This window comes from Rhamphochromis sp. 'chilingali' (genome assembly GCF_963969265.1).
Source record: "Rhamphochromis sp. 'chilingali' genome assembly, chromosome: 3".
Lineage (NCBI taxonomy): Eukaryota > Metazoa > Chordata > Actinopteri > Cichliformes > Cichlidae > Rhamphochromis > Rhamphochromis sp. 'chilingali'.
Window position 1 is genome coordinate 28,590,773 of NC_137931.1, and position 60,948 is coordinate 28,651,720.

At 40.2% G+C, this 60,948-nt stretch overlaps 1 protein-coding gene across 1 annotated transcript; it reads right to left on the reverse strand.

Moving 5' to 3' along the window:
* Nucleotides 1–17,331: 17,331 nt before the first annotated feature.
* On the reverse strand, nt 17,332–58,615 carry LOC308393371 (adhesion G-protein coupled receptor G7-like). The gene is given in 17 exon segments (XM_080877083.1): nt 17,332–18,326; nt 19,044–19,203; nt 19,641–19,799; nt 20,084–20,165; nt 25,115–25,473; nt 26,103–26,215; nt 26,342–26,494; nt 30,283–30,473; nt 30,654–30,767; nt 44,705–44,853; nt 46,962–47,050; nt 47,177–47,276; nt 47,278–47,309; nt 47,454–47,563; nt 48,761–48,877; nt 49,551–50,243; nt 56,214–58,615. Coding segments are annotated over 17 exon segments (2,973 nt in total). The 5' UTR covers nt 56,356–58,615; the 3' UTR covers nt 17,332–18,116.
* Between the last annotated feature and the right edge of the window lie 2,333 nt (nt 58,616–60,948).

The window sequence follows — 60,948 nt, forward strand, 5'->3', positions numbered from 1 at the left end:
GGTTACAGGGCGACGCTCTCTCTCTCTCTCTGCGACTGTGTAGTTCCCTGGGTGAGAGAGCGCCTTTTCGTTGTTGTTGTTGTGCTAAGCTAACAGGCAGAATGCTACAAGCATAGCTCTAAAGAATGTAGCATCATGGGCAGTGTAGTCCGTGTAGCAGGGAGAATGGACTGCCATACACGTTATGTGTCTGTGAGCGCGAGGAGGGAGAAAAAGGGGAGTGGAAAGGTACGAGTTGTCACCGAGCAAAAACGGGAGCTGGAAGCATGTAAATATAATAATAACCACTTCAGCCAAGAAGAGTGTCTGACGAGCCCAGTTGTAAGTAAGCTATTAAGACTCGACTAATCTTCCCAACACGGCTTATTATGTACACGTTGGTAAGCTGTCTTGTTGCAACTGATGAATTGAAACAAACGAGCGTGCTGTGTGTGCAACAGCGCCACAAACATTACCTGTCCTTTTATTAACTGCACAAGTAGTGCTGGTCATAGCTGCTGGCTACCTGTGTAAGGCTGTCATGGACCTGTAGCTCTGTCACCGTTTTAGGGAACATATTTAGTTTTAAAGTATTTAGAAACATATTTAGTTTTAAAGTAAGTTTCCGGGCTTTTCCTGCCTTTCTGGAGGGATTATATTTCACTAAAAAACGATCTAATATGCATGTCCACATAATTATGCATTATTATAATTATAATATATTAAAAAACACACACTGTATTTTAAAGAACATACATTAAGAAGCAGATTATGTTAGATTTATATTTTAAATAAGACAAAATTTGGATTTTACAGCAGTAAAATTATTGTATCTCTACAGTTTAAAAATGTAATAAGCTTTGCCCCTGCACAGAGTGGATAGTGAAACAAATGGAATCATCATAATGACATTATTTCATATTTATTACGTCCCCCTCCTCTTTGCTTTATTATTGTAGCTCTAGTAATAAATAATAATGTAAGGATTCTGGATCAGCACAGTGATGCCCATAGTATATACAGTACTCTGAAGAAGGTCTAAAATGTCCCTGTGTGTGCGTGCATGTGTGTGTTTTATTTAGATGGATTTTAAAAAAAAATATTACTCATGATATAACATTGTCCAGACATGCCTGGTAAGGACATGAGGAGGAAACAGTAGGAGCTGTATGAGGCTACTAAAGGCAGTGCTATAACATTTTTCTGTCATCATTTTATTTTAGATTAAGTGCTGGAGTTGTTAGGTGTGGATAATTAAATTATAGTTTATTGCAATAGCAAGTTGTGCCTTGTTCTCAGATAGACAGCAAGTGGAGAGTGATATATGAAATGATGGGATGGAAGGAAGAAGAGAAGCAAAGAGTGATTCACAGGCAGAGCCTAAATTATTTCTCACAGTTTTTTGTTGCCTTATGGTTCCAAGCGCTGTCACCAATCTTTGCATTTTGTTATTATCTCATGACACTTGTTTAATCAGCTACCATCTCTCCTATGGACTTTTTAATGTCTACAGTCTCAGATCAACACACCCCTGCCCTCCAGCACTATCAGCAGCAGGAGCAGCAGAAACCCCTCAACAGCAACATTGTACCCATCAGGTAAAACATCGGCTACGTTTGCTTTGCCTTGTTGCCCATATTAGATTCTTGATGAATGTGTGTTGTTGTTATTCAGCCTGGTTCAATGTGCCCCTTTTTAACTTTGAGCACCCGCCCCTTTAAACCTCTCTGCACGGCCCTGTTTTGCGACAATGGGAAGGAAAACCTAAATTTTAACAGGAAGAAACCTCCAGCTGAACGGAGCTGAAAGGAGGGTCAGCCATCTGCCGAGACTGGTTGGGGTTAGGAAAGGAAGACAGGACAACGACATAAATTTTAGTGTTTAGTCATGTAGAAAAGCATGACTTGTTAAGTTTTTCTACAAAAATGTTTGATTTTAGAAAGTGGTGATGCTATTTTTTGCGGAAAAAAATCCTTTGTCCTTACTACAGCGCCTCTTAGGGATGGGTATTGATAAGATTTTCACTATTCCGATTCCATTTTCGATTCTGTTTAACGATTCGATTCTTTATCGATTCTTTTTAAAAAAGGAGAACACTAAGGTCGATTAGCTTAGAACTTTGTTTTATATCTTCTCTTTGAACAAGATAGAAATTTAGGAGTAACATGGCCTGTTGGGTTTGTAACCCAACAGTGAGATCTTAAGAGATCCACAGCCTACGGCTCTTCAGTGGGGTGTCACAGGGTCCCCAGGAAAAAAATTGTAAATGTAAAATAATAAAATAAATATTCTTCTGTTGCAATAACAAAGTATAACATAAATTATTCTGTAGCAATTACACAAGAATATCCAGTAATGTCCCTGCCTACAATTAAACACATTCACTTACCGAAAATCGGGGGCATCTGCTGGCAAATGGGTGCAAGCCTTTGACCACAACCTTAGTCACTGCTCGGTGACATTCGTCTATCCTGGCCTGAAAGGAGACACTACCAGTAGACTGCAGCGAGAACTGCCAGCATCTGAGCCAGCCAGACTCTGTCTGTCTCTCATCATGGTCACCTAAATGCACAGTAATGGCAGGTTTTGTAATAAGGCAGATCGCGCTAACATAATATGCACTGTTAGTTGATTATTTACCTGCCGCATTAACGGGAGAGGACGTGCAAACGTTACTACTGCTGCTGGGTTGAGAATTGGAATTAAAAACACAACATTCATTTAAGGTCATTGTGTGTTTTGTGAGCAAATGCTTTTGCATACTCGTAGTGTTTCCTCCCTTAAATGAAATATCCACTTTGCAAGTATTGCAAGTTTCCCTGTTGTCATCCGTTCTCGTAAAGTATAATCAAACTTTTTAGCGTTTGAGCCGCCATATTTCCTGCCAGGTAAATGACGCTCTGCAACGTGGTGACATCATTCGGGGCGACTGGAATCGATAAGGGAATCGTTTGCAAAAATGGCAAACAATTTCAAGGAATTTAAACAGTGAGAACCGGTTCTCAACAAGAACCGGTTTTCGATACCCATCCCTAGCGCCTCTTAAGTATAAATCAAAGTTCATTTATTTGTCAGTGTGCTGGTTTCACAGCTTAGTGAGGCCTTGTTGTGTCAGGAAAGATGAAACCCAGAAAAATAAGTTTGTGTGTTTGAAAGCTGTGTAAAATGTGAGCAAACTGCTTCAGTTTTTCCAGCGAGGCCTCAGAGGAAATCAGTGAATCACATCGGATCCTTTTCACCTGCTTTATGTGGAAAAATGTGCTGAAAGTCTCCTGCTGAGTCTGGATGTGAAGCTCGGAGCTCAGGACCAGTTTCTTTAACCTCAGTTTGCAGGTTATGTAATGCCGCCGTGAGGCTGATTCCTGGGATTTATCAATGTGGGGATGCTCTGAGATCCCTGGCAGGGCTGATGGGAGGTTTGGACTCTAAGGCCAAAGGAGAGATTTGTAGCAAAGCTGTGATCCAACGCCTCAGGCTTCGTTTTGTCATGTAGAGTTGATGGTGGGAGGCAAAGAGCCAGCAGCTTGATGCGTTCAAGTTTGTCAGATATTTCACCTGGAGACGCATAACATTTCTGCCCACTGCATGCTCTATGTGTTTGCACATTGCACAAGTTAAAATACCATTAGCATGTGAGGCCTCAGACCACACACAGCTGTGTGAATATATGTTTGTACAGCTGATAGAGACACCTCAGGTTCTGAGTGTTCAGATTCTGGCTCAGATGCCCTGCCTGTGGGTCTTCTTCCTCCGTCTTCTTGAGAGATGTCACAGTGAAGTGCCAGCTTTTAACCTCTAACCTGACCTACATTCTTCAGTCAGAGTTACTGAGTTGGGAAGCCATTCTCTTCACTTTCTTCTGTTTATGTGGGTTTTAAGTTTGAGTCTCTACCTTACAATATAAAGTGCCTGGAGGTGACTGTTGTTGAGATTTTGTTGTGTCGTTCCACCATCTAAAGAATTGAATTGAAATATAATTTAAGGTTTTTAGGTTTTATGTGCATTGAGAAATAGTCATCACATGACAGCTTATGTGATCTGATCCATTTCAAACTGCATACAGTCTGTTTACCTGCATGCATCTGATTGGTTAAAAGAACTACAAATGGACACCTGAAAGTGTTGTATATCAACAGTTTCCTCCTCCCAGATTCTACATATTCATATGCAAGAGATTCTATAAGCATTTTTGCAAGAGGCCATAAGCATTTAATCCCTGGTTAAGAAGTTTTTCAGTTCTTATTTCAGCATTTAAAAATGAGTCTGTATTCCAAGGAAAAACATTGTTCATTATTATTATTATTTTTAATATTACTGTTATCAATTTTTGTGGGGACCCACAGCTTCAGTCTGGGAAGCTGGATCATTCTCATCCCACCACAGACTCCTGTAAGTGTACAATCTGCCTGGATGGATGACCCAGTCAGATTACACTTTACAGACAGATTGATGATTTGTAAGGCCTGGTGATATTAGAAGCTTTTGGACATTATTGATGATTACTGTTACACTCTAACCCTGTTACACAGTGACATGTGAGTGTCATTCATTTAATACTGATGGTGTCTGCGACACTGGGGTTGGTGTTGAACCATTAAACTACAGCTGACTTGAAACAGCCTCAATAAAGTTTGTCCTCCATTTTTGTTTGTTGGGTTTTTACAACATATTGTGAAATTAATTTTTCACCAAAGAATATTTGTTTAAAATCACAACATTTCATAGACTTTGTTTACAGCTGTGCAATGTGTGCATGTCTTGCTAAACTTTTTGTGTGAGTGCAGTAAACCTTGCAGTAAAGTTTTGTAGCAGAATCTGAACCTATAACGCTGCTGTAGAGTTGGTGAAATTACAGAGTGAGTGCTTGTGCAAACAAAACAGATGTGTAAATGGAATATGATGACTGACAAAGCTGCAGCAATGCAAATGTTTGCTTCAGTTTCAGCCAATCAGCAATTAGTCCTGTCCAGCTGTTTAGTTATGTCCATATAAGTACCCACCATGATGTAAGAACTTTGCTTAGAAAACATTCTAAGAATAGTACAAATGATAAAACTTGTATTGTAAAAAATGTATAACACCTCACTCAGTCATGGTGCTACAGTTGTAGATGGTTGGGATCTGTTTTGTTTTCAGACTCCTCTGTGTTCTCAGATAGAAACATTTGACACTGATGAGATAAAAAAAAAACAACAATTTGCCACTGTGAAAGAAGAAAGTGACTTAACAAAGATGTTGAGCATAATGAAGTACCTTACTATGACTCTTTGCTCAGAGAGCAGTGTGTTTGTGTTGTCAGTCTTTATTTTCATGGACAGTTCCCCCTCTCATCACTCTTCCCTCCACATGTTTCCAATCTGCTGCTCTCATCACTGTCATTAGAGAGAAAATTAGATTACAGCTCTGAGCTCTGTGCAGCTTGGGAGGCCACCGCCAAGCTCAGTCCTGGTCCAAACTGCTGGGATCAGGCTGGAAAATGCCACCGCCGATTGGCCCTCACATATATTAGCCACAGAATTGATTGGCTGAGAGTCTGGAGTTTGGGGTATATGACACACAGGAATGCGTATGAAGATTCCTACATACCAAGCTTGGCACACATCGTTAATCAGTGGAACCAGCGACCAGCAGCAGGCTGGAGGAGGCAACGCTGAAGCACATCGCCCTCTTGAAAAACCATCAGCATCAATCTGCTGAAACGCATTGTGTAGAGCAGTCAGCAGCTCAGAAGTGCAAATAGAGCTAAAATACACTACTTTGGTGACCTCTTGGCTAAATTTGTGTCATGTCATGTTTAACTTCTGTGTCACTTTCACTTTTGAATAGATTACCATCTCTCATATACATCCAAAATAAACCTTAAGAAATACACCTACTGTAGAATACGGAGTAACTTTCCTAAGAATCTGTGTCTTTCTTTCAGTATCAGTGATCTAGGGATACTTAAGCTGTATATCCATGACACAGTACAGAGAGGAGATGCTAACAGCAAGATAATTGTTGCAAATTGATATCAATCTTACCTCTTTGGAAGCACTGTAGGAAGCTAACATTAAGCTCTAAATATATTTGGAATGAACAATGTCGTACTCTAGTTTAGCCATCTGTTAGCAAACGCCTTCTCTGGGGCGCATTAAAGCCTAAAAAGTCAGGCCGTCAGGCCCGTTGATCCCGGTTTTCCCTGGTGTAAATCCTACATGTTCAGTTTCCAAAAGCAGCCATGAACCTCCTAAAAAGATTTATGGCGCACGCTTGAAGACTGGAACTGAACGGTTAGCAATTTTACAAACAATAAATCAAGAATATTGTCTGGAGACTTTTAAATAAAAGAGCACTAATGAGCCCCTAGTTATTATTAAACTCCTTACTGGACTGGTGACCTGTGTTCCTCCAAAAGCTTGATAGGCTAGACTCCATTGCAGATAAAAGCAGGTTAATGAGATGCAGAACAAGAACAAAGGGTGCTAAATGTGCTGTTTGACAGTAAACAACATGTTCTCATATAAAATTGAAGAGCATCGTTTGTCATGCTGGATTTACATCCCAGTTTGTCTCAGACGTCTCTGAGCTTTAACAGAGCCACACATTAGTGGAAACTTGAGTAAAACCACCAGACAGATGAGAAGATCTGTTTCTGAGCTAAGATCTGAATGTTCAGTGTGTGTGTGTGTGTGTGTGTGTGTGTGTGTGTGTGTGTGTGTGTGTGTGTGTGTGTGTGTGTGTGTGTGGTTAAATTCTGCTTCGTCAAAATGGCCTCAGTACTCAATGTGATCCGACTCCACACACAAACAAGTTCACGTCCAGCACTGGAGGAAAACCCCGCGAACAGGGCTCATGAAGTCACCCAACCGCACATCTGCTTCCAGTCAGAGGAGGTCTGATCTGATCCCCCAGACTGTTTCTATGGAGGAGGTTTTAATCTGCTCCAGATTGCCCGAGCCGCCCTGCCTGCTCACCCCCACAAAAGGAAACAAACCACCCTGCAACAAAGGGGTCACATCAGGATGGATTATGAAGCAGAGATGTCACAGATCTGCAAAGGTGTGCTGGTGTGAATCTACAGGTACACGACGTAAAGAAGGGGATTTTAGGGATGAAATTTGGGACTAAATGTTCCCTTTTGTTTGTTGTTTACATTCAACGTCAGCTCTGCTGATTTTATTGGACCATTTGGAGCTTCATATGGCTCGTATAAAGAGCAATGACGCACTTTACAGATCCGATGAAGTTACATAACCACCATAAAGACCTGTTGTATTTTCCTTTGTAATGTACACTCTGTGCACTCTCAGTCTGTGGGGCTCAGTGTTATAGGTCAGAAACATAACCAGAATTTCTTTCTTTTCACGTACATGAGGTTGTATGTGTTGATTTGAACTAAACTGAATATAAAGAGGACAACTTTTTGTCACTGTTCTGGGTCATTTTGACCCAGCATTTTCTGTTTCTTATATTTTGGTGTTTTTCTAGATTATGATTTAGGTTCTGATTCTTGAGATGTGCTGTTTTGCTTATTTTTATTCTAGGTTTCAGTTTGGTTCTGGTCATGAGTTTAGTTTGATGTTAATTCTTCTTTAAGTCTCTGTCATCTCTGGGTTCCATGTGTTATATTCTTTCAGTCTGCCTCTCAGTGTCAAGTCTGCGTCTTTGTGATTTGTTCCGTATTCCTGTTTTATTTTGATAGTCCCAGTCTGATGTCAGAGTGTGCAGTTTTACTTCTCGCCTGTCTCGTTAGTCTATTTCTCCCAGCTGTGTCTCCCTCCTGTTTCCCATTCCCTGATTACTCCCCAGTATATATAAGCCCTGTGTTTTCTTTTGCTTTCTGTTGTGTTGTTAATGTCTGCTCATCTTCAATTTGTGCCTGTGTGTTTTGGTTCTTAGTATTCATTGTTCATGTTTTGTTTTCTACCAGCAATAAAGTTGAGGTTTTTTTTTTTTTTTTTTTTTTAGATATCAATATTTACTAAATAATAAACGATATTGTGCAGCACGCAAGATAGACAGCGCACAGTGTGCTTTGAGGCAGCAGCCAAGAAAGCTTTAGTCCGCGTCTGTGAATACCCATGTGTGCATACCTGTGTGGATCAGCATGCTTGCATTCCAAAGGTTTCTCCATGTAATGATCTGCTAGGGAGTGTGGGGGGGCCACAGCCCTGTCCTCCAGGGTGTGAAGCGGGTATGGAGGAGATCAAAACTCCAGACATCCAGAGGCCCCCAGAACACAAGAGACCATGGAAGACCAACAGAGGGGCAGCCGCGCCACTGTTCCAGTAAGAGCTGAGGAGAGTCCCAGATGAGGGCTCGCCCAGCAGCCGCGGAGCAGAAGTCAGGGGGAGTTGCAGTGACGCGCCCGTGAGCTCCGCCGGCCCCCAGCTGTGCCTGAGTGACCGAGCCCCAGGCCGAGAGGCCGGGGGCACCCCACCTCCAAAGGGGCCCGAGCGAGCCCCAGGCCCCAGGCCCCGACAAGCGGCCGCCAAGGAGTGAGCCGGTGTGTACCCGGACGCCCACCCCCAGACACAAAGAACCGCCAACACACCGACACCTGAGGGAGTCCGCCACCGGCAGGGGAAGTGGTGGTGGGTGGAGATAGGCCTCCAAACCTTGGAGGGCCTGAGGTGTCCCCAGAGAGGTGGCGTCTGATACCCAACCTGACATATAGACACAGACATACAGGCACACACAGACACAAACATCCATTCCCACCCTCATGCTCTCATATGCACTCACTCCACACTCAACCAACGTGGAGACAGACATAAAGAGACGCTGTACACACAATCACACTCCCCAAGCGTACTCTACAAACCGGGTCTAGGTACCCTTGCCCCTGGAGGGGGGAATTGCACCCAGACCCAGGTGGTGTTACCCTTTTCCCTGCGGTGGGGAGAGGCAGACCACCCCGACTCCGCAGCAGCAGGGAGGCCCCACACCCCAGACCGCAGTCGGACGGCCAACTCCTCCTACTAGCCCTCCCGCTCCAGCAGGCCGCAGAGAATGGGGGTGGGAGAAGACTCCAAACCTCCCTCCACCCGCTCATTGTAGTGTTGATGCATATGTGTTCTAAGGTGCAATTAAAACCCAGGAGGGCATGGAGCTACCTGCCAAGGAGCAGCAGGTAAGCGCATAGTCCCTCCTGCTAGCCCTCAATGACTAAGTGTATTTAAAATTGAGAGGTGGGCAACGACGTCAGGGGTGAGGTATACACCCTGATGGTGATTTGGACTCCGTGATTGTGCCCACCCCCAAGATCCTATATGTATGTGTAATGAGAGTGTGAATAATGTGAATGTCTAAGTTGTGGGATAAAATTGAGGCAGAGGCAGCCAGAAGGGGACGGGGGGGGGGGGGGGGGTAGCCTCCTCTGCACCCTGGTGACATACCCCCACTCCAAGGCCCTGCATGTGTGGGTGGTTGTGGAGGAGCGGGAAGAGGGAGGCAGCTGGAGATGGGGAGGGAAGGAAGGGAGGGGCAGGTAACCCCTCCCTGGGGCCAGCTCCCCCGCTGACCCCAGTAGGCACTCCCACCCTCCGCGACCCGCCAGGGAAGGGGGGCCCAGGCCCATCAGACCGGGGCCCAGTGCAGTAGCGCCCCCCGGCTCCACAGAGCCCTGGACAGTCCACCCAACCCCACCACAGAGAAAACTGCACCCACCCCACCATCCACACATCTTCCAGACTACATAAGACGGTAAACGCCCAGGCTGAGATCTTCCTCCACCTCTCCTGTATCTCCCCCTCCTGCAGAGAGTTCCTGAAGAGAAGAAAGCTCCTGCAAGATGTGACCATCCCCCCCACCAGTTGAAGAGCCCCCCAGGCGGCTCGACGCACCGGCGGCACCCTGCTCCAGGGCCGGGCCCCCATGCACCCACCCGCCCACAACCCCGGCAACACACCAACCAGGACCCAAGCCCCCGAGGCCCGGCCCGGGCCCCAGCCCAGAGACGGAGCGCCCCCAGAACCTGACGCCCATCCCGGACCCACCCAGGGGCAGCCAGGTTGCCAGGTCAGTAACCCACGTCCGTCAGCACAGACCCTCCCCTAGCCCCGCTGCACGCAGCCGCGAGGAAACAGTCACCTGAGAGCCAACAGAGCCCCCAACCGGACGTGACCGCTACCCCGGGTTGAGCTCCCCAAGGAAGATGCCTCCGGGGAACCCCCCGACGCCCTAAGCCTGTCCCTACCCCCTCACCAATCACAACAGTGAAGGCGGGACCAAACTATGACCCCCCACCCCCACTAGGTGATGGAGCTGATAAAAGGGGCCCAGAGCAATTGATCTAATGTGGTGGCAGAGGCTGTGTCAAGACTAATGTAATCTAATAGATAATTTCTATATTGGTTAGAATTAAGATTATTTTTATTTTTCCAGTTCATGAGGACTGTTTTCTTGGCTATGCATAGGGCAGTGAAGATCATATGGGCTATATTCTTTTCTGAAGTGACATTATCTAAGCTGCCCAGTAGACACACTAAGGGGGAAGTTGGGATGTTACATTTCAGACACTTTGATAAGTCTTCACATATCTCGCGCCAAAACTTTTGCACTGGTGGACAGAACCAAAGAGCGTGGATGTAATTGTCTGGTGTATTGCCTTGACAGTGTGAGCAGTTGTTGGAAGATGTAAAGCCCATCTTGAACATCCGATGACCTGTATAGTGCACTCTATGAAGTATTTTGTATTGTATTAATTGCAGACTGGGATTTTTAATTAATTTAAAAGTTTTTAAGCAAATCTGAGACCAGAAGTTTTGGTCTAGGTTGACTGATAAATCTGCTTCCCACTTTGCAGTAGGAAGGGATATTGATTCATCTAATTTAGAAAGTGTTCTGTATATTTTAGATAATAATTTGGGGGATTTAAGAGTAAGAAAATGTGCCGCACTTAGTGGTGTTTGTAATTCAACTTGACTGAGGTTAAATTTCTTTTTTACTATGGATTTAATTTGTTGATATTCTAAAAACCTTGTCTTGTTGATCCCATATTGTTCAACTAGTCTGTCAAATGGAATAAATTCTGTTCCCTCTAATATATGTTCTAAGTATTTAATTCCTTTACAACTCCATTCTGGGAAATTAATCATATTATTGTTTTGTAATATGTCAGGGTTATTCCAGATAGGTGTACGTTTGCATGGGATTAATGAAGACTCCGTTATTTTTAGAAACTCCCACCATGCTGTTAGAGAAAAGCTGATGTTGATACTTTTAAAGCATTCATGTCTTTTGATGTTTGAGCTAATAAATGGTAGGTCTGAAATCTCTAGATCCTTGCATAGTGCCTGTTCAACATCTAGCCAGGGCTCAACTAAGAAGGTATGTTTTAACCATTCTGAGATGAACTGAAGCCTGTTGGCTAAGAAGTATTGGTGAAAATTAGGCAGATCTAATCCTCCTCTATCCTTGGTTCTTTGTAGCGTTTTTAAGCTGATACGCGGGGATTTATCTTTCCAAAGGAATTTGGAAATATATGAATCCAGAGATCTGAACCAATCTTGTGATGGTTTGTTAGGGATCATCAAAAATAAGTAATTTATTTTTGGCAAGATCATCATTTTTATAGTGGCCACCCTTCCCATGAGTGATATGGGTAAAGATTTCCATCTAGTCAGATCGCCTTCTACTTTCTTTAGAAGTGGGATGTGGTTTAGTTTAGTTAAGTCTGAAAGCTTAGGAGAGACATTAATACCTAAATATTTAATATTTCCGGATCGCAGTGGGGCAGAGGAAGAATTATGGAAGGAGCAGTTAATGGGGAGAACTGTAGATTTTGGCCAGTTAATTGAATAATCTGAAACTCTTGAAAACCAGTTTATTAAAGTAATTACCTCAGAGAGGTTGGTTTGTGTGTTTTGCAGAAAAAGCAACACATCATCCGCATAGAGACTGTTGAGGTTTTTTAAGTTGCATTTAGTCTCCGTGTCCTGCATTTGGATCCTCAACTCCGTCTGCCCGCACACAGAGCCCTGGCACTGTTAGTCAAATTTTAGTCAAATTTAGCAAATAACACTTTATTTTTTAGTGAATAGACCATCTTTTGATTTCTGTTAAAGGAAACACAAAACATCAAGCTGGATGATTTTGATGTTTGGCGCCTTGCTTATCTGTAGTTGGTCCCTTTTTGCCTTTTTGTGTTTGTACTGTGATTCTGGTGTGTCTGCAGTTATTTTGTGCACCTTCTTTGTGGTAGCTTCATGCCTCTTTGTGGTCAGGTCATGCCTACTTGAGGTCTTCCGGTACCTCTTTAATTGCATCATGTTCCTTTGTGATTGCCTGGTGACTTTCTGTGGTTTTTGCATGCCTCTTCTTTTAAGTTGCAGTTACTTTGTATCTCTGCGCTTTTTTTCTGAGTTCTCTCAGGTCCCAGTGTCCTTACTAAGGATTGCCATTCCGACCTATTTGTAAGGAAACAGCAGATATGACCTTCAAGCATCTAATAAGGCAGATTGAAATTTCCAACCCATATTCTTTTCATTTTGAGCTGTTTATAAGTATTAGAGTTCATTCCAGGTAGATGCTTCTCAGCTTCCCTTTGACATTTGATGCTTTTAAATAGTTTTGAGCTACTCAACAGATGTTGATGGACCTCTATAATGCTTAAAGACTAGCAGATGATTGGAGGAGAAATTAAATTCTTTGTATCTGTTTTTCACTGAATAATAAGAAATAAAAACATCATTTTTGAGTACTTTAGACATCTCAAGATTGAAGCTGCTGATGACAAAACCAAACTCAGATGAAATGTGCTCTAAACCTAGAAATACTTTGGGGTGAAATCGTCCACAGATTTGTCTTTTGGCTGATGAGCCCGCAGTGAGAAATGTCGGCTTGGGCTGCTGTGAAATTTCAGCCTCAGACCTCCTTCAGCTTTCACAGTTTGGTGGTAAAAATGTCGGCACGTGGCCTCTGTGTGCAGTCACGTGGGGAAGTGGGTTGGAGGCATGTGTGGTGAGAAAACAAAATAACTTCAAACATTTCTCACCTCGAAGGAGACATCTGTGTAATGTCAGAGCTGCTGCTGCCTTCACGGAACACGGCAAACTCTGGAGAAATCAGTTACCAAGAGATTCAAACAGGAAGCAAAAAGCTTTTTAAATCATCTGTTTCTCCTCGTTACTATAAATATCTAACACTAATTTCATAATATTCACATATTTCTGTATTTTAAAAATGTTTTAGTGTTAACCAGACAGCTACCTCACCATTATCCCAATGCTAAATTCAACCCAAATCAGACATAGGCAGAAGGTAAAGGCGATCCACACTGAAGAGGCAAATGAAATGTGTGTCATAAAATACTCGGCAGCTGCTTAAGGTATTTTCATTTCATGCCAAGATTTATTCATTACAAAACATATAAACTGCTCGTATAATGTAATGCCTTATTATAAATTAACATCAGCAGTGAATATGCGTGGAGCAAAACACTCTTTGGCCGCTAATATAAAGGCAAAGATATATTTCCTCAACCTGATTTAATCTACTAGAGGGCAGATTATTAGGGTTGCATCATTTCTGAAAAGAGAAAATTTTAATTTTTTGGACAACATAAACAGAAACTCACCTGTGTCTTCATGGGTTTTCTTCAGGTACTCTGGCTTCCTCCTACAGTCCAAAGGCATGCGGTTAATTTGTGGTTCTAAATTTTCCATAGATGTGAATGTGAGTTTGAATGGTTATTTGTATTTCTGTGTTGTAAGCCACTTCTTTACAGCGACTTTGCTGACTACACAGAAGAGAAAATGAAAGCAGACTAATTGTGGACCATTTCTCAGTTGGCTGAATCTTCTTCCATTGTTGTACTGATTCAAACTATTGCTGCCTGTCACTCTGCAGCGGTTGAACTGTATCTCTCAGACCAGTACCATTCAATTCTGCAGAACATGAAAGACAGCTCATAAAAATTAGCTGCTAATATGGAAAGTATGTATCTATAATGGTGATCGCATAATAAATTAAAAGAAATAACAGGTAAACATACCTGCACTGTGTCTTGGCATTATGTTAGCTTGGTAAGAAATGATCTTGTTATATAATTTGATTTTGATGAGGCCCTGTCAAAGAGAAACTCTCGATATTTCATAAAGCGCCTTTGAATTTTCCTCCAGAGCACGAGTGTTAGTCAGAATTCTACATGGATTATTTATTCACAGCACCATTCATACAAACTGTCCTGTCATAAGAAACATAAGAAATTGGGTTTCTTATGTATTTTGATGGTGGATTGGCTGCAGCTGGTTTGGTGTTTCCAACTCTGAGGATCCACAACAAACAGAAAGTGAGAGCCAAACAGTGAGTCAGTGGGAACCCCTCTGAGTCTTGAGACTTTCCCACACCAATGAGTCATGATAGGACTCAGCTGGTCCAGAACTAGGGAATCTCCTTCACCAAACATCGCCAAAGGACCAGCACACAAGACACACCCAAATGTGTTTCCAGCTTATTTGTCTTTGTCATCAGCTGTCGATGGATGCTGCCAGGCTGTTTCCATGGTCATCCTGTTGGATGACGCATGTGGGTGAATCTTACTTGGGTTGCAACATAGGAGTTTTACCTAATCAGAGATGAATAACAGCTTAAGTAATGAAACTTTTTAGTCAGATGACACCACTGGGACCAATGATCATTTATCTGATTCAGATCCATTTGTTTAAGTTTTATTCTTTTCAAAGTTGGGCAAAGAGAATGAGGTAAAGAGGTCTTGTTGTTTCTCTTAACTTGTTGGACAGCTTTTGGTGCACAACCCTTCAGAGACCTGAGGATGACTCAGATTCTACAATAAGGGAGAAAGGATGATAAAACACTATTGTTTCTGCTGTCCTGGTTAAACAGGAAACATTTGTACTCATGTGGTTCCAAATGGAACATTAGTCCATCTTTTTTACATCACATTGTGATGAATATCCACTCAATAGAAAAGTGATGTCCTTCAAAGACCCTTCATTGTCACTTGTGTATGGTGTAATGCTGACTGACTTGCAGCAGCATGTTAGGGTTCTTGTTGTTCTCTCAAGCCTGTTTGGATACTGCAGCTCAGCACTGATTAAGAAATGCAAACAGAAGTCATTATAAAGCAGGTAAATAGAAGGAAATACATACGGTCATTAAACCAAAAGCTAGAACAGCATGTCCTCTGTAAAAAGCCACCTTTATATGACTCTGTAGGCTGTTTTGTTATGGTCAGAAATTCATTAACCAATCACGTTCATCCAGGATTGTGGGACCAAAAAAATTATGCGGAGACGAAAAACAGCAACATGTTTGCTAGATTTTGGCAACATTAAAAAAGACAAATAATAACCAGTAACTTTAATAAGACATTTTGATTTAGATATTGGCTCCCAATAACTTTGTTATTGCTGGTTAGGTCACCAGATTGATGGGTTTCTATATTTCTACCTATCTACCTAACAGGCAGTAGGTCATTCTGTCCAACTCATTGAGATCTGGGCTACATTCTTGTTTTTGTGGTATCAAGCAGGATTATATTAGTAGCAAATGCTGCTTTTAATGCAGCATATCCACAGCCTAACATGTTCTCTTTTTTTTCTGGACATATGCATGACAAAAATCACCATGGTCAAAGCAACCACACTGCAAACAACCAGTTACCCATCAACAATGAGAATGACCAGCCAGATACTTGACATATGATTCTTCTAAAACTGACTAACACTCCCTTCTTGTTGTAGCCCTGCTCTTCAACAATGCCCTCTCTAAAAAAAACAAAAACAAACAAAGATAAACAAGTGTTTTGCATAATCTTGCAATCTATAGTCACATTTTGAGTGTCACCCCTAGTGGTTGTCTGAGAAATTGTGTGGTGAATGGACTTGTTTTTCTATATTGTTTTCTGCTTGAGCACTCAGTGCTTGGGATTGTATATGCTGTGCTTTATGGAACATGCTACATTCATTCATTGATACAAGAACCTTTACCTATTCTTTTTCTACTTAGTGCTTTCTATCTAATATTCACATTCCAGTGGATGCATCAGAGAGCAACTTGCCTACAATTAGTAGATAATTAGTAGATAAGCTACTTTGGTTGCCTGGAGCTCAGGAGGTAATGTAAAATGTACCCTTTTGTCATGACCTCTGTGATGCATAACTCTGATAACTGTAAAGCTTTCGCTACTCGTTTAGCTTTTCTTAACCGAGTCATTTCTACCTTATTTCAGCCCTTCTTCAAGAACAAAATGAGAAGTTGGTGAGGGTGATCTTTGCTTATGCAGCTTGCTAGGGCTACCCTTGGAAAAGCCCAGAACCAATTGTAATGGTAATCAAACAAAATCTTTACTGATATATACTGAGGAGTCATTAAGGGGAGGTCATCAAATTTCATTTTTGTACAGCAAAGAGTTAAAAACTGAGCTGTCTGAGATATTTAATCTTGTGAAGAGGCCAGTTTTTTAAATGGGTGAAGATATTTTCCTTAACTCAACCAAAACAGTGAATGAAATTAAAATTAAAATGCTCCAGATTACAACTGGACTTGTAGACTCATGAGTCTTTTCACATGGTAAGAAAGAAATTATGATTGTTTAGTTGGAAAACTTTGTTTCGGTTCTTCAGATGGTACTAATTCTTTTATCAAATGTCTGTTGACAACTTTGCAAAGACACCTTTCTTATTTTGTTAAATCTCTTTGGCTTGTTTTAAGTTTCCTCTACTTCTTCATGAATCTGGGAACTGTTAAGTGGTTTTTAATGCGTTTTGTGGAAAGCTAAGGAAATGTGAATTTTGCAGAAGTTGAATTATGAGGAATCAATTGGTGACTTTTCAAGAAGAAATAATAGGAACCCTTACTCTTTTTGCCTTCATTATGACGCCACAGAGCCTTTTTAATTTAATTTGAAGGACTCTTTAATTCCTCCCAAAATGATTTATCAGAGGTGACTCTGGATCAGCTGCAGCCACTCTGATGGATGAACAGCTGCTGCTTCTTCCTGGAAACCTGTTGTTTCCCCACATGTTGGATGTTTTATAATCTTCAGCCCTGGAAACAGTTTTCATAACTGCATCTGAATTTATGGAGTATTATTCATCTACTATTCACAGTACTATTCCACCATTTTTGTGCTCATCTCCACACATTTCTTCAATCGTTGTAAATATTAAAGCTGTATCTTAACATAAGGTTTGCATCAGGATTCAGCCTCCTGAACTTTCAGCACTGAGTTGCAGCTTTCCTCAGACTGAGGGTCCACACTGTAAGTTTAGGCAGGAGAACACTAATGACTGATAATAAAACATGGACATGTGGTTGTTAAAGCCATTAAAGACCCTCATCAGCCTTTTCAAACAGAAAGGCTCTTGTTTCAGAAACACAGATTGGACATGGACTTTGCATATGTTTTAGTTCTTAATCTTCCATTTTTATTTAGCTGAATAGAAATGTTGGAATTGCTGATGCTGATTTAGACATAAAACTTCACACAAATTAAAATAATGCAGAACACACTGAAACAAACAGTAAGAGATGACGCAACCAAAGCAAAGATCAAGCATATACAAAAAAATGGGGGAAATTAACAGTAATAAGGAATGTGAAATGGTTCCCTACTGCTGTCTGTTTGAGAGCAAACTGTGTGGAAGTTGGGTGCCCTCTAGTGGATCAGTGACGGCAGACACATACACAGGTTTAAATATCCAATGAATGTGTTACAGTATCAGCTACTGATAGCAAACATCAAGCTGTTAAACTGATGCAGATGTACACAGATGAACAATCTTTAAAAATAAAGCAAAAATAATGATTCAATTGCATTTTCTGCGTTAAGCTTTGAACACTGAAAAATTAGGTTAGTGGTTTCACTTTGTTTCCACAAGTGAAAGTAAAAGTCAGTAAAAGTAATTTAATTTAATTGTTTTTGTTTTAAAAGACGAAAGATTATGGGAATCTTCCACGTCACTTTATAAATCATGAAATCATAAAACATTGATAATTGCAATAAAAAAACAAAATTAAATCACTATTTTTTAGTAACAACTGTCTATCCTTCACATCACCTTTGAGGAATTTTGGCCGACTTAAAGTCTGGACTTTGAACCATTGCAACAGCTTGATTTACTGTTGTAGATTTTCTGCTGGACTTAGGATCTCTGTCCTGTTGCATGAAAAAAAATCCTCCTCAGGTCCTACAGGGTTTTGCTGGTGGTCACTTCGATGTCACTCAGATCCTTGTAGGTCTTTGATTGGTTCATATTGCAGTTCTTCCACTTTCTCTGCAGATTGTACTGTCTGCTGTTGAGCGGGATGTTGACTGAGGAAATGTACTGCATGGACCGTGAAATTGTGGCTCTGAAAGCCCGTTTTCGGGCTGTGAAGAGAATGAAAATCTGTAAACCCTAAAAGACAGAATGTGAAGATGATGAGGATGGTGGAATTCTTAAATTCTTTTAGCTTTTTCATTTTTACTTGATAAGAATAAATATAAAAATAAACAAAAGTTACACACTTCTTGTAGAACTTGAACCACTTTGCTTCTGTCATAGTTTATTTTTGAAATATATCTGTTTTATTTTTTGGAGTATTTTGACTTTTAAAAAACTACTGTTATTTTTTTTTTTACAAAATACATTAAGATGTTTTCAGAATATTACATTTAATAAAACCAGCTTTTTCTTATAATACATTTTATCAACTTCAGATTGCCTAATGTTACATTAGCACTAAAGAAGAAGAACAGTTGGACATCCCAGTGCAACAAAAATGGTTGCCTCCATGTGCAGTAAATCCGTGTGCAGTTGCATTGCCTTTGAAATTGCTGCTTTGAAGATGGGGACCAGATTTGCAGCAACTCACAGTCAGTTGCTAACTTCAAAGAAACTCTGATGTGTCAGGACCGTTCATCAACCTATTGCTATTTAGGGGATCAAGTTGGCACTATATATAATATATTTCTAAAAAAAATTTCCTGTGGAAGAAACACGTTTAAAGAAACTTTCAACAATTACCTCTCGTTTGTTTTGTTTTTTTGTTTTTTTTTTGTAATTTATGTGTTTATCTGAAGTCTGAGAAGCTCATGAAACCTCAGTTCTAAAATATGGTGGAAGGAGTCATACCTGTGTGGTCGTACAGATGCAGAACAAAATGCTGAAGAACTGGTATGCTTTTCCTGAATTAAGGAGAGTGAAATATCCCAGAGTCCAGGACAGACCGAGTAACACCGCCAGAGACAAACTGATGAGGAACCTACTCCTTAAAGACGACTTCTTGTTGCTGCTGTAAAAACAGAAAAAGTTAAAACCCAAATTGAAGCATGGCAGAAATGATTCATCTGTGGAAGTTTTTACATCATGCCTATTAAGATGCAGTTAATGCATTAATATACATTTTCTGAAAACAAAAATGGAACATTATAGTGGTATTGTTTACAAACATTTAAAAACATTTCTTTTCCTTAAAATTGTGTATTCATGTATTTCTTCAATGTTACTATTTTGAAAAAATATTGAAAATATCAACTTAATATGAAAGTAAAAAAACTTTGTGTCATGTTTTTTTAAACAATTTAAAAAAACCAAGTATTTGCAAATTTTGTATTTCATGAGTCTATACTCAAAAGCCCACTAATATTCTGACTTTTTCTTTCTTCATGGAATCATTTGTAATTAGCTTGAAGTCAGCAGTGAGAGGACGACAGCAGCGTTAGATGTTACCTGGTCAGTCTGGTATCAACTTTGCACGTGGCCATGGAGGTGAGAACCAACAGGACGATATTGTAAATCAGGATCAGACCGATAGGAAGAAGGAAAGCCCAAAACATTGGCTTCCCAAAGTTGAACTGTTGCTTCTTATCCAACGCTGCCAGCCAACAACTGCAATGAGAGGATAAAAGAAGCATTAAGAAAAATACTTTTTGTCTATGTTGATCAAAACTTTACAAATACTTTATAACTGAAGATGTAAAATTGTAGTACTCTGGTATGCTAACGCCACATCACACCTCAACAATAAACTGTTCTATAAATTAAACTGTGATGTGGCAAATTTCATAGAAATGTCAAAAACATTTGGACAAGGCAATGACTGAACTGGTAATCAAAGCACATATTAAATAGATAAATAATAAATAGAATTGATCACAGCAATGATTACCCACAATTCCTCTTGTCTGTATCCCAGAGGATTGTCCACCCTGTAGCTCACCGCCAGTGTGATGACCATGAAACAGGCTGGCACTCCTAACAGAACACAATAAATCAAAACAGCAGTTGAAATAGATTTAAATTCAACATTTTAAGTGGGCCAGATATTAAAGTCAACATTTTTACTCATGTTTTGTTTTTTGTTTTTTTTATAAATGTATTACTTTTTCATTATTTTTATGTAAATATTGAAAAAAGAACTAACTTTTATTTGGGGTGTTTTGATTGGATTTGATTTATTTATTTATTTTATTTATTTATTTATTTTTTTGCATGTCTTCTTTGGTATTTTAGCAATCAGAATTATTTTCTAAAGGCTAAGAAAGATGCCCACGGATTTATTGTACCAAGTGGATCATTCTAGCTTTGCTGTATTGGTCCACTTGATTTACCTTTGTTATTGGTTTATTATTATTATTATTTCATTTTACTTTAAGTTATTACAGATGGGACAGACATGACTGGGGGATAGGAAAGGGAGAAAGAAAGAAAGGGAGGGAAAGAAAAACAGAGGGGAAGAGGGACAGTGAGAGAAGACATTAAAAAAATCTGCTGGATCACCTGTTGAAAGAAAAAAATAAACAAACAAGCAAAAACAGAGCAACACAATAGGGAGACTACAGCAATAACCTAGATAAGTGTAACTAACAGTAAATACTAAATATTGAATGTTATTGAGCAGCACCAAGTGCATGACAGCACACGCTGTGCTTTGAGGTAGCAGCCAAGAAAGAAATAGTTTGTTTCTGTGAGCACCCGTGTCAACACCTGTGTGCATGAGCGCACTTGTATTCAAAAGGTTTCTCCATGTAACAATCTGTAGGGAGTGCATCACCACGTGTTATGGCAACAGCACCGCTTACAACCGCAAAGCTCTCCAGAGAGTGGTGCGGTGTGCGGAAGGGATAATTGGAGGTGAGCTTCCCTCCCTCCAGGACATCTACAGGAAGCGGTGCCTGAGGAAAGTGGGGAGGATCATCAAAGACTCCAGTCACCCCAGCCATAAGCTGCTCAAACTACTTCCATCAGGCAGGAGGTAATGCAGTATCCGGTCCTGAACCAGCAGACTGACAGACAGCTTTTTCCATCAGGCCATCAGACTGTTGAACACTTCATAGACACCTCACCTTCACTTACTGGAACTCCAACATTATGCACATCATACTGTAGACAAATGCCACTTATTTTGCACATTTCCAACAACCGACCTCTGTTTATGTTTATTTCTATTTAATGATATATACAGTGGGGCAAAAAAGTATTTAGTCAGCCACCGATTGTGCAAGTTCCCCCACTTAAAATGATGACAGAGGTCAGTAATTTGCACCAGAGGTACACTTCAACTGTGAGAGACAGAATGTGAAAAAAAAATCCATGAATCCACATGGTAGGATTTGTAAAGAATTTATTCGTAAATCAGGGTGGAAAATAAGTATTTGGTCAATAATAAAAATACAACTCAATACTTTGTAACATAACCTTTGTTGGCAATAACAGAGGTCAAACGTTTACTATAGGTCTTTACCAGGTTTGCACACACAGTAGCTGGTATTTTGGCCCATTCCTCCATGCAGATCTTCTCGAGAGCAGTGATGTTTTGGGGCTGTAGCCGAGCAACACGGACTTTCAACTCCCGCCACAGATTTTCTATGGGGTTGAGGTCTGGAGACTGGCTAGGCCACTCCAGGACTTTCAAATGGATCTTACGGAGCCACTCCTTTGTTGCCCGGGCGGTGTGTTTTGGATCATTGTCATGTTGGAAGACCCAGCCTCGTTTCATCTTCAAAGTTCTCACTGATGGAAGGAGGTTTTGGCTCAAAATCTCACGATACATGGCCCCATTCATTCTGTCCTTAACACGGATCAGTCGTCCTGTCCCCTTGGCAGAAAAACAGCCCCATAGCATGATGTTTCCACCCCCATGCTTCACAGTAGGTATGGTGTTCTTGGGATGCAACTCAGTATTCTTCTTCCTCCAAACACGACGAGTTGAGTTTATACCAAAAAGTTCTACTTTGGTTTCATCTGACCACATGACATTCTCCCAATCCTCTGCTGTATCATCCATGTGCTCTCTGGCAAACTTCAGACGGGCCTGGACATGCACTGGCTTCAGCAGCGGAACACGTCTGGCACTGCGGGATTTGATTCCCTGCCGTTGTAGTGTGTTACTGATGGTGACCTTTGTTACTTTGGTCCCAGCTCTCTGCAGGTCATTCACCAGGTCCCCCCGTGTGGTTCTGGGATCTTTGCTCACCGTTCTCATGATCATTTTGACCCCACGGGATGAGATCTTGCGTGGAGCCCCAGATCGAGGGAGATTATCAGTGGTCTTGTATGTCTTCCATTTTCTGATGATTGCTCCCACAGTTGATTTTTTCACACCAAGCTGCTTGCCTATTGTAGATTCACTCTTCCCAGTCTGGTGCAGGTCTACAATACTTTTCCTGGTGTCCTTCGAAAGCTCTTTGGTCTTGGCCATGGCGGAGTTTGGAGTCTGACTGTTTGAGGCTGTGGACAGGTGTCTTTTATACAGATGATGAGTTCAAACAGGTGCCATTCATACAGGTAACGAGTGGGGGACAGAAAAGCTTCTTACAGAAGACGTTACAGGTCTGTGAGAGCCAGAGATTTTCCTTGTTTGAGGTGACCAAATACTTATTTTCCACCTTAATTTACGAATAAATTCTTTACAAATCCTACCATGTAAATTCATGGATTTTTTTTTCACATTCTGTCTCTCACAGTTGAAGTGTACCTCTGGTGCAAATTACTGACCTCTGTCATCATTTTAAGTGGGGGAACTTGCACAATCGGTGGCTGACTAAATACTTTTTTGCCCCACTGTATATATGTATACACACACACACACACACACACACACACACACACACACACACACACAGGTATATATACATATTTAGCATACATATTCATATTCTGCTTGTTCTTATGTTATTGTATTGCATTTTGCACACCTCTGTTGCTTGTGAAGCTTGCACACAAGAATTTCACTCACATTTGTTGTACCAGTGTACCTGCAAATGTGATGTGACAATAAAAGTGATTTGATTTGATTTGTACACACACTCCCCAAACACACTCTACCCCAGGTCCAGGTACCATTGCCATCAAAAGGGCAATCCACCCCTAGACCCATAAGACTTTACCCTTTTCCCTGGGGTGAAGACAGGCAGACCACCATCTGTCCTGCAGCAGAGTGTTTGCTTTTAAAATCAGTTTTGTTTTGGTTAGCTTCAAGAGTAGGTTTACTATGTTTTGGTTTAGGATTTATCACTGGAAAATGTTTCATCTCACTTCAGTTTTTATTTTGAATTATTAAACATAGATGTTATTTGTCAGTGCCAAATTTAAGACTCTTAGATAAGTCAAATAAGGATTCGGGTACAGGAAGATGGTGATAGACTGTCTGAAGCAGTTAGAACAAGACAATGCTATTGAATGGACCTCATAACACAGGCTATACCCAGGGGAATCTACACCAAGTCTGTATGGTTTACCGAAGATACATAAACAGGAGGCACCTTTAAGACCAATTGTATGATCAACTCGGTCACCTATAACATCTCTAAGTTTTTGGCCTCGATCCTCAACCCGCTGGTAGGCAACTCTGAACACCACATCCAGAACACCTTGGATTTTGTTGAGAAGGTGAGAGATGTCATTATGGAGGCATGTTACATCTCTCTTCACTTGCATCCCAGTCACTGAAGCGTTGGCAATAGTTCGTAAGAGATTACAGGATGATCCCAACCTCAGCAACAGGACCGCTCTCAGCATCGACCAAGTGTGTTTGATTTTGAAACTGTGTCTTCATTCCACCTACTTCACATACAAGGGTCAATTCTACGGGCAGAAACATGGGTGTGCCATGGGTTCCCCAGTGGAAAAGAGGGCTTTGTTATTCTACGCTGGAACACCACCAAGCCATTGGTTCAGATATGTGGATGACACCTGGGTGAAAAACAAATCTCAGGATGTACCACATTTCACAGATCACATTAACTTAGTGGACCGACACATCAAATTCACCAGGGAGGATATGAAAAGTGGCAGGCTAGCCTTCTTAGACTGTGAGATTTCCATCAGTAATGAGGGACATCTAAAAGCTGATGTGTACCGTAAACCTATGTATACGGATCAGTATTTAAGATTTGACTCTCATCATCCACTGGAGCATAAACTGGGTGTCATCAGGATGCTACAACACAGCGCGAACACCATCCCCACTGACACAGCGGCCAGGGAAGCAGAAGAACACCACATCAAGAAGGCCCTGAGTAAATGTGGTTATCCCAGCTGGACTTTTGTCAAAGCTGGGAAGGCGCCTAAAGAAAGCTCCAGCCGAACCAGGAGAGAAGGACAACCGCTGCCTAAGCGAAAAAGCCTGTAGTGATCCCGTATGTGTCAGGAGTATCGGAACAGTTGAGACGCATTTTTTCCAAACACCATGTCTCTGTTGCTTTTAAACCAAAACACGCTGCACCAAAAATTGGTCCACACCAAGAATCCACACCGAGGTCCCCCGACACAGAAAGAGTAACACTGTGTACGCTGTTAAGTGCCAGGAGGATTGCCAGGATTTATACATCAGGAAAACCAAACAACCTCTGGCAAAGCGGATGGAACAACACAAAAGAGTTACCTCATCAGGCCAGGACTCTGCAGTCTATTTACACCTACAGGCCAGTGGACACTGTTTTTTCCTCAATAGTTTTTTGTCTGATTTTAGATCAATTGTGTTAATACAGTATGTCAAAATGAAACATAACTGTAAATTCAGACATGCGAGGTTGTGCTGAAAAGAATGATACCAAACAAGGCAAAGCAAATCGTTTTTAAAGGTGAAATGTAGAGGTAAAATTTAAAGTAGTCAAAAACAGCCAATTATACCCTTGTTGCTTTAATGCATTTTTAAAAATATTTCAAATTTGGCATTTTTGTTTTCTTTCAGAATGTCCTACCCCATCCCAGAGTCACACTCAGTGGAGTCCAGTGTGTTGGCAGGCTGCGGCGCATTGACCGGACCAGCAGCACCAGTTGAGTGCTGTATACACTGTTCCACATGAAGGTGGCCATCAGGAGGAAGTGCAGCAGAGCTGCTACAGCCGTACACGAGCCACGGTCCGGTTCTATGTGTTCATCAGAATTCAGGAGGTCGTTGGTCAAATCATCACCCTGCACCTTAGTGTCATTCTGTCTGCTGGAGTTTTGGACTCCAGAGAGGAAGGTGATGATGAAGGCCAGCAGGCTTAGGTATATGCACAGCAGAGCCAGCTTTGAATTCAGGTTACTTTGCTGCCCATGAGTATTCCTGAAGAAGCTACAGAGAGAAAAAAACAACAACGTTTTAATACTTTTAAACTTTTGTATTTCTAAAAGGAAAACACGAAAAAGAAAAATGTAAGCCCATTTGTAAAGCCCGTACAGTCAACAAAATCATTTGGTTTTAAGCACATCTTTTTGCTTTAAATGTAATGAAAAATATTTCTTATTATAGATATTTTTCTCTATATATAACTTCTTTCTTTGATATTAAGGCTTAAAATCAATCAAACATGTTTTTCTTTTTAGCTGATAATATAATTATTTTCATAATTAAACAAACTAACCTTAAACAATAAAAAATTATTGATTACTACTGGTTTTCAGGTCTTACAAATGGGAAAACATACTCCAATTATCCCTCCCAAAATTCTCCTGAATTTAAAATACTGCTTTTATTACAAACTCTACAGACACCAGTTTTACCAGTTTAGGACTTTAATTAGTCAGATAAAATAAGAAAATAATCAATCCTTATTGTTATTATAATTATACTGTTTGTTGGATCCAAGCAAGTTTCAGTTTGTGAAATAACAACTAGAAGTGATGAGTGGTAAATGTGATGAGAGAATTTAAATGCAACATAATTTAAAGTCATTTCTAATCTGTGAAGTAACCCAAACTTACTTTTCTTTAATGTGATAAATGATCGTCACAACCAGACCCAGAATAGAAAGAGAAAGTCCCACAATGGAGATCACATCCAGAGCTTTCGCATACTCGTAGTTCTCTCTGTATGACTGAAAAACAAACAGGATTTAATCATGCCATAAAATATAAATAGTTTACATTTGGAGCTAGTTCATGACCAAGGTTAAGCAAGCTGCAGCCTTATAGCTGTGAACCTGTAAACTTGTGATACTCACCCAGAGAGCAGCAAAGTTGGTGGTGTGGTTACAGAAACATCTCATGAGTCCATCTGAAGTGCTTCCTTTAGAGCAGCCACTGGTGCTCCAGTCCTTCTGAATGTAGTTCCAGAAAACACAGAAGAAGTCGTACAGAGACGTCCCATTGATGTCCTAAAACAGAAGCACACAGGTTTAGAAATCTACAACTTTGATTTACAAAGTGTCTATTCTGGGTTTGTTTGTAACAATCATCCATCACATTATTCAAATTCAATTCAAAAGTGAGCTAAATCTGACTAACGCCAGGGGAAGCAAAGCTCAAGCCAATGCACACTGGTCAAGAGACTATGAAAATATGACAGGAAACAGAGACCCAGAATCCAGACACACAGCTTGATGCAGGGAAGGACGTAAACGCATAAAGCGATAACACTAACATGAGACTCACTTAACACTAGTGATGGCCAACAATTCTCTTTGGTGACATCTGGTGGCCAAAAATATGGAGAGTAGCTTGAATCTACAACTAATAATGAACTTCTTCATTATGATTTCCCACTCTACAGAACTGAGCCAATAGCTTCTGTTTAAAATCATGTGACAGTTCTGTCAGATATCAGGTTGATGTGATTTGAAAATGTATTTTTTAGTAAAAAATAATGTTATGTCTGTGTTAATAGTAAATCACTGTGATGAATGATCCTTACTTTTTTTAAACATGTGCTATGGCGTGTTCCTTTTTTTTTTTTTAGATTGCTTGATGTTTTTTACTAATAATATCTATCTATCTATCTATCTATCTATCTATCTATTTATCTATCTATCGAGAGAGAGAGAGAGAGAGAGATAACAATGTACAACACAATGGATTGGGATTATGCTTGTGCTGAGCTGTGCCCCTTCCTCCACGTGATTATGTAATAAACCAGCGGACAGGCATGTTTATATATAATATACTATAACTTCTATAATTATAACTAGGGCTGGGTATCGTCACTGATTTCTAGAATCGATTCGTTTCCGATTCACAAGGTCCCGAATCGATTCAATCCACGATTCGATTCAATTCGATTCGATTCAATTCAATTAGATTTGAATCTGGGAAATTTTGACAGTCAGAAATATTATAATTCAGATCAGTACATTTACATATTTTTGTATCTATGAAAAGGAAGCTGACACACGCATGACTTTATCAAAGGTGTGAGCATCACAGCAGATGCCTTTGTGTCAAAATAGCTGAAGATAAAACACAGAAAAACATGAAGGTGGTTTTCCTGGCCTGGGATTTTATAAAAATATCCTGCAGTACATCAAAAATGCAAGAAAACCATTAATCAACATATGACGTTACAGCGGTTTTATTAGAGACACGGCTAAGCGTTTTGCATTTTGCATAATTTTAAAAAGTTTACATTTGTTCAGTATTGAACAGCAGAAATTAGGTTTTCTTTTCGGAAGTATGTAAAACGAAAAGAAAAAAAAACAGCGGCCGACAGCGCTGCAAACAACGGTAGTCTTGTGATAGCAAGCAAGCAAATAATGAAGAAAACAGATTTTTAGACGGGAAACTGTTCTTGAACTACAGAGAGAGAGAGAGAGAGAGAGCTGTGCATGAAGTGTGATTTTATTGTGGTGGAAGCAAAACAGTAAAAGTCAGAGAGAATTCATGACGATGTTTATGTGAAGCGTAGTTTGGATCTTCTTTTGCTGCTGGTTCGGTCAATATTGTTTGGAGAGAGATAAAACCAACAGCTTTAGAATCAGCGAAAAAAGGGCGTAAACACAAAGCGCGGACCCACCAACAGATCAGAATCAGCGAGCAGTCGGCTTTCAGCCCCGACCGTGTCCGTGCCGTCAGCTGAGAAAGGCGACATCTCACTGATTCTGATCCGCGGGTCCGCGCTGTGTGTTTACGTCTTTGTGCAGAATCCGTGTACCTGCTCTCATTCGAAATTTTGTGATCTTTCACCTGAGATTCTGGCATTTCGGGCAAAATAAATTTATATTAAAAAAATCGATTCAGGATTTTAATGAATTGATTTCACGTTATCCAAGCCAGATTTTAATCGATAAAACGATTATAAAAACCCACCCCTAATTATAACTATATATATGGATAGTGTATTTCTTATATACATTTTTGACCTGGGAGCAGAATTGCTGATGAACTACCGTAAATGTCGGGCTATAAGCCGCTACTTTTTGCACAAGCTTTGAACCCTGCGGCTTTTAGTCAGGTGCGGCTTTTCTATGGATTGTCCGTGATTTTTGTCATATCGTAAGACGATTTGTTTTGTGTGTTCCGCTGTTGTACGGCACTAAGTTGCCTGGCGGAAGGATCGGGGTTCAAGAGTGGTATGTTAGTCACATGTCCGTCCGCCAGGCAACGTAGTGCCGTACGAAGTAGCGCGAAAAACAAACTTCAAAGTAGCGCTACGCGTTCAGCGGGAGTCGTGGATGATGAGCGGCGATAAACTTGCAAGTTATGCCCAAAAAGCAAGTTATGCCCAACTCCACCGGTGGATTCTGACAGCGTGGAAAAGTGTGAAAACATCCACGATCACCAACGGATTTTGAAGGGCTGGACTGCTGCATGATGGAGAGGAGGACACCGCCACGGCCCTTCTGAGGGTGTTCGACTCTGACACTGACAATGAGGATTTCTTTGGTTTTGAAAGTGACAACGAAGGAGAGAAGAAGAGTGGATGACGAAGCCATCCTGAGCCTATTTGTATCCGACACTGGAGAAGAGGACTTTGGTGGTTTTAGTGCGTAGGAAGAAGAGAAAGATGGTGGTGAATGACTGACTTTTCTTCTTGTTAAAGCTGTGTCACTGCACCTGAGCCTAAAAGGTAGGCCGAATCTATTGTTCTGGTGTGCTGTAGGTTATTGTTATGTACTACATGTGCAAATATGTACCCATAACTTGTTTTTCAAAATATTAATAAAAGTGATGTCTCCAAACAGCCATCTCTTTCCTGACAATTCCCTTTGTGCATATTCTCTTACATATGATAAGTCAACATTGAAACACCTGCGGCTTTTGGTCAGGTGCGGCTAATGTATGTACAAAACAGGATTTTCCCCTGATTTTAGCTTGTGCGGCTAATATTTAGGTGCGCTTTGTAGTCCGGGAAATACGGTACTTTTTGTTTAGGAATAAGCAGAGTGTCCTCTCTTCCCAGCTCCATGTCTCTTATTATGTCACATACGTTTGCTCTCTCGCACAAATCACCAAAATACAGCACAAATCGCACCAATGATTCAGTTCCTTAAATTGAATCAGGTTGTCACGGTCACTGTGTACCCGGCTGGTTGTGCCAATAAACTGATTGCTTGTATTTAAACTACTATAAATAAGTTGTTGGTCTATAATATCTGAAAATGTCAAATGCATCCCTCATGAATTATATCAAGTCATATTGAACCACCAACAACATTCCTGTCACAAGGCAGAAGCTACAGTCAGTTTTGGCAGTGACTTTATTATATCCTTTATTTATACAGTTAAATGAAATGTCTTCTTTAAGAGCAGAAAAAAATGCAACAAATAAAACAATAGTTTTGTAAACATATTTTAAGTGGCCAAAAAGGACCAGATTGGTTATAATGTAGGTAACACAGAGTTATAAAGATACTTGAAAAACAGGTAATTGTATATATAACCCCTTTGTAAATCCTAAGTTAAGAACAAACTCAAACTACTGGATCAAAGACCAGTTGGTATGCATGTTTTGTTTTTAATGTGAGACAATGACAGTGCTTGAAGTGAAAAAAAAAAAAAAACAACTTATTTCATGTATAAGGAAGTTATGTGGTTTAGAAACACACATTTGGACTTAAAGCAATCCTCCTGAGATACCCAGGAAATACCAAACTCATAGCTAGAGAAAAAAAAACAGTAGTCAATAAATGTTATCACACTTTAATTATCATAGAAATACTGAATTTCTTACTATTGGCCTGAATAGCATCTCCACATGTTGTGGCACCATGTTGGGTTCCTGACCTCTGACACTCGCTGACAGGACCCTGATGGTGGCCCGTCGCCTCATGTAGAGTTTTGAACGGAAGAAACGATCGTTCTGATAGAGAACGAAACCCAGAGAGAGGTTTGAATCTGTCTGATGGCCTCTGACACCTTCGCCTAATATAAGAAAAAGAAATCCACTGTAGTTAGTAAAAACTAGTTGAAATTTGAAGCTTTTTACTAATAACAAACTAAAACAGCTCTCTTATAAATACCCCTTACTAATACAATGAGCTTCTTCAAAAGTTCTGTTGTTCTCTCCCAGGAATGCAGTAAGTGGAAATGCAGAAAACTCACCTTTTGGGAATTGTATGCAAATAAGGGCATCAGCTACGAAACCGTTTCCCACGACAACCTGTGTTGCGTTTGTGTTCAGCTGAATTCTGTTGGCTATAAAACTGTCAGAGTCCCCTTTTGCAAAACAAAAAACTGAGCTGTTAGTGATCACATAAAATCAATTTTAAAATTCCAAATGTAAGCTTTAAACCAACAAAATACTATTGTAGTAGTTGTAAAAGGTGTAGTGAAAGGTTTAGGTGTACTAGGAATTGTTGAGGAAGTAGTATCAGAAGTGTATGTAATAGTATTCAGCCACAGCAAAGAATACCTAAATACTAACTAATAAAAACTAAAACATTCCAAACACAATGAGTTCACAAAAGGACTATAATCTCAAAATGCTGGGTCACAGACCCAGACCCCCGACACCACCGTGCACATAATTCCTCAAGGCAATCCTTCACTTCTCATGTGCTTTCACTAGCGCCATCTAAACCCTCCCTCCTTGACACAGTTATTCAAGACAGCTCTCAAAGGTGACTTGTGGTTCTGACAACATCAAAAATGGCATTATCATCTTCTATGAGGTTCAGCCGCTTGGTGGAATTGTATGTCAGGGGCTGGGTCTGTGACCCAGCAGTTTTGAATTTGTTTTCTATTTCTATATCTTATGTTCTTGTGTTGCCACTATTAGTTAAGATTAGTTGAGTTTTTTTCTAGTTTTACTTCTTCTATAACTCCTGATTTATAAGTCTTTTCTTGTCTTCAGTGTCAATATGTCATGTGTTTCTTGTCTGCATACTCCATGTTGTCAAGTTTGTGTGCCATGTCTAAGTCTCTCATTGTTTCTTGTTTTATTTTTATAAGGTCTCATGATCATTGTGTTTAGTTTTGCTTCCCCTGTGGTGTCACTATGTTCACTCTAATCAGCTGTTTTCACTTCCCTTGTTTCCACTTCCCTCATTACCCTTTGGTGTATTTAGCCCTTTGTCCTCCTTTGCTCAGTGTCAGGTCATCTGTTCTGTTTTGCGCCATGTCTCCATGTTACAGGTATCTTTGTATCCACATGAAGTTTCATGTTTAGGGTTTTATGTTTATTTTTAGCTTTCCCGGTTATTGTTTAGTCTCGTCTTTGTTTGCCTTGTGCATTGCTTTGTATTTCTCCATCAGCCATATTAAACATCTCGCTTTTTGTTAATTCAAGTTTTGATCCACGTTCCTTTGTTTCTGCATTTGGCTCCACTATTCACAATACATACAGTCTGCTTCTGCATACTGTGACATTATACTTGGCTCTCTGCCAGTTTTGTGGGTTATCTTTATGGAAAGAGGTTCTCCTCTAATCAGTTCAAATTCAAATTTTATTTGTCACGTACACAGTCATACACAGTACGATATGCAGTGAAATGCTTGGACAACTGCTCGTGACCTAAAGAAAACAAAAAAGGAAAAGGCTATGAATAAGATAGGAAATAAATATGAAAAATTAAAAGGGTAAATTTTACTAGGAAGGAATAAAATATAAATTAAGGTTAAAAAGGAAATAACTGTACAACACAAATTAGAATGAAGGGTAAATTTAACTGGGAAAGAATAAGATAAAATATATAAATTAATACACAATATAGAACTATATAAGAATGTATGAAGAAATATAAATAAATATATACACAATAACAGCAGCTGTACAAGTATTAACTGGAAATGAAGAATATAGTGACCAGTGTTCAGAGTCAAGCCACGTCGCTACCTGATCAAGGGTTACCCTCGATCATCTATCAAGGTCTTTTGTTGTCCGGAATATCCTTTGATCTCTTCTCTTGCCATTTATTTCAAATTTTCCAAGCTCATCCACTCTACTCTATGGAATTCTCAATCACCTTATTGAGGCCATGGGCTACTTATCTTCGCTAGCCTGCCTACCGGTTAGTGCAGATATCTTTAGACCTTCATAACACAGTTACTACTACAGGGTGGGCCATTTATATGGATACACCGTAATAAAATGGGAATGGTTGGTCATATTAAAGTCCTGTTTGTGGCACATTAGTATATGTGAGGGGGCAAACTCCTCAAGATGGTTGGTGACCATGTTGGTCATTTAGAAGTCGGCCATCTTGGATACAACTTTTGTTTTTACAATAGGAAGAGGGCCATGTCACACATCAAACTTATTGGTAATGTCACAAGAAAAACAATGGTGTGCTTGGTTTCAACGTAACTTTATTCTTTCATGAGTTATTTACAAGTTTCTCTTTGTTCTAAGCCATTGACATGTCGAAGAGGTTAACACGTGAGGAGTGGATCAAAATTGTGTTGATTTCTGGTGAACGCAGTAACCGGGTCATTGCAGCAGATTTCAATGCAAGACACCCTCTGAGACCACCCATCTCCCATGCTACAGTTAGCAAACTGCTTGCTAAGTTTCGTGAAACTGGTTCAGTGTTGGATTTGCTAAAATGTGGATGCAAGAAAACTGTCACTAATGAAGAAACATCAGTGGCTGTCCTAGCTTCATTTAGCAAGAGCCCACAGCGTAGCACTCGTCGCATGTCACTGGAGAGTGGTATTAGTCGAACATCCCTTCGGCAGATATTAACTACTCACAAATGACACCCTTACAAACTCCAGCTACTGCAGCATCTCAACGAGGATGACCCAGATCAGCGCACAGAATTTGCAGAATGGGCAAAACAAAAATTGGAACAGGACCCTCAGTTCACGCAGAAGATTTTGTTCAGTGATGAGGCAAAATTTTATGTGAATGGTGAAGTTAACAAACAAAACCACCGCTATTGGTCTGACACTAACCCACATTGGATGGATCCCTCCAAGACTGTTGGATCAACAAAAGTGATGGTATGGTGTGGTATATGGGGTACAACGATGGTGGGTCCATTCTTCATCATTGGAGACCTCAAGGCCACTGGATATTTGAAATTGCTACATGATGATGTGTTTCCCTCTTTATGCACTGAAGCTGGCACGTTCCCTGAGTTTTTCCAGCAAGCTGGTGCACCACCACATTATGGGTGCCAGGTTTGAGCATTCCTAGATGAACAATTTCCTGGGAAGTGGATTGGTCGTCGTGGGCCAGTTGAATGGCCCCTAAGGTCTCCCAATCTGATCCCCTTAGACTTTTATCTTTGGGGTCATCTGAAGGCAATTGTCTATGGTGTGACGATACGAGATGTGCAGCACCTGAAACTACACTGTTGCTATCAGTGTGTGAAGAGTGGGAGAAGAGGGTTCCATTGACAATCCAACACAATGGGCAGCACAATGAACACATTTTATAAGTGGTCAGAAACTTGTAAATAACTCATGAAAGAATAAAGTTACGTTGAAACCAAGCACACCATTGTTTTTCTTGTGACATTACCAATAAGTTTGATGTGTGACATGGCCCTCTTCCTATTGAAAAAACAAAAGTTGTATCCAAGATGGCCGACTTCTAAATGGCCACCATGGTCACCAACCATCTTAAGGAGTTTGCCCCCTCACATATACTAATGTGCCACAAACAGGACTTTAATATGATCCACCATTCCCATTTTATTACGGTGTATCCATATAAATGGCCCACCCTGTACTTCTAAGGGATGCCTTCTTTGGGATCTGACACACCAAAAGCTGGCACCAGTTCCCTTCAGGGCTTTCCCCAAGCCGCAGCTCATTCATGTTTAAGCCATTTGCCTATATGTACTTATTATACTTATGCTTTCAACTCTAACATGAAGACGTTGGCCCAGCTAGTGAATTGGAGATAAATTATGTGAATTTCAGGAGCAGCACCACGCCTCGAAACATGCCCCTTCCAGTTGTTATCTATATATGACCACCCAGTTCTACAAGCTGTTCGTTCTCATTTCCATACCTTACCCTCCCTGACCCTTTTCCATTCTTTCACTTCTTCACTTCTCAGTAGTACATCAAGATCTGCCAGGCCTGGGAGCCACCACCCATCCCCTCAAAACCTTTCTTCAAACTGCAGCTCATTCATGTTTAAGCCATTTACATTTATCTACTAAAAAAATGTTGCCAAACCTAAAGTGAGGATGTGTGTCAAGCTAGTCAATTGAGACATTTGATCTCAGTAAGTCACACGATAGGGTGGGGCAAGGTCTCACAATGGGTTCATCCAGAACCTTAGCTGATAATGACCCACACCCATTTTCATAACTTGGCAAATGTCAGTAAGCAGATGATCGAAATTGGATTAAGCGACAGTTCCATTAGTGCTTAAATCTGCGACTCTCCACCAACTGGTCTTAGAACTGTTGTTTCAAGGTATGAAACTGGGTGTGGCTCAGGCGATTAGAGGATCATCAGGGGGTCCTTTTTGTCCTTCTGCGGGGGGATACTCCCACTAGGTTTAAATCTGGGACTCCCCACCATTTGACCTTAGAACTGAAGAAGCTTCTCGGATGAGAGGTGAAACGTCTTCAAGCAACTTAAAGAAGTCCAGACGCTTTTCTTTGCAAGCTCCTTTGACTACAATGACCTGGATGACTGAGAACCTTCACAGACATGTTAATGTTTAATGTTTTTTATGTTAATTAATGTTGAATCGATTCTAATTAGTAGTTATGAACAGTTGTTATGATATGGCAGGAAGGACGGTATTTAACTGCTGCAATCATTGTACATCCATAAATACATCCATACATTACATACATCTATAAATCTGGCTAAGCGGATGGCACGACACAGAACAGCTAACTTGTCAGCCCAGGCATCCAAAGTCTACACCTACAGGCCAGTGGACACTCTTTCAATGATAAAGATGTACACACCCTGGACAGAGAGTCAATCTGGTTTGAGTCAAGCTGAAGTCAAGGAGGTCATTTACGTGAAAAGGACAAGACCATCTCTGAATTGAGGAGGGGCCCTGAGGGTACATCATTCTCCATCTAACAATGTTGTGATTACAGCCATTCCCCAACTCTCTGTGAATGGTACTCATGCCATTGATAAATTGTCATTGATCATGACAATGGTCAGGACAATTTGCTTGACCTCATGCCCTATTGTTTGTCAGTGGTGCTAGTTTCAGTCATTATGCAAATGTACTATTTATAAGGTTGGGGAAACCTGCTATGAGGTGCCGTAAGGGATATTATTACTAAAATGCTCTCACACACACACTACCAAAATTTTATCTCTCACACACACACTACTGATATAATGCATTTTTTTTTTTATTTGGGGCGCCTTTCAGAAACCCAAGGTCACCTTACAAAGAACAAAAAAAAGGAACAATAGTCATAAAATACATAAAATAAGTTAAAATTGCAAAACAGAGCTTGACAACAGATAAAATCAGCACTAAAGCGAATAAACCAGTTTAAACACATGTGTTTTGAGCTGTGACTTAAATACAGAAAGGGAGTCAATATTTCTTATGGCTGGAGGAAGAGAGTTCCAGAGCCGAGGAGCAGAGCGACTGAAAGCTCTGTTCCCCATAGTAATAAGGCGTGAGGACGGAACAGTAAGATGAATATTAGATGAGGATCTGAGAGGGCGGGAAACAGTGGTGATATGCAGCAGGTCACACAAATATGAAGGATTTATGGATACACTATATAAGAAGCAAGATTTTAAAATTTATCCTGGCTTCTATGGGCAACCAGTGAAGCTGTTGAAGAACTGGGGTAATATGAGCTCTTAACGGAGTACGGGTTATGACCCGTGCTGCAGAATTTTGAAGAAGTTGGAGTTTATGAAGGGACCTTTTAGGGAGACCAAATAGGAGGGAATTGCAGTAATCAATATGGGACGAAATAAGACTATGGACAAGGATGGCAGCAGCATGGAGAGTAAGGAAGGGACGGAGTTGGTTAATATTACGTAAGTGGAAGTATGCAGACCGGGTTATGTAATTAATGTGAGACTGGAATGAAAGAGTATTATCAAGTATGACACCCAAACTCTTAACCTGAGGGGAGGGAAGGGTAGGAGAATTTTCAATGTTAATGGAAAAACTGTGGGATTTGGTTAAGGTAGATGGTGTACCAAGAAGTAAAACTTCAGTTTTATTACTGTTGAGTTTGAGAAAATTGGAGGAGAACTAGGATCTAATCTCAATAAGACAGTTTGAGAGGGAGGTAGGTGGGAGGGATGAATTGGGTTTAGTAGAAATGTAGCTGGGTGTCATCGGCATAATGCTCTCACACACACACTATTGAAATGCTCTCACACACACTACTGATATAGAGTCACACACACTACTGAAACGCTCTCACACAAACTACTGAAATGCACTCACGCACTCCACTGAAACCGGAGGCATTTCAGCTGAACAGGTTTTTTTCTGACAAGGAAACTAACGGAAAAAGTGGTACATTTCAAACCACTACAAGGATGTCTACTCAGCAACCTGCTAGTACAGCAGTCCCCAACCTTTTTTTGCACCACGGACCATTTATGGCTGACAATATTTTCACGGATCGGCCTTTAAGGTGTCGCGGATAAATACAATAAAATAAAACCAGTACCGGTACCAAAAAAAGAAGATTTATTTTCAAAAGTAATTAATTACTTAGTTACTTAGTTACTTTTTAAAAACACGATTTAATAAAGCGATAAAGCGATAGATCTTTCAGCCCCATTCTACTTTTTCTACATAATCCATCATACAAAATGTAATCAAATGGAAAAGTCTCTTTTTTTTAACTTGTTTTATCAGTTTTAATCTTTTAACTTTATGCATCAAGCAAAAATTTAATTACATGCAACATTCTCTGAGTTTAATAAATTAGTTTAACATTTAAACCTATTTTCTACACATTCCAGCACATAAAATAAAATATTTTTTGTGTTTACACTCACTCTTTCAAATAGATGCAAGTAAAACACAGCAGAAAATAAATAAAGTCAAAGACTCAGCGGTCCTGTTGCTCTATTTTCACCTGTAAAGCAGGACTGCGGTAGGCGGAGGTTTACCACGAGGCAATCGTGGCTCAAGAGTTGGGAGTTCGCCTTGTAATCGGAAGGTTGCCGGTTCGAGCCTCGGCTTGGACAGTCTCGGTCGTTGTGTCCTTGGGCAAGACACTTCACCCGTTGCCTACTGGTGGTGGTCAGAGGGCCCGGTGGCGCCAGTGTCCGGCAGCCTCGCCTCTGTCAGTGCGCCCCAGGGTGGCTGTGGCTACAATGTAGCTTGCCATCACCAGTGTGTGAATGTGTGTGTGAATGGGTGGATGACTGGATATGTAAAGCGCTTTGGGGTCCTTAGGGACTAGTAAAGCGCTATATAAATACAGGCCATTTACCATTTACCCTGGTGCAGGTGTGCCGTGGTCAGTTGAAGAATCCGCGAGTTTCTCTGTGAGTTTCCCATTACGTCGTTGCGCACTCGGTGCTTGCTTGGAAGTTTAGGGTTTTTTTTCGCTGTAAAAAGAAGTTTTCTTCCCACGCACGATGGACGCTAATGTTTTTGTCACTTTTTATGGAATCAAACTCAAAGTAAGGTCAGTACTTCCACGCTTTAAACGCTGCACGCTCATACTCTCTCCCACAATCGATATGTGATCCATTGTTGATCTGCACACAGCTGTTGTCACTAACGGCGCACTCGCTTACGTCACTGTCGTGAGACATTCTCGCAAAAAAAAAAAATCACGGTTTTAGTAACGCAGCGTTACTACGGGAAAGTAACGGTAATCTAATTACCGTTTTTGCAATAGTAATCCCTTACTTTACTCGTTACTTGAAAAAAGTAATCAGATTACAGTAACGCTACTGCCCATCTCTGTTCATAACACATGGAAAAAGACCCAGGGAAACAGAGTTAACAATATAAACGATATAAAAATAATGATAAAAAATTATAAAAACCCTGAAAACCATAAATGTCAAACCGGAGCCTCAACTCTTGCGGCCAGTACCAAACGACTCACAGACCAGTACCAGTCCAGGGCCCGGGGATTGGGGACCGCTGTGCTAGTAGCCTAAGTGAAGCAGCCGCATTACTTAACATACTTACTTACCATATATATTAGCATCCTTGAATCCAGAAATGGATTCAAGGTGCAACACGAAAGGATGTCCTATTTCCCCTAAGCTTTTTATATTGGCAACCAAACTGTTAACACTATTGATCAAGAACTCTAATGACATACAAGGAATTTCAATTTTTGATAAAGACTTCAAAATAAGTCAATTCGCAGATGATACATCTATTTTTTTGAAAGATAAATCAGTGGTAGAGAAAACTCAATTTTCTCTAAAGCTTATGGTTTATCTCTTAATATGAAAAAATGTGAACTACTCCCGATTCATGCAAGCTCTGAATCCTCAATAGCTTCGGTTAGAGTTGAATCTAAATTTAAATATATAGGGCTGATAATATCTAAAAACCTCATTAGAAATATTAGTGTATTCTCTGCTAACTGTAACATGGAGATGAAGAACTCACTTAGCCACTGGTTAACCAGAGACCTCACTATCTTTGGCAGAAACATCCTATCTAAAGCTAAAGGCATCTCCAAATTGATTTATCCTTGCCACTCTCTATATATCTCCTCTAAAAACATTAATAAGGCTAACACAGTTATTTTCGAATTTTTGTGGAGGAATAAAACCCATTGCATTGAAAGATCTCAGCTTATGAAGGAATACAATAAAGGTGGTATCAAAGCTCCAGAATTTGAATCTATGGTTGGCACCCTTAGAATTAAATAGTTAAAATCCTGTCTGTCACAGGCAGACTCTATGTGGTTCCACATCCCATGATCCTTGTTTAATAAAATAGGAGGATTAGACTTTATTTTGAAATGTGATTTTGATGTAAATAAAATCCTGATCAAGATATCTACCAGTTTTTCCTTCAGTTTCCTTGTCAGGAAACAACTTCCTGTTCAACTGAAATGCCTTGGTTTTCAGTGGAGTGTGTGAGAGCGTTTCAGTAGTGTGTGTGGGAGATAAAATTTCAGTAGTGTGCGTGAGAGTGTTTCAGTAATAATGTCCCTTACGGCACCTCATAACCTGCAGTCAGCTGAGACTGAAGAAGTCACATGAATGAGTGATGTTATCCCACTGAAAACGCTACATCCAGATCAAGAGAATCAATCTTTTGGGACTGACTTACCTGGATGATTGAGCATGCATCAAGACATATATGTCCTTATACAGAAATTCAGAACAATTCTTAAATAATCATTCATGTCAATAAAATATCCTTAAATCATTATTAAATCATTTAAAAAAGTCCCATAAAATCTTTAAAAAAATCACTGGAGGACATTCCAGGATCTGGTTATGAAGGTCACACTTCAATGTTTTGTCTGTTTCTCACATAGAAGTCAACACTGTGCTTTTGCTTTCACAGTCATCTCGTTAGAATTGAACATTTTACTAACTGCTATCATGCAAGTCTATGAGCTTCTCCATTTATCACATTGCTGCTAGTGTCTTCTTGTTTGTAGAAGCCATTACTGTGTTAATCGTCTAACTGTATAACACCCAACAGGTACAGAAAGGACCGATAATAGTGACATTTGACGATATCCAGTGACTGGTTGTGAGCACAACTGCAGTTACTGTTGATATTTGGTCATTGCATAGATTACTCTGGTGTTGTTCGGACTGCGCAGCTGTGCTTATTTCCAGCTGTAGAAGAGCCTGCTGTTTTAATCTGGGTTTCTTGTCAGATATCACAACAGAAGTTTGAATAGAACCTTCAGCTAGAACAACTATCACTGCTCACACAACATGTGCATTTAGTCAGAGTCACACCTCTTAATCAAATACAGCCTGTCTCAGAAGAAGTCAGTGAGAAAACTTTATTGAGGCTGCAAGGGAGGAAACTTGTGTCTAACCCCTTCCCATGGTCATAATAACCCAGAGTGCAATCCAATAAAACATAAAAGTTTATCATAATACAGCTCAGACTTTCTCCGTGGGTTAGGCCTAGGCATCATTGTTAAGTTAAATATTTTTAGTTGGTTGCAACACTACATAGTAGACCGCAGAATTATTGGTCTTGTTCTCCACAACTTACAGAAAATCATAGTGTTACTCAAAGAATCTCTTGCTGTGACATTTCATCAGCTCTGCACAAATAAATTTCAGTATTGGGTATATTTTTGTCATTTTATGCAGATCTTTGTTTCAGACTGAAAAACGTTGACCATTACTAATGAAATGTACTGAAATGATTTGAGTGGTTCTGATTTCACCTGTACTGCCACCATCAGATCATCATTATAATATACAGTTAGTGTATATCTGAATCAGCCTCAGCTAGTGACTGTTTTTAATACTACCAATGAAATATCTCCACTAGCTTGGCTAACATCCTCATTTTAGGGTTGACAGCATTTTCAATGGATGAAGGCAGATGGCTTGAACATGAATTAAGGCTGCAGTTTAGGGAAGGCTTAAGAGGGGACTGGCAGAAGCTCCCAGGCTGGGCACATCTCCAAATAAGACATCCCCTAGAAGCAGTAATGACTGTGCATTACTAAGGTCAAAGATGGTTGCAAAAATATAACTGGTACACAGTAAAAAATGGAGTGTCAATATTTCAGAGTAAACCTATTTTAACCTAGATAGAGTATTTACAACTCTATGAGGAGTAAACCAGCTCTAACATCAGAGTTAAAAGTCAGTGTAAATTTTGTTAGTCACGCAGTGAAGACTTAACTCCACACAGTGGATTATTACCAGTCCGCAGGCGTGTGCGGCCTCAGAGCTCTAATACGCAGGGAATTTTCTCCGAAGAGCTGCCAACGTCAGGTAAGTGAAGTTAACATTCCCATACTGGTAACATTGTTTAAAAGGTATTTTTAAACTAAATAGCTCTTTATAGTTTCACTGATGTCGAGTGAGGACATGTTAGCAGCATTTACCCATAGGTTTAATGACATTCCAGTAGCTACATGCTAGCAGTTGCTAAAAGTTCAGATGTTCGTTATCTTCTCACTGCGTTAATATGAACCTAAAACATTTTAACTATGTATTTCTTCTAAATGCTGTCTAAATAATATCATTGTCACATGTCAAATCGCACAGTTTGAACAACTAAATTACTATTTATCAGTAAGCTAATAATCGCTAATTAGCTTACATAAGCGAACGTACTTTCAGAAAAAGTGGGTAACATTACCATAAAGTTAACTTTATTAGTTTATATTATTTTAAGCAAATGCCAAAGGCATACACTACTTTTGAGTTTTGCTCATTATTTAGTAAGAAATATGTATTTTGTGTAAATTAACTGATAGCAATGTTAATGACATGTTAAGTAATATTAAGTAATGTTTCTATTTTGTAGAAAAGTTTAAGAGTATGGAAAAACCAAATCTCTGAGAGATGCAACCAGAAGACGGATGAGAAACATACTTGAGGCTGACATGACAATAACCTCATCAAATTCCCAAAGGTATGTTGTTTAAAATATACTTTCCATCACCTTTATTTTCATGGACAGTGAGTTGAGCTAATCTACTGTCAGAGGATAGTCACTTAATACTGTTGTTTAATGTGTTGTTGTAGGCTGGAACCAGTGTACAGCAGCATCTAGACAACATCACCCAAAGCAGTCAGCCCTACCTTCTTACTCAGGGATCCACAAGAAGCAGCATTCACACCTTCATTGTGATTGAGAATCATGCACTTCCATGTAAAGCTACAGGTTCAGTAGGAGCCCTTGATGAACTCTTTAGGGCCCATTATGTCTTTGGTACATCATACAGTTAAAGGTTTGTTACGTTAATTAAATGACACTGAAATGAGAAACATAATAAATGCTGTTACTTTAACCTGTATATTTGTTGTTATTTCCATAATGGAGGATAGATCACAGTTATTTAGTAATATAGAGCGTTATTATTAAACTAAATTTGGAGTAAAAATAGCTCTATAAAGTGTAATCAAATTACTCTGAACAGTGTGAATAACCCTCAGTGTTAAATATTTTTACACATTTTGTTGTTAATTTTGACACTAAATTGAGTACAATTAACACTGAAAAGTTAACACTGGCCATAGAGTAAATTTAACTCTAATTTTGAGTGGGACCAAATGTTATCTGAAGCCGAGTTAAAATCAACTCTGTAAGTGTAAAATTGACACTTGGTTTTTTACTGTGTAGGCAGGCTTGCAATGATAAGTGACCCATGCCTCAATAGGGTGGTCAAGGATTCCGCTGAGTGGACCAGATGAGCTGAGAAAATTAGGAATGAATGGTGTGAGAAGAGATCAAAGGAAATTCCGGATGATGAGAGAACCCTAATCACATAGCGACATGGCTTGACTCTGAACTGAAGCTTTGGAGGAATGAAGACCATATGGTTGTAAAGAAGGACCTTGAGCTGTAAAACTTAGCCATGTGTTACTGGAAGTTGCCCTGGTACCCCGGTCCCAACAGGACTGCTGCTGCAAATGTCCCAAATGCAATTTCATTGTTCTCTGACAATGACAATAAATAAATAAATACTAATAAATACTAAATACTAAATTTGCAAATGAGGGAATGATAATAGAAAACTGCTCTCTCAATGCCAGAAAAATTAACTGTTATATTTTTCAAAGGAGGGAATGATGGCAGAGAAACTGGCAACCCAGTGACAAGAAACATTTGCTGCTGTTTATTGGAAAGAAGGGCTAGTGGAGTGATTAACTGGCAGCACAGTGGCAGTAATGTTCATAGTTGCTCCATTTTGTAAATGATAGACAAATGGCAGATAAACCAGAAAGCCAGTGCATGAAAGGTTTGCTGCTGCACTCTGCAAAGAAGGAAATAATATCGTAGCCATCCCAGTATAAGGAATGTTCGCTGTTGCATTTGCAAATGAATGGCACAGGGGAAGAAAAAAAGAAAGTTTAATGCAGAGATGCAGAGAAAATTAACATCCCAGTGGTCGAAAAACATGCTTTTGCATTTTGCGAATGAGGGATAGAGAAAGAGAACCTGGCATCCATTTGCTGCTGCGTATTGCAAATGAAAGATGGTAGAGCAGTTTTTTTGGCAAATGATAGATGGCAGACAACGTGGCATTCAGGGGACAGAAAAGCATGCTGCTGCATTTAGGTAAGGAGGGATAGACAAACTGGCAACCTATTGTCCATAATTTTTTGTTTTTGCAAACAATAGATAGATGGGACTGACATCCTGGAGGCAGAGGGGTTCACTGCTGCTTTTACAAAAATAGATCCAGAAAAACTGGAAACCTTGCTGCTGGTCACACTAGGTCAACCAGCCACTCCATATCAACAAAATCAAACAAAATTGGTGTCAGTCAACTGTGCTATATTTGTGCTGGTTTGTGCTGATAAAACATTTGTTTGTGCTACCATCATTTTAAAGACATGAATTAAAGTGTATACAGGTCATCCAACATCGACCAGCCCCTTTCTTTACTGTTGTGAGAAATAAACCAGCATTGGATATTTTTTTAGCATGATCATACTCTTAAAACTAAAAAAAACTAACATATAATAGTTGAAATAAACTGCATTCTGTTGGAGAGAAAAACTTCGATTTGACCTCAAAATGATTTATTAGCTGCCAGCCGTGTTTCCCAGGTGTTTCCTCTTGCCCTGTGTCCCTCTTGTATTTAGTGTCTGCATCTCCCTCTGTTCATTATCACATTCTCCCTCATCTCTGGCTGTCTGTTCTGTTTGTCAGTGAAATTCTTAGGTTTTCCCACTTTAGTTTCTATTTATTCTGTCCACCTATAAAGATGTGGTTTTTTGTAAAGTTCTGCCTGTTGAGTCTGATTTATATCCTGCCTGGCGGTCACAGCGACACTTGACAAAATCAAGGTCCCCATTTGTAACTCTGTCACCACTGTCCCATAAAAAAATACACACAGACACGGCATTCAAAGTTTTACAGTTTCAAGACTCCCTAAAACAACAATTGTTCCTTAATTTGACACACACCTGTGGATCTTAAATCTGTCTGAACAGATATGCCCTCAATGTTAAATTTATTAAGGTATTCGTACTGCTGCCAGAATGTGTCAAATTTGACCGAAACTGTATGTTGGGGTTACCTAGTGGAATATGTTGTGATAAAAAAGCAGCACACTTTGCTGGGTTTTTTGACACAGTTTCTCACTGACCTTTAAGAGAAGTGAACTGGACTCCCTGAGTGCCTGCAGCAGAAATCTGTGCTGACTGGACCACCAGGTTTGGCTGAACTATCTGAGATTGAGATGCATTGAGATTGAGGCTGAGGTTCACAGAGAGCTGATCCAGAGTCACCGTCAGCCTGGAGATAACATACAAAAAGCATTGTCATTTCTAATGTTCAGCTGCCAGTCCCTCTGAAATGTAATACTTAATCATTTTAAAGCACCAGGTTTATTTTTAGCAATTCTAAAAAACAAAAAATAAATAAACAAACAAATACAACAAAAAAACAAAAAAACAAAAACACAGTTGTTTAAAATTAGATATCTATACACTTTGAATCCTATCAGCAAATTATGATACAAAAAAATCACTTCTTTTAAAACAGATTCCCCCCCCCAAAAAAAAAATTGCGTAATTTTGTTTTCGGTCGATATATTATGGGTTATTGTTTAAACTTTCCAGCAATGGCTTTCAGTATAACAGACCTACACTCAGGAGAATGGCCAGCCTGCTTTAATTGACTGGAAGTCAAATAACCAGTCATTACAACCAGGGTATGCAGAAGAACATGTTGGATGCCACTCTAGTCAGCTAAGAACAGGAAACTGAGGCTACAATTCAAAAACTCACCAAAGTTGGACGACAGAATGCTGGAAAGATCTCATTTGTTTTGATCAGTCTTGATGACATTTAGATGGCAGGGTCAGAGTTTGGTATTGCTACTAGTCATGACCATCCCTTTATGACCATAATATGCACATTTACCCCAAGTACATAGTTTCCTCTAGGTCTAATAAAGTATTCTGATTCTGATGTACCCATCTTCTGATTGCTGCCTATAGTAAGATAATGCGCAAAGCTCAATTCATTCAGTTCTCTGTACTCAAATGGCCTCCACAGTCACCATATATCAAACCAATATTGCACCTTTAGAATTTGCATTAAAGGTGTGAAACCAAAAACTCTTCACCAACTTTGTGATGCTGTCATGACATCATGGGCCAAAATCTCCAGCACCTTGTGGAATCTATGAAGTTTTTAAGACAGTCCAACCTGGTACAATCAAGCTATATTTAATGAAGTGTCCAGTGACTGTATTTGTTTAAACAATTGTTCCACAAAAAGAGAATATTGAAAAGGGTCTAATTTAAACCAAACACAATAGGAAGTGTGACCAGGAGATATTTTATTTTGTATTCTTATAATCAGCTATCATTGATTAATCATTTACCATTGTTGAATCAGTTGACAGAATAATCTTTGAATCACATCTATGTTACTTTGAGCAAATATTAATGCATACAGATGATCAGTACTTGGACACCGGCCTGTCTGCGTTCAGTTCTGCACGTACGCCGGCCTGTAACAACACACACACACTTAATAAGAACAGAAAGGTCGTCTTAGGACAGTCTCTCTGAGAGCTACACTATCACAAAGTGCACAATGTAATACACACTTGTTTTTCTCTAAAGTAGCAGTTGATGTCCATATAAGGAGAACGTTTTGAGTGCGAGGAACTGTTATCATTGCCAGTAAGGTCTAACTGTGTGACGTCATAATGACTATAAAGCTTTCTGTCTTTGTGCAAACGAAGAAGAAGTCCGGCTCTTCCCACACTGTAATGTGTGTTTTAATAAATGATCTGTGCTGACCCAAACTATATCCCAGTCGTAGTCTCTTCCTCAAAATCCGAACCATGACAATTCTGGTGCCGAAAAACCCGGTTTGAGGAGGGACAAATGGAGCTTGGCTGGGGTATAAGTGGTGTCAGACGGACAGCCAGGAGGCCGACTGAGTGATGGGCCCCGAAGTATGAGAGGTAAGCACCGCCTGTTGATGGATCTCCAAAGGTGCTGAATTGGAAATTACACTAAATTAAATGTTCACTCAGTGGGGCTTCTGTTCTGTTCTGATCTTGAGTAATTAGTTTTAAAATAGGGCATATTAGTCTGACTAAATTCATTGCTGTTTATTTTGGGGGTGAATTTTGAGCTAAGAGGTTATATGTGTTTAAGACAATACGGTTTAAAGTGTTTGATGCCAGACAGTAAATCGGTAGTGTAGGAAATTTGGTTGATCTGTGCTGACCCAAACTATATCCCAGTCGTAGTCTCTTCCTCAAAATCCGAACCATGACAGAAGCTTCATATAAGTAAGATAAGATGACACAGATACGATGAGACATGAGAACTTAGGAACCTTGTAACCATCAATATAGATTTTATTATTTGTTTGGTTTACCCCAGACTTGCGTTTTTTGCCTTGGTATCATCTGGCACAGTGGCATTCAGCAGCTGACTTATTGTTGCTACTGCTGCCACCCTGACGTTCTGCAGAAACAAAAATATGAACTAAGATTAATACGTTACATGATTATAAATCATGACCAAACCCTTGTTAACACTGATTTAAAGCTTCATTTCTTTTTTTTCTTAAGATTTGTTGAATGTTTGTACCTCTGTGGCGTTTGCAGACAGCAGCAGTGTGTTGGCGATCTCAGCTGCTGCTGTAACATTTTCAGCTGTCAGCTCTTCTGGGTTGGATGTCAGAATCTGTTGCCAGCATCTCTAAATCAGCTGGACTTGTGAGCTGAAAGAAGAAAGACAATCTGGATTCCTCTGCATGGGATCTCAAAGCTGCATTTCCACAGGATTGCCTCAAAGCAATATTCTTAAACCTCAGTTATACAAGACTTTCAATCTACCTTCAGATGAAAAAAGCTGCACTTCTTACATTTTGTTGTATGTCACTGAGTGTCAGGTTACACTGGAAGATCTGTGGATGGCTGAAATTTGCTGATCCATTCATGAACAAGCATCTGGTTAAAGCCCGAGGTTTACCAGCTGAGTGGGAATAGTAACAGAAAGAGAAGCATCACTACACTGTGCTGTACCTGATAGAGTGATGTTGGACTGAGGGGATGACTTACCGCTACTTGTTCCTACTTCACACTTTTCATTATGTGTCCTCTCGCCACTGCTCTACTCCCTCTACACTTCAGACTGTGTGGCCACCCATGGCTCCAACACCATTGTGAAGTTTGCTGACGACACAGTGGTGTTGGGTGCCATCTCCAACAACGATGAGGCGGCCTACATGGATGAAGTGAAGAATCTGGCATCGTGGTGCCAGGACAACCACCTCCAGCTGAACGTCAGCAAGACCAAGGAGCTGGTGGTGGACTTCAGAAGGGGTCAGCACAGAGACTACAAGCCCATCATCATCAATGGAGCTCCAGTGGAGAGGGTGCAGTCCTTCAAGTATCTTGGTGTCCACATCTCCTCAGACCTGACATGGGCTGCCCACATTCAGGTCCAGACCAAAAAGGCCAGGCAGCGCCTGTATCACCTACGACAACTGAGGAAGTTCAGGGTCTCTCCAAAGATCCTCAGGATTTTCTATACAGGCTCTGTGGAGAGCATCCTCACACAGAACATGACATCGTGGTTTGGGAACAGCTGTGTGAAGGACCAAAAAGCTCTCCAGAGAGTGATCCGTACAGCAGAACGCTGCTGCAGGATTGCTCTCCCCCCGCTTCAGGACACCTACACCAGGAGATGCCGGACTAGAGCAGCGCAGATACTGAAGGACCCGTCCCATCCTGGCAACAAACTGTTCCAACTTCTGCAATCTGGTAGAAGGTTCCGCATCTTCCGGGCAAGGACAGAGAGACTCAAGAGGAGCTTCTATCCCCAAGCCATCCGTGCCCTAAACACACACACCCGCCCTCTCACATCATCTATAATTGACTGAGACAGGACTCTCTTCCAGACACTCTAAACCAAGGCACAATGTACATTTCAATTCCTTTAATTTTAAATATGTTTATATTGTCTATCCTGTAAAATAGTCAGATGTCTATTCATATTAATGTACAGAATTCACCTGCTTGCTGCTACTACTGCACATTCACCCAGTGTATATACTATATGTCTGTATATAAATATATATAATGTTCTTCCTCTACACCCCCCCCCCCCACACACAATTTTTGCACATGTCGAGGAGCGTGTCAGGCTACATTTCACTGTGTGTTATACTTGTATAACTATGCATGTGACAAATAAAGAACCTTGAACCATTAGAATATGCAAACCGGCCACTGAGTGTAGAGTTGAACGTGAATTGTCCTAACGTCTGTTTTTTGCAGGAATTGTCTAATACAAATCCATAAAAATACAAACTGTGTTTTAGAGAATTATGTCCGACTCTGAAAAGAAAACAATACGTAGTGATTTATATTTTTTTAAAAAAAAATCACAACAAATGGATGATGCATGCTCAAGAGCAAAAGAATATTGGCATTCAGATAACCATCTGTCATTGTTTGTTTACAGCTGAGATGGGTCTGTGCTAGTTTAAAAGCTGTGTCTCACAATAAAGTCAAGACAGTGCAGTTGACAAGCTGATGGTGTTTTCCTGCATCCTCACATCACTGAAATAAATAATTCATGTAAAGTTTAATGAAACAACATATTAAAACTGCTTCATTGGTACTGTTCTCACAAATATCAGATCTGTTATTAAACCATGTATTGGTCAACAGAAAAACTTTGGCTGCAGATAAATCCAAGATGACAGTAATGTAATCAGACTGAAGGGATTTTGAGTCATCTTTGTAGCATAAGCTGTGGATAAATGAGATTAAAATACAAACACAATATAATTTGTTACACTACATGGACTTTTAATTTACAAATCACAACATCTTGCAATAAAAGAGGTAATTTATTGCCAACAACCAGTTTCCAAATATTTTTAATAATGACAAAGTTATTGTCTATTGTCACCTTGTAACAAAATTCAGTCTTTGTTATTTTTTTTTCTTAGTTTTTGAACATGTCTCTCCGGTCAATTCATCAGGACAGATGCAGACACCATCCAGGTTTTTCCCACCATTAGAACAATTCAGGAAAGTGGTGCTAAGAGGGGTAACCGTAGTTGGAGATGTAGTAGTAGTAGTAGAAGGTATAGTGTGAGGTTTAGCTGCACTAGTGGGAATTGTTGGGGAAGCAGTATCAGGAGAGGTGTATGTAGTAGTATTTTCATGAGTTACAGTAGTATTAGCTGTAGGAATTAAAGTAGTGTTAGTGTATGGACCTGTGTTAGAAGTAGTATTAGTGGGAGCATAGTAAGTAGTAGGCATTTGCTCAGTCATGGGGTTAGAGATAGTATAAGGGCTGGTAAAATCTGTGGTTGTAAGAGCAGGACTGGTAATGGTAGCAGAAGTAGTTTGTGGATGTTCTGATGTGACAAATTCTGTTATTAAAGTATGCTCTGAGTTAGCTGTTGGATCAGTGCCTGGTGGACTGGTACATACATTAAAAATATTACATAAAGTGGTATTGTTAGGAACTGTTATAGTTGTACCCTCTGTTCTAACCGTTTGTACTGTGGTAATATTTTGTGTAGTAGTAGAATGATCAGAAACATCAGTAGGAAGGAGTGCAGTAGCTGCAGTATCAGGGATGGCTGCTGTTCCAGTGAACTCTGCTCCTGCTGTGAAGGAGGCTAAAGGAATAGCTGTGGGAAACACATCAGAATTACAATGATCAGTTTGAACCTAACGATATTAACATGCTTTTGTTTAGCATGTAGAATATTTACTGTACTTGGCATGAACTTATACCATCTCATCTGTAGTATTAAACACAATACCCAGCTGAGGCTGATTCAGATAGTTTTACAGGTGCTGGACATTAAAATGATCTGATGGTGGCAGTGCAGGTAAAATCAGGACTACTCAAGTCATTACATTTCACAGTATGTCAATGTGGAGCCCCTGACATGTCACTGTAACTTGTGGAGAATGAGACTAATGATCCTCAGATCTTCTACGTGGAATTGCAACCAACTAATAAAATTTTACTTAATGATGATGCCTGGGCTGGTCCAATGGAGAAAGTCAGAACTATATTAAATTAACCTTTCATGTTTTATAGCGTTGCACTGCTGGTTATGACTATGGGAATGGGTTAGGCACAACTCTCCTCCCCTGCAGTCTCAATAAAGTTTTCTCATTGACTTCTTCTGAGACAGACGATATTTGATTAAGGGGTGGGACTCTGACTACAGGTGGCTTTCATGTGAGCAGTGATAGTTGTTCAAGCTAGAGTCAAATTCTGCTTTATTGTCAAAGACCATATGTACAGCCATACACAGAAATTTGAAATTGACATAGCCCTCAGTGTACACTAAAACAATATAAAGATAAAAAATAAAATAGGAGTCTTATGTACAACACAATACTATACAATTATATAAAGAGCAAGTTTGTGTGCAAGTGGGTGGGGGTGAGGGGTGGGGGGCAGTCAGTGAAAAGCCAATGGTGGTGGTTCAGTTTTGTATGGGGGTTCAGAGGGAAGAGGTGAATGCAGGTCTCGAGTTTGTGTGAGAGAGCAGCGAGAGAGCCATGGTAGCATTGCAATTTCAAATTCCTCTGTATGACTTGTAACAGCAGACTGGCGAAGAAGGAGTGGCTAGCAGGTCCGAGCGAGCGTGTGGTGTGGAGGTTAGCCGAAAACTCGAAGCCAGTCAGTTAAATCAAGCAACAGACCTTTATTCGTTGTCAGCAACATAAGACCATACAAGCCAGGTCTCCACGGCTCTACTCTGTCCGTACATACATGTCGGTAGTCGCCGGCGCCAGGCCGTTACAAGTGTGAACAGAACACGAGCTGCATGAAATTGCTGCCACGCTATACTGACACACACACCCACTAGGAGACTCCCCCAACTACTACAATAGTAGCCCCCAGCCCCCCCGCACAGTGGTGCTATAACACAATAAGGGTTGTTACAGACTGTATATATGGTCTTTGACAATAAAGCTGACTTTGACTTTAAAGGTCCTGTAGTGGAATCAGATCAGCAACACAGGTTAAAACAGCAGGCTTGCTACAGCTGGAAATAAGCACAGCTGCACATTCTGAACCACACCAGAGTAGTCTATGCAATGACCTAAATGTCAACAATACCTGGAGTCGTGCTCACAAGCAGCAGCTGGATATTGTCAGAGGTCAATATTATCTGTCCTTTCTGTGCCTTCAGGATGTTATAGAGTAAAGTGATTAACACGGTAATGGCCTCTATAAACAAGGAAATATAGCACCAATGTGATAAATGGAGAACATCAAACATCGGTGAAGCTCACAGACTTGTGTTGACTTTTATGTGATACAGAGGGAAAACATTCAAGTCAACCTTCATAACCAGATCCTGGAACGTTCTCCAGTTATAGCAGGCAGCTGTAAAACGATGAGTGATGGATGCATTACTTTATGTGCAGTCAGTGGTCATGGAAAAGAAGTCCATAAAAAAATACTCACTGTTCTAGATACTTTGATCATTACAGTATGATGTCACTGCTCCAAATTAATTGTAAACAAAACTATGAATGTTATAGACATAGTGCATGTTTGTAGGTTGTCCTCCTAGTCGAGTGGCAAATCTTGACGATACTTTATATAAACATTGCCTAGGGCACTATGAGCGCCGACATCTATATGCCGTATAAAATAATATAATATATACAAATGTCACGATCTTATATGTTTGCACATTTGACAGTTCAAACAAGCACCACTTTGTTGTCTGCTGGGTGGGCAGCATCAGTGCCAAAGATACCAGCAGGATCAACAAACAAATCCACAAGTTTGGAAACATCATTAATTAGAATTTGGAGGCATTTGAGAGAGGTCACTGAACAAACTGCTCTCCATCATGGATAAACCATCACACCCACTGCACTCCACACTCTCCCTCAGACTGACACAACCTCACTGCCAAAAAAAGAACACTTCAGGCAATCATTCCTACTATTTTCTACAAATCTGCATAACAACTTTTCATTCTGTTACAGGTGAGCACACCTGTCAGGCATAAGGTCCTAAACATATATTTGTATTATACCTTGATGCAGCTGTTGATGCATATTATTCATTAATGTAATTTGCACTTTCCTCTTGAAACAACGTTAGTCTTACTTGATTACTGACTGTTTTCAATTACAGTTTCTTTTAATGCTTTTTTTTGGTGGTGGTGGGGGGGGGGGGGGGGGGGGTATTACTGTTGTAAGTATATACAGTGGCTTGCAAAAGTATTCAGCCCCCTTGAACTTTCCCACATTACAGCCACAAACATGAATCTATTTTATCGGAATTCCACGTGAAAGACCAATACAAAGTGGTGTACACGTGAGAAGTGGAACGAAAATCATACATGATTCCAAACATTTTTTACAAATAAATAACTGCAGCACTCTCTCATAGTATAGTTATCATTTGTTGTGTTTTGACTTTAATATGTCCATTGTGGGAACAAAAAGTATCTATGAAAAGGTATGTCAGATTAGAGTGATGTGTTGTAGCACAATGTATCATAGCATACTACTACTACTACTACTGATACTAATTATAAAAACAATGACACAGTAAAAGAACTAAAACAATGAAATTACCACTATTAACATTCTTTTACTGAGATAATTATCATTAAAAACTGTATTATTAAGTCTGAAAAAAACGATGACAAAGAAAGGCAATGCATTTCATAAGTTTTTTGATATGTTGTGTATATATATTGCAGTTGTTTATGTGCATTAATTCAAACTTATCTATGAAAAATTAAGGAGAGTCGCATTTGAGTTGGTTCAGTTTTAAGTGACGAATTAAGGAACTGCCAGCAACAATCAGAAAAGCTCAGTTTTTCTTACCCAGAGCGAAAACAAGCCAGCCATCCATGATGATGAGCAGCTGCACATCAGGTTTCCCATTTGTCTAGTTTGGTAATATTTTAAAGACGCCACTGTGTGAGTCTGCGTGAAAACATTCAGCTGAGTTACTCTGCTTTACAATAAGCCATCAAATTATACAGCGCCTGATTGTTTTACTGCATGTTCAAGAAAAGGTTCCTTATCTTTGTCCATAAGTTACCTATAAAGAAATTCAAACTGCAGTCCAGCTTTGTAGAAGGTGCTCAATTAATAAATATGGTGTGATTTACTGTACAGAATGTGCACTGAGTGAAACCTGAAGTGTCACTGGTAAATCTAAGCTTCTCCAAACTTTTAATATTGTTTTTATTTTTATATTAAAACTTCATAGTAGAGCTGGGCAATATAAGATTTTTTCATATCACGATATGTTTTTTCATTTCAGGCGATAACGATATCTATCACGATATAAGCCAAATAACAATATTTGTAAGATTTAAATGTGAAATAATCAGCAGCTTGTTTTTATTTAAATATTTATTTCCCATAATAAGTTCATCCATTAAGCGGACGCGAATGGATGGATGAAGTTCAACAGGGTAGATGTACTTAAGGAACATGAGACCTTTTCAGATAAATAAAGGCAAATATTGCAAACTACACAAAAGGCAGCCGCTAAAGCGTTTAAGTTTCAAAATAGAACAAACGAAATAGACTAAATTGTCAATTCCACTTAGAAACAAAATATTAATTCTAAAAATAAATCTTAGTTTGTTTTACAGAAGAACAGACAAAACTGACTAACTTTTGTCAATATCAAATAAACTGAGAACTAAAAGGAAATTCTCAATCTCTCCTTGTTGTATAGCTTAGCTTTTCAAACAGTTTTAACAGTTACTTTAGTCTGACAAAAGCCGAATGACGAATTAGCGCTTCCAGTCAGAGACTGAGGCTACGTCCACACGTACACGGGTATTTTTGAAAACGGAGATTTTCCGTTTTCGTTTTAAAAAAAATAATCCCGTCCACACATAAAGGCAGAAATGAAGGAAAACGCTGCTGTGAACATGCCAAAGCAGCAGGTGGCGCTAGATTCCTAACCGTGCAGAAATGTTGGCCAATCAGAAGTCTAGAAGCCTCGGTGGGAAAAAGTAAACAAAGCTGGGGCATAGAAGCAGAACAGAGTCGTATGTGTGGATGGACAGTAACTGTGTGTATATGTAAGCATTTAAACACTGCAGAGAGTAGAATTAACAGTAACAGTATTGTAGAAATTCATTTCACCGAAACAATAACGTGGAGCACAGTGTGACGCATGCACCAGTTTATTGTATTTCCAGACTTGTTTTCAGCACAATTTACAGTGCACGCTACTCTGTTTTTTGTCAGACTTGAAATAGCCGAAATACCTTCACACTACGGAACTTCTGTGGCTCTTCCGTTCGACAATCTCTCCGGCATTGGAACCATCATCCGTTTTCTCTTCGGTAACCTTCGGTCACGCTCGGTTGATTTTTCTAGTCGGCACACTCATTTCCTCCATTACCCAGGCGGTACGGTGGCTGGCTGCTTCCCAAACAAATACACGTGCGGCTTGGCACTTGTGCTGTACGTAACAAGTCACGCGACGTGACGCTGCGGCTGTGATTGGTTCGGCTCTGCGCTACGTAATTTGGATTGCTGACCTTATTTTTCTTTTTTTTTAAAGAGGACAAGAGCGGCGAGGTCTATCGCGATAGTTTAATTTCTCTATCGAGTAAAAGTTATATCGCCCAGCTCTACTTCATAGACAATGAGCTATCAGAATTAGTTTCGACTATGGAGCCTGAGTGTGTGAATAAAACACAGGAAACCAAAGTAGAGCTCAAAAATATATATATTATGTTTGTTTTGAGAAATGTATAGACAGATGTACAAAAAAAATATGCATATATATCACAAACAGAAATAATGTTGACAATACAAAACAGCTTATTAGGTTCCAAAAGGAGGTGGGATGAGGTGTAGTCCAGTATGAGATTTAGTTTAGTTACATGGACCTGTGATAGGTCATGTGTCATAGTTAAATTCAGTCCATAGGTTTACGATTCCTACCGCAACGTAGCGGTGGTCGGGTGGCTCGCCATCCCGCGCTGATCAGGGCTGATCGCGGGAGGAAAAAAAAAAAAAAAAAAAAAAAAAAACCTGACCTAAACAAGGTCAAAAACATAAATTATCATTCACCGAAGAAAATGAAACAGCATTCTACTGCTGTGACAAAATAAATACATAAATCCATAAATAACAAAGACAAGTAATTAATACCATGTTTCATACACCAAACCATCTCTTATAATGAATTTCATTCAACATACTATTATAGAAAAACATTCTCATGGGTCCCATCAAAGTATATCAGCAATAAAGCTAATAAACATTATCCAAAGTTACTCAAGTATATTTACAAAACTCATTTAACCACAGGTGTTGCGCAACAGATTCAATAATCTCAATGGAATTTAACTCCATTCAAAATCTCATAGGCCGTTTTGGCATTTCACCAGAAAAGTAACAAAAACATCCAAAACTGACAAAACTACAAAAATCAAATCACTCGTTCAACTCTAGATACGTTAAGTCAACATTCGGCCATAATGGAATAAACAAAAACAACAATATTCAATAAATAAAACTAGTAATTGCACTTACTGTCGCTAGCCTAGCATTAGCTTACCGGCGTTTTAGGATGTTCGATCGGGGCTCCGCATTTTCATTAATTGTGACAAAAACAAATAACTCACCGTTGAGTCGATTGTGAGGTGGTGTAAAGATGAATGAATCGGCCGGGTTATTGCACGCTGTCAACTGGTCTGCAGTGTAAAATTTGTCGATATCTGACAAGTACGTCAACCACAGGGACAACAGCAGCCAGAGGAGGGACATGCAGCTGATTGACCCGGAACTTATATAGGGTTCATTCCCGCCACAATAAAGGGACTGGCGGAAGTGGGGTCAGAAGTTACCGTGGTTACACTCAGGTCTTTTGGACTCTGTGGTGGCCTTAGCCATCTTTTACGGTGTGGTCTGCTGGGGTGGCAGCATCTCTGCTGGGGACAGGAAGAGACTGAACAGGCTGATCCGCAGGGCCAGCTCTGTTCTAGGATGTCCTCTGGACCCAGTGGAGATGGTGAGTGACAGGAGAATGGTGGTTAAGCTGTCATCCCTGTTGGACAACATCTCCCACCCCATGCAGGAAACACTGACAGCACTGAGCACCTCCTTCAGTGGCAGCCTGCTGTGTGGGACGGAGAGACTTCGCAGGTCTTTCCTCCCCACTACTGTCAGACTCCACAACAAAGACTTCGCAACTGACCAAACACACACATCCACATATGTGCAACAGCAATAACACTAAGTGCAATACTCTTTTTCTGACAATGTTGTACTTTACACAGTTGTATATAGCATTTGTATTCTATTTTATTCTGTTGTATATAGTGTTTTATTTTATTCTATTCTATTGTGTACAGTATCTTATTCTTATCCTATTCCAGTGTTTTTTCTCATTTTTGCTATGTAACTTTGCACTGTCCACTTTCTGCTGTGACAAAACAAATTTCCCACGTGTGGGAATAATAAAGGTTATCTTATCTTATCTGATTATCATAGAGAGATAACATTCAATAAACTAGTACTCAGTGGTTTGTAATGTTAGTTAGCAGCAAAAACATGCTGACCATGTTAGTGGTTTCACATAGTTTCATCAGCCATCAACACTAACTAATATATCTCTTCACTCTACAGCAGGAGAAGGAAAAATATAAATTATTTTAAATACATGCTGCAAGTGTTTTTATCTCCCATTCTCACCCCGAGACATAGTGATTGATTTCTCACTGAGCAAATCAGCTGATCACTGTTTAACCTTTCATTCTCAGTTTGTGTTTGGAGTTTACTGCTGTCTCCACAGCGCCCCCTGGTGTCCACAGTTTGTTGGTCATGACCCAATTGGTGTCCGTTTCCCACAGCTGAAGCTCACAGATTTATCAGGAACTTATAAACAGCAAACATGAAATTAGATGTCAGCTGTTGTTGTTAATTTATTATTAAAAGGCTGTTCTCTTTCCATTCTAGCTGAATGCAACATGTGGACATTAAAATCCATTACTTCAACCATGAAAACAGGCACACACACCAAGAACTAAACAGTTAAAAGAGTTTCAAATTTCAGATTTTGAAAGGATTGCCATAAAACAACAACTTAAGTCTGCATCTTTTTTATTTACATCATCTCATTGACTGGATTACTTCATATCAGAAGTGACAAAAAATGAAGCCCAAATATAAGTAAAGGACAGTGTCACATCGAGATACTTTTTCCCCTGCGGACATATTGATGGATGTTATGATTTCCAATTGTCTTCTGTAAGAAACTGTTATGTTTGTGGTGTGATACACATGTAATAACCTGTTATATAGTAACCTGTTTGGTTGTGTTCCTGCTGTTGCCTGGAAACTTTTACAGAGCTCAGAGGGAGAGGTCCCCCCTACATTTAGAACAACCAGGTAGAAAACTATAAAGTTTTTGAACCTCTAATTAAACTATGTTTATAACTGAATTATTCAGCTGCTGATTCAGGACAGTCTTCCTCGTTTACCTGAGCACAGAGGGGACACCTTGGTGTTCCCGTGCATCCTCAGCGCACTCCAGTGGATCACGCAAGGCAGGGACTCTGTGCTGGCCGACCTGGCCAAGTCGACATTGCCGGTTAAACAGAGTGTCACGGCCAAAGCTGCTCCCCTCCGTGAGGCCGCCGAGATCCACGTCCTCATCACCGGAAGCCTCCACCTGGTGAGCGGAGCACTCAAACACCTGGACCCAGCAAACATCTCTTATATTAGTCCATGTTTTATCCTTTGAATCCGCTCTTGCATTATTAAACTCAAAAAGTAGCGCGCATCAGGGGTGGGCATGGCCAAAACAACAAACAAAACATTCTAGTCATGAAATGGAACTGACTTACCTGTAATCAGAAACCCAAAAGAAAATACAGGCCTCTTACCTGTCTCTCTAACCTAAACGGGAGAAAAAGGTTCTAAAAGAAAACTGCATCCCACCCCTACAGCTACTAGATCAACAAAAAAGGTCTGTTCACACTATTTACAATATATACAATGCAGCCAAGCTCTTCTCATCACAGAAACACATTCACACAGCACACTACAAGGCACAGGGCTAAATGCACAGCTCGTTTGAAGCAGGATGTAGGCGGGGCTGCCAGTCTGGACGGGCCACAATAAGGCCCGTCCACATTCTCAAGTACGCGAGTCTGGACTAGCCAAGAATGCACGGGAGTACGGACTTGCCAAGGACGCGAGCACGGACTCGCAATTTGTACAATTGGAACACCAGCGTACTTGATGATGTCGCAGGTCCGGAGTTCCCCCCCCCCCCCGTCTAATTTAACTGTGATTAATATATTATGAAGCTTAACTTTAATCTCAGCCAAACCAATTTACTCAGGAACAAAGGAAACACTGAAATAAACCAAGAATTAACATTTAGAAGTGATCTAAGTGACTTATATATCATGTTTAACCTCAGTTGCGAAATCTCAGTTAATAAAACTAGTGTACATGTATGCCTTAATAAAAAGAAACAGGTGAGATGTTAGAACACCTTTATTTTTATTTTAGTGAACACTCAAAAATTACAATAGACAGCTGCTGGGGTTTGGAAGAGAACTGAACACATATTTAAAATATAATCTGATTATTTTGAAGCAGCCTTCAAAATCTCCACGTATTAACATTATTAATGCTGTTTTTGTTCCAGGTGAAAATCTTTCCTCCTGAATTGAAATATATCTCAGCCAAAATGATTTACTCAGGAAAAAATAAAACACTGAAATAAACCAAAAATTAACATTTCGAAGTTACCTAAGAGACTTGTATATCATTTTATCCTGAGCAGCAAAAGACAGCGGGGGGATTGACAACGATGTGCCGGGAGTCTGCTGTTGTCACCGGCTAATCCTCGACCTCCCAGTCTGCTATGGAGCTGGTGGGTAACAGACGTCTCAGAAAATGTCGGAGCACGTTTGGAAATATATGATATCTTGATAAATCGAGCAGATGTTTGAAGTTTACACAGCTACATTCTCGCTTGAAAATAACTTAAAAGTTTATTTTGTGACCCAGAAAGAGTAATATTTAAAAGTTTTTAGCCACGCTCGTCCACCATTGCCGCGTTTGAGTTTTGGGCGAAATGCATTCTGCGATATTTAGCTGTACCAAGTCCACACAAGTCACTACCAATGCATGTTCGATAAAACAGCGTTCTTGGCTTGATGCGCACTTTGAATTGTAACAGTACTTGGTCTCCGACTGATGACGTATCACGAGTACACGAGAACGCAAGTACGCATAAGTACGCATAAGTACGCATATTGAGACAGGCCTTCAGGCTGTGTCCCAATCCAGTGACCGCACACTTTGGAGTACGCGCAGTTCGCATACTATGTACGGTGTGTACTAGGAAGTACAAGAAGTGCAGAAGTGAGAGGCTTGTGAAATAGGACGGTCTACCCTTCAAATTTGCGTCACCAGCTGTACCTTCCCATATCACTCCTCCCGATCAGCAAAATGGATACAGACCACATCCTTGCGTGTGTAATTTCTCTGCTAATGGAAGAGCTCCAACAACCCACCCGTCACAGACGACTGATTCTGTTGCAACTACGAGACAACCACGTTCAGGTACAGTGATAAATACATGTCGACATTTCTCCCCCCTCAGATATTTGACGTGTGTACCTGTGTACTAGCGTAACACCCTGATATATACCACTGAAGATGTGAGTCCCAGATAGGAGTGTTTGCACCCGTAGCCTGCACACTGAAGCAGTACATCCTAGGACATTCTACAAAAGTGCAATTAACAAAAAACCCAAATACTGTTTCCACAAGTACAGTGTCCATTGTCTGCTAAAAGAAGAACAGCAACAGTCAGAATAATGACAAGAATAAAACAATGTCTGTCATTTCCTGTATTTGCCTTCACCAGACCAGACCCCTGTTCTGCAGAATTAACCTGAGTGTCCCAGTCCTGGACAGATTCTTCAATAATGAGGACACCAGGCCTGATTTTCGCCTCAGCAGGGAGTCTGTGAGAGCACTGATGAATCAACTTAACCAGGTTTGGAGACATGGTTGGGATGCCCCGATTGAGGCCCTTGTGTTCCTTTTCTGGCTGGCAAGTGTAGCATCCTACAGGGTCGTGTCCAGGGTGTTTGTAATACCCTGTTCCACTGTTCACCGCATTGTGCACACGGTCACAGAGGAGGTGTGGCCACTCGCCACCAGGTCATCCACCTCCCTCGGACCCCAGAAGACCTAGATGCCATGTCCAATGGGTTTGCACAGCTGGCAGGACACAGAGCCTTTGTGAAAGCTGCTGGTGCAATTGACTGCTGCCAAGTCTGCATCAAGCCTCCCAGTGGCCCTGATGGTCAGTGCTACAGGAACAGGAAGTTG